The sequence below is a fragment of the Oncorhynchus mykiss genome, chromosome 18 (assembly GCF_057628025.1).
Source record: "Oncorhynchus mykiss isolate SJ-2025 chromosome 18, ASM5762802v1, whole genome shotgun sequence".
NCBI lineage: Eukaryota > Metazoa > Chordata > Actinopteri > Salmoniformes > Salmonidae > Oncorhynchus > Oncorhynchus mykiss.
In genome coordinates, this window is record NC_143039.1 from 81,404,699 (window position 1) to 81,476,787 (window position 72,089).

A 72,089-nucleotide genomic window follows, 5' to 3' on the forward strand; every position below is an offset into this window, starting at 1 on the left:
TGAAGCTGAGTTGTTTCGTTGAGCCATAATATACTGACCCTGAATTGTTCCATTGAGACAGATTATTCTGACGCTGTTATTCCATTGAGACAGATTTTACTGATGCTGAGTTGTTTCACTGAGCCAGATTATACTGATCCTGAGTTGTTCCATTGAGCCAGATTATACTGACGCTGTTATTCCATTGAGCCAGATTATACTGAAACTGAATTGTTTCATTGAGCCAGATTATACTGATCCTGAGTTGTTCCAATGTGCCAGATTATACTGACGCTGTTATTCCATTGAGCCAGATTATACTGAAACTGAGTTGTTTCATTGAGCCAGATTATACTGAAACTGAGTTGTTTCATTGAGACAGATTATACTGAAATTTAGTTGTTCCATTGAGCCAGATTATACTGAAACTGAGTTGTTCCATTGAGCCAGATTATACTGAAACTGAGTTGTTCCATTGAGCCAGATTATACTGAAACTGAGTTGTTTCATTGAGCCAGATTATACTGATGCTGAGATGTTTCATTGAGCCAGATTATATTGACGCTGGGTTGTTTCATTGAGCCAGATTATACTGATGCTGAGTTGTTCCATTGAGACAGATTATACTGACGCTGAGTTGTTTCATTGAGCCAGATTATACTGACGCTGAGTTGTTTCAATGAGCGAGATTATACTGACGCTGAGTTTTTCACTGGGCCAGATTGTATTGACGCTGTTATTCCATTGAGACAGATTATACTGATGCTGAGTTGTTTCACTGAGCCAGATTATACAGACACGGTTATTCCATTGGGCCAGATTGTACTGACGCTGAGCTGTTCCATTGAGCTAGATTATACTGACGCTGTTATTTCATTGAGCCAGATTACACTGACACTGAGATGTTTCCGTGAGCCAGATTATACTGACGCTATTATTCCATTGAGCCATATTACATTTACGCTGAGCTGTTCCAATGTGCCAGATTATACTGAAGCTGAGTTGTTTCGTTGAGCCATAATATACTGACCCTGAATTGTTCCATTGAGACAGATTATTCTGACGCTGTTATTCCATTGAGACAGATTTTACTGATGCTGAGTTGTTTCACTGAGCCAGATTATACTGATCCTGAGTTGTTCCAATGTGCCAGATTATACTGACGCTGTTATTCCATTGAGCCAGATTATACTGAAACTGAATTGTTTCATTGAGCCAGATTATACTGAAACTGAGTTGTTTCATTGAGCCAGATTAAACTGACGCTGAGTTGTTTCACTGAGCCAGATTATACTGATCCTGAGTTGTTCCAATGTGCCAGATTATACTGACGCTGTTATTCCATTGAGCCAGATTATACTGAAACTGAATTGTTTCATTGAGCCAGATTATACTGAAACTGAGTTGTTTCATTGAGCCAGATTATACTGAAATTGAGTTGTTCCATTGAGCCAGATTATACTGAAACTGAGTTGTTTCATTGAGCCAGATTATACTGATGCTGAGATGTTTCATTGAGCCATATTATATTGACGCTGGGTTGTTCCATTGAGCCAGATTATACTGACGCTGAGCTGTTCCATTGAGCCAGATTATACTGATGCTGAGTTGGTTCATTGAGCCAGATTATAATTATGATGAGTTGTTTCATTGAGCCAGATTATACTGATATTGAGTTGGTTCATTGAGCCAGATTATAATTATGATGAGTGGTTTCATTGAGCCAGATTATACTGATACTGAGTTTTTTTATTGAGCCAGATTATACTGATGCTGAGTTGTTTCATTGAGCCAGGTTATACTGACGCTGTTATTCCATTGAGCCAGATTATACTGAAGCTGAGTTGTTTCATTGAGCCAGATTATACTGATGCTGAGTTGTTTCATTGAGCCAGATTATACTGACGCAGAGTTGTTTCATTGAGCCAGATTATACTGACGCTGAGCTGTTTCATTGAGCCAGATTATACTGATGCTGAGCTGTTCCATTGAGCCAGATTATACTGAAACTGTTATTCCATTGAGCCAGATTATACTGATGCTGAGTTGTTCCTTTGAGCCAGATTATACTGAAGCTGTTATTCCATTGAGCCATATTATACTGAAGCTGTTATTCCATTGAGCCAGATTATACTGGAGCTGTTATTCCATTGAGCCAGATTAAATTGTCGCTGAGTTGTTTCATTGAGCCAGATTATACTGACGCTGAGCTGTTTCATTGAGCCATATTATACTGACGCTGAGTTGTTTCATTGAGCCAGATTATACTGACGCTGAGCTGTTTCATTGAGCCAGATTATACTGATGCTGAGCTGTTCCATTGAGCCAGATTATACTGAAACTGTTATTCCATTGAGCCAGATTATACTGATGCTGAGTTGTTTCATTGAGCCAGATTATACTGACGCTGAGTTGTTTCATTGAGCCAGATTATACTGACGCTGAGCTGTTTCATTGAGCCAGATTATACTGATGCTGAGCTGTTCCATTGAGCCAGATTATACTGAAACTGTTATTCCATTGAGCCAGATTATACTGATGCTGAGTTGTTCCATTGAGCCAGATTATACTGAAACTGTTATTCCATTGAGCCATATTATACTGAAGCTGTTATTCCATTGAGCCAGATTATACTGGAGCTGTTATTCCATTGAGCCAGATTAAATTGTCGCTGAGTTGTTTCATTGAGCCAGATTATACTGACGCTGAGCTGTTTCATTGAGCCATATTATACTGATGCTGAGTTGTTCCATTTGTGGGCTGACTGAAAGAAAGGAGCTAGAGACAGGACCTAGCTGATGTGGAGGAAACACAGACTCTTCCCAGAATGCAGGGTGACTGGTGGTGCACCCAGTAAATTGCCTACCCAATGACACCCTTCAACTGGGATTTCCAGTATCCTGTCTACACCCCATAATGTAACTGGCCACTGTCGTCCACTTCAAATTAGTCTGACAATGACAACATGCTGGCTAGGTGTCTAGAACGAGTGGATGCGCGCCATAGAAATTGAATGTATGGGACACTTCACAATCTGGGTCGACATAAACAATCCTTTTTATTACCCAAAGGTGTAAGAAGTATAAAGTCAACAGTGGTAGTAGAGAATAACATGTTGCTTGTAATTCCCAGTCTTCCTTTTCTACCAATAATCTCCTACCTAGCCTGTAAAGCCAGTCTAGATGTTCTACCAATAATCTCCTACCTAGCCTGTAAAGCTAGTCTAGATTTTCTACCAATAATCTCCTACCTAGCCTGTAAAACCAGTCTAGATTTTCTACCAATAATCTCCTACCTAGCCTGTAAAGCCAGTCTAGATTTTCTACCAATAATCTCCTACCTAGCCTGTAAAGCCAGTCTAGATGTTCTACCAATAATGTCCTACATAGCCTGTAAACCAACACACAAGAGGAAGACAGCCTCACACTATGACCACTAACACCCTTTGAACAATGACTTGGCTATACAGTCTAAAATACCAAGCTATCCATCCATAGTATTGAGGAAGGTAGGCCTTTGGTAAAAGTTTTGGTCTAGTAACCGAAAGGTTGCTGGTTCGAATCCCTGAAACAACATTGTGTAAAATATGTCTGTGCCCTTGAGCAAGGCACTGAACTAACTGCTCCTGTTAGTCGCTCTGCGTTAAAGAGTCTGCTAAATTAACTACATGTAAATGTATTGAGCCATCATCAATACGTTTTATAAATCAATATAATGACCCCTGAGCCTGTTATATTTGACATTGTATAGGTCTATCTATTGTCTTGAATGTTGTACATAACTTTGTCATGTATTTATTTTCTGTCTATCTGGTGCCCCAGGTTTATTGTATCTCCTCATTGAATAGAACGGGTGTTCCCATTCAAGACGATGATGTCATAATGGCTGGACTGTCGGCCTTGACAAGAGTATCCACAGGAGCAAAGCAGGAAGTGGACCCATCATTCTGGGCTATGAGTTGTTGAACCAACTCAGCTGACATTACAAAAAAATGCATTCCAGCACATGAGCCACATCAGATAACATCATTGGAATGAACATTCTACATACCATGGAAATTAAGGCATCAAGCATGGCAAGTGGGACAAATACGCCAATTCTGGAAACAACAGGACCCTTCTACCTCCAAGCCATAACACAGTTACATAGTTAGTTAAATAGACCAATAGCTACCCAGACTATCTGCAACAGGACCCTTCTACCTCCAAGCCATAACACAGTTACATAGTTAGTTAAATAGACCAATAGCTACCCAGACTATCTGCAACAGGACCCTTCTACCTCCAAGCCATAACACAGTTACATAGTTAGTTAAATAGACCAATAGCTACCCAGACTATCTGCAACAGGACCCTTCTACCTCCAAGCCATAACACAGTTACATAGTTAGTTAAATAGACCAATAGCTACCCAGACTATCTGCAACAGGACCCTTCTACCTCCAAGCCATAACACAGTTACATAGTTAGTTAAATAGACCAATAGCTACCCAGACTATCTGCATTGGCCCTTTTTTCACCAACTCTTTTGACTCCTCGGATAAGCTGCTGTTACTATTCACTATCTGTCACTTTATTCCTAGTTATATGTACATGTCTACCTCCATTACCTCGTACCCCTGCACATTGACTCTGTACTGGTACCCCCTGTATATAGCCTCCACATTGACTCTGTACTGGTACCCCCTGTATATAGCCTCCACATTGACTCTGTACCGGTACACCCTGTATATAGCCTCCACATTGACTCTGTACTGGTACCCCTTGTATATAGCCTCCACATTGACTCTGTACTGGTACCCCCTGTATATAGCCTCCACATTGACTCTGTACTGGTACCCCTGTACATTGACTCTGTACTGGTACCCCTTGTATATAGCCTCCACATTGACTCTGTACTGGTACCCCTGTACATTGACTCTGTACTGGTACCCCTTGTATATAGCCTCCACATTGACTCTGTACCGGTACCCCCTGTATATAGCCTCCACATTGACTCTGTACTGGTACCCCTGTACATTGACTCTGTACTGGTACCCCTGCACATTGACTCTGTACTGGTACCCCTGCACATTGACTCTGTACTGGTACCCCTGCACATTGACTCTGTACTGGTACCCCTGCACATTGACTCTGTACTGGTACCCCTGCACATTGACTCTGTACTGGTACCCCTGCACATTGACTCTGTACTGGTACCCCATGTACAGTTGAAGTCGGAAGTTTACATACACCTTAGCCAAATACAATTAAACTCAGTTTTTCACAATTCCTGACATTTAATCCTAGTAAAAAAAACCTGTTTAGGTCATTTAGGATCACCACTTTATTTTAAGAATGTGAAATGTCATGCATGACACAAGTAATTTTTCCAACAAATGTTTACAGACAGATTATTTCACTTATAATTCACTATATTACAATTCCAGTGGGTCAGAAGGTTACATACATTGAGTTGACTGTGCTTTTAAACAGCTTGGAAAATTCCAGAAAATGATGTCATGGCTTCAGAAGCTTCTGATAGGCTAATTGACATCATTGGAGGTGTACCTGTGGATGTATTTCAAGGCCTACCTTCAAATTCAGTGCCTCTTTGCTTGATATCAAGGGAAAATCTAAAGAAATCTTAAAGACCTCCACAAGTCTGGTTCATCAATGGGAGCAATTTCCAAATGCCTGAAGGTACCACATTCATCTGTACAAACAATAGCAAACGCAAGTATAAACACCATAGGACCATGTAGCCGTCATACCGCTCAGGAAGGAGACGCGTTCTGTCTCTTAGAGATTAAAGTAATTTGGTGCGAAAAGTGCAAATCAATCCCAGAACAACAGACCGTCTTGGTATGAAGAACTCCCTATTTTACTTCCTTTACCACCTTTAATGTGATAAAGAAGTGCCTTAATAGATAGGCTGACAAGTCTGACAGTCAACTATTCAGTTACACTGAAATATATATTTATTTCACCTTTATTTATGTCTCCAGTCCACCTGGCCGTGCTGCTGCTCCAGTTTCAACTGACCTGAGCCCTAGGACCATGCCCCAGGACTACCTGACATGATGACTCCTTGCTGTCCCCAGTCCACCTGGCCGTGCTGCTGCTCCAGTTTCAACTGACCTGAGCCCTAGGACCATGCCCCAGGACTACCTGACATGATGACTCCTTGCTGTCTCCAGTCCACCTGGCCGTGCTGCTGCTCCAGTTTCAACTGACCTGAGCCCTAGGACCATGCCCCAGGACTACCTGACATGATGACTCCTTGCTGTCCCCAGTCCACCTGGCCGTGCTGCTGCTCCAGTTTCAACTGACCTGAGCCCTAGGACCATGCCCCAGGACTACCTGACATGATGACTCCTTGCTGTCTCCAGTCCACCTGGCCGTGCTGCTGCTCCAGTTTCAACTGTTCTGCCTTATTATTATTGGACCATGCTGGTCAATTATGAACATTTGAACATCTTGGCCATGTTCTGTTATAATCTCCACCCGGCACAGCCAGAAGAGGACTGGCCACCCCACATAGCCTGGTTCCTCTCTAGGTTTCTTCCTAGGTTTTGGCCTTTCTAGGGAGTTTTTCCTAGCCACCGTGCTTCTACACCTGCATTGCTTGCTGTTTGGGGTTTTAGGCTGGGTTTCTGTACAGCACTTTGAGATATCAGCTGATGTACGAAAAGCTATATAAATACATTTGATTTGATTTGATTTATTTAACCAGATAGGCAAGTTGAGAACAAGTTCTCATTTACAATTGCGACCTGGCCAAGATAATGCAAAGCAGTTCGACACATACAACGACACAGAGTTACACATGGAATAAAACAAACATACAGTCAATAATATAGTATAAACAAGTCTATATACGATGTGGGCAAATGAGGTGAGATAAGGGAGGTAAAGGCAAAAAAAGGCCATGGTGGCAAAGTAAATACAATATAGCAAGTAAAACACTGGAATGGTAGATTTGCAGTGGAAGAATGTGCAAAGTAGAAATACAAATAATGGGGTGCAAAGGAGCAAAATAAATAAATAAAATAAAATAAATACAGTAGGGAAAGAGGTAGTTGTTTGGGCTAAATTATAGGTGGGCTATGTACAGGTGCAGTAATCTGTGTGCTTCTCTGACAGCTGGTGCTTAAAGCTAGTGAGGGGGATAAGTGTTTCCAGTTTCAGAGATTTTTGTAGTTTGTTCCAGTCATTGGCAGCAGAGAACTGGAAGGAGAGGCGGCCAAAGAAAGAATTGGTTTTGGGGGTGACCAGAGAGATATACCTGCTGGAGCGCATGCTACAGGTGGGTGCTGCTATGGTGACCAGCGAGCTGAAATAAGGGGGGACTTTACCTAGCAGGGTCTTGTAGATGACATGGAGCCAGTGGGTTTGGCGACAAGTATGAAGCGAGGGCCAGCCAACGAGAGCATACAGGTCGCAATGGTGGGTAGTATATGGGGCTTTGGTGACAAAACGGATTGCACTGTGATAGACTGCATCCAATTTGTTTAGTAGGTGTATTGGAGGCTATTTTGTAAATGACATCGCCGAAGTCGAGGATTGGTAGGATGGTCAGTTTTACAAGGGTATGTTTGGCAGCATGAGTGAAGGATGCTTTGTTGCGAAATAGGAAGCCAATTCTAGATTTAACTTTGGATTGGAGATGTTTGATGTGGGTCTGGAAGGAGAGTTTACAGTCTAACCAGACACCTAGGTATTTGTAGTTGTCAAAGCCGTCCAGAGTAGTGATGTTGGACAGGCGGGCAGGTGCAGGCAGCGATCGGTTGAAGAGCATGCATTTAGTTTGACTTGTATTTAAGAGCAATTGGAGGCCACAGATGGAGAGTTGTATGGCATTGAAGCTTGCCTGGAGGGTTGTTAACACAGTGTCCAAAGAAGGGCCAGAAGTATACAGAATGGTGTCATCTGCATAGAGGTGGATCAGAGACTCACCAGCAGCAAGAGCAACATCATTGATGTATACAGAGAATAGAGTCGGTCCAAGAATTGAACCCTGTAGCACCCCCATAGAGACTGCCAGAGGTCCGGACAGCAGACCCTCCGATTTGACACACTGAACTCTATCAGAGAAGTAGTTGGTGAACCAGGCGAGGCAATCATTTGAGAAACCAAGGCTGTCGAGTCTGCCGGTGAGGATGTGGTGATTGACAGAGTCGAAAGCCTTGGCCAGATCAATGAATACGGCTGCACAGTACTGTTTCTTATTGGTGGCGGTTAAGATATTGTTTAGGACCTTGAGCGTGGCTGAGGTGCACCCATGACCAGCTCTGAAACCAGATTGCATAGCAGAGAAGGTATGGTGAGATTCAAAATGGTCGGTAATCTGTTTGTTGACTTGGCTTTCGAAGACCTTAGAAAGGCAGGGTAGGATAGATATAGGTCTGTAGCAGTTTGGGTCAAGAGTGTCCCCCCCCTTTGAAGAGGGGGATGACCGCAGCTGCTTTCCAATCTTTGGGAATCTCAGACGACACGAAAGAGAGGTTGAACAGGCTAGTAATAGGGGTGGCAACAATTTTGGCAGATAATTTTAGAAAGAAAGGGTCCAGATTGTCTAGCCCGGCTGATTTGTAGGGGTCCAGATTTTGCAGCTCTTTCAGAACATCAGCTGACTGGATTTGGGAGAAGGAGAAATGGGGACGGCTTGGGCGAGTTGCTGTGGGGGGGTGCAGTGCTGTTGACCGGGGTAGGGGTAGCCAGGTGGAAAGCATGGCCAGCCGTAGAAAAATGCTTATTAAAATTCTCAATTACAGTGGATTTATCAGTGGTGACAGTGTTTCCTATCTTCATTGCAGTGGGCAGCTGGGAGGAGGTGTTCTTATTCTCCATGGACTTTACAGTGTCCCAGAACTTTTTTGAGTTAGTGTTGCAGGAAGCAAATTTCTGCTTGAAAAAGCTAGCCTTGGTATAATGGTTTCTGGCTTCCCTGAAAAGCTGCATTTCACGGGGTCTGTTCGATGCTAATGCAGAACGCCATAGGATGTTTTTGTGTTGGTTAAGGGCAGTCAGGTCTGGGGAGAACAAAGGGCTATATCTGTTCCTGGTTCAAAATTTCTTGAATGGGGCATGCTTATTTAAGATGGTTAGGAAGGCATTTAAAAAAATAACCAGGAATCCTCTACTGACGGGTAAGCCAGACTACAGTTTGCAACTGCACATGGGGACAAAGATCACACTTTTTGGAGAAATGTCCTCTGGTCTGATGAAACAAAAATAGAACTGTTTGGCCATAATGACCATCGTTATGTTTGGAGGAAAAAGGACAGGCTTGCAAGCCAAAGAACACCATCCCAACCGTGAAGCACGGGGGTGGCAGCATCATGTTGTGGGGGTGCTTTGCTGCAGGAGGGACTAGTGCACTTCACAAAATAGATGGCATCATGAGGTAGGAAAAGCATGTGGATATATTAAAGCAACATTTCAAGACATCAGTCAGGAAGTTAAAGCTTGGTCGCAAATGGGTCTTCCAAATTGACAATGACCCCAAGCATACTTCCAAAGTTGTGGCAAAATGGCTTAAGGACAACAAAGTCAAGGTATTGGAGTGGCCATCACAAAGCCCTGACCTCAATCCCATAGAAAATTTGTAGGCAGAACTGAAAAAGCATGTGCGAGCAAGGAGGCCAAGCAACCCTGACTCCAGCTCTGTCAGGAGGAATTGGCCAAAATGTATCTCTCTCTATATATATCATATATCTATCAATCATATAAACTGCTGCTACTCACTGTTTATCATCTATGCATAGTCATTATACCCCTATCTACATGTACAAATTACCTTGAATAACCTGTTCCACCACACATTGACTCGGTATATGACAGTTATAGATAAATATGATAGTTATAGATAGTTATAGATACATACATGATAGATATAGATACATAGATGATATATATATGATAGATATAGATACATACATGATAGATATAGATACATAGATGATATATATATGATAGATATAGATACATAGATGATAGATATAGATACATATATGATAGATATATGATAGATATAGATACATACATGATAGTTATATATACATATATGATAGACATATAATAGATATGATAGATATATGATAGATATAGATACATACATGATAGTTATATATACATATACGATAGACATATAATAGATATGATAGTTATAGATAGATATAGATACATATATGATAGATATATGATAGTTATAGATAGATCTATGATAGATATACAGATAGATATGATAGATATGATAGATATATGATAGTTACAGATAGATATGATATATATATGATAGATATGATAGTTATAGATAAATTGATATATGATAGTTAAAGATGGATATATAATAGATATATGATAGTTATATATAAATATATGATAGATATCTGTCACATATATATATGTTCGGTGTAACGAGGAGACCAATTGATTGGAATACATACTTCTTAATAGAAGGAAGGACACTTAAACTAACTAACCAAAAAGAACGTGACGCTATAAACAACTAGTGCTGACACAGGCAACTACAAATAGACAATAACCCACAGATAAACCAAGGAATATGGCTACCTAAATATGGTTCCCAATCAGAGACAATATGACAATATGACAAAAAGTATGTTTACACCTACTCGTCCAACATCTCATTCCAAAATCATGGGCATTAATATGGTGTTGGTCCCCCCTTCGCTCCTTAACATTCTCTTCTGGGAAGGCTTTCCACTAGATGTTGGAACGTTGCTGCGGAGACTTGCTACCATTCAGCCACAAGAGCATTAGTGAGGTCGGACACAGATTTTTTGGAGATTGGGCCTGGCTTGCAGTCGGCGTTCTAATTCATCCCGAAGGTGTTCAATGGGGATCAGGTCAGGTCTCTGTGCAGGCCAGTCAAGTTCTTCTACACCGATCTTGACAAACCATTTCTGTATGGACCACGCTTTGTGCACAGGGGCATTGTCATGCTGAATCAGGAAAGGGCCTAACTAAACTTTACATTTGGCACCACAATATGCATTGGGCAAGTAACATTCTCCTGGCATCTGCCAAACCCAGATGAGTCCGTCAAACTGCCAGATGGCGAAGCGTGATTCATCACTCCAGAGAATGTTTTTCCACTGCCCCAGAGGCCAATGGCGGCAAGCTTTACACCACTCCAGCCAACGCTTGGCATTGCGTTTGGTGATCGTAAGCTTGTGTGCGGCTGCTTGGCCACGGAAACCCATTTCATGAAGCTCCCATATAGGGAGGTGATATATTGCAGGTATAGGTGGTATATTACAGTAGAAGTTTTAATTTATACTGAGGTATAGGTAGTTTAACACAGTAGAATATTTCATTTATACTCAGGTATAGGTAGTTTAATACAGTATAAGTTTTAATTTATACTGAGGTATAGTTGGTTTAATACAGTAGAATATTTAATTTATACTCGGGTATAGGTAGGTTAGTACAGTAGAATATTTAATTTATACTCGGGTATAGGTAGGTTAGTACAGTAGAATATTTAATTTATACTGAGGTATAGTTGGTTTAATACAGTAGAATATTTAATTTATACTCGGGTATAGGTAGGTTAGTACAGTAGAATATTTAATTTATACTCAGGTATAGGTAGTTTAATACAGTATAAGTTTTAATTTATACTGAGGTATAGTTGGTTTAATACAGTAGAATATTTAATTTATACTCGGGTATAGGTAGGTTAGTACAGTAGAATATTTAATTTATACTGAGGTATAGGTAGTTTAATACAGTAGAATATTTAATTTATACTCAGGTATAGGTAGGTTAGTACAGTAGAATATTTAATTTATACTCAGATATAGGTAGGTTAGTACAGTAGAATATTTAATTTATACTCAGGTATAGGTAGGTTAGTACAGTAGAATATTTAATTTATACTCAGGTATAGGTAGGTTAGTACAGTAGAATATTTAATTTATACTCAGGTATAGGTAGGTTAGTACAGTAGAATATTTAATTTATACTCAGATATAGGTAGGTTAGTACAGTAGAATATTTAATTTATACTCAGATATAGGTAGGTTAGTACAGTAGAATATTTAATTTATACTCAGGTATAGGTAGGTTAGTACAGTAGAATATTTAATTTATACTCAGGTATAGGTAGTTTAATACCAGTAAAAGCAAAGCAGCAACCGAGAACCTAATGACAGATTTGTCTTATATTTGCTTCTTACTTCTTCTTCTATATTATTGGAACTTTGTTGGCAGACATAGCCCTAATTTATTAATTAAATCCTCATTGTTAAATTAATTAATTTAATATATATATATATATATATATATATATATATATATATATATATATATATATATATATATATATATATATATATATATATATATATATATATATATATATATATATATATGGGTATGGCAATTCTCCAGATATCAGAATGATTTACTCATACGTGTTTATTCAGTGTAGGCTACTAGAATACATCACCACACAGACATAGCCCTAATTTATTCAGTGTAGGCTACTAGAATACATCTCCACACAGACATAGCCCTAATTTATTCAGTGTAGGCTACTAGAATACATCACCACACAGACATAGCCCTAATTTATTCAGTGTAGGCTACTAGAACACATCTCCACACAGACATAGCCCTAATTTATTCAGTGTAGGCTACTAGAATACATCTCCACACAGACATAGCCCTAATTTATTCAGTGTAGGCTACTAGAACACATCTAAACACAGACATAGCCCTAATTTATTCAGTATAGGCTACTAGAACACATCTCCACACAGACATAGCCCTAATTTATTCAGTATAGGCTACTGGAACACATCTCCACACAGACATAGCCCTAATTTATTCAGTGTAGGCTACTAGAACACATCTCCACACAGACATAGCCCTAATTTATTCAGTGTAGGCTACTAGAACACATCTCCACACAGACATAGCCCTAATTTATTCAGTGTAGGCTACTAGAATACATCACCACACAGACATGCCCCTAGTCTCCCAACAGAAGCAGGATGCAGGACAGAAAGAGCCTACTTCCATCAAGTGGATAACTGCTGTAATCACAGATACACACTGATCTTTAATTTTCAGACTTCAACATCTCCTATATTAGACCCCTTTACTACCATCAAAGCAAAACAACGACACTGATAATATTCACCACAATCTCCCTGAACGTATAATTATACTTTATACTATTAGTGACAATAACACGATGAATCTCTCACCCGTCACAAACTAGACAACGGATTCTCTCAATATGTATCTAAACATTTCCTATTTGCTTATTGGGCTGATCATGTGTCAAATATTCTATGAAAATTATAAAGAACAATGTGTCAAATCGAATTTCCATCACCATGTTGTTATTTTAACAAAGTATAATTTCTGCTTGAGGTGCAATGATCAGATATCCAAATGGATTTAACTAGAAACCATGCCATCTCTAATAGATCTCACCTTTGCTTATCCAACATATAACAGTGCATTGTCTCCATACAAATTTGAATGGGCAACGAACGCTATATTGAAGAGCAGACCAAGGTTATCAGGTGATGCCTAATACACAATGAATATCTGTTTGTACTGGCTGACAGAGGGAATATAGGAATGCTGAATGGGATTCCAAACACACACACACACACACACACACACACACACACACCAAGATAGCCACACACACACACACACCAAGATAGCCACACACACACACACACACACACAGCTAAATGCAATGACCGTGTTTTACACAGACAAGCTGTTACAGTGGAATCTCTCCTGCTTCAATCCCATGGATGATTAAGCACAGTAATGAAGGTTTTTGGACATTCTCCACAGATACAGCAGCTGGTGACATTCATGCATTAGAAGCAGAGGAGGAGCGAGTTACGATGAATCCCCATTAATTTCAATGATCACAAAGTCTGCTTTTGGCACCATTTCAAATGAATAAAAAGGCCATATTTATTGGTGTAACTCTCTGCTGCAATGTGGAAGATACAGCCGTTTCTTACCCGGGGAGCCGTAGAAACCAATTGCTATTCTCTTTCTCTTCGCTTGTCTCGGCAACCTTGAACAACTAGGCCTAGAAAAATGTTTTTCTAAATATGAAGTTTGTTTTTGTTAGTTTTAATACGGCCTTGGCATTCCGCATGTGTAACTGACTGATTTGATTGATATTATTATTATAGTGGCATGCATATCAGGATGCCCTGTAAGACATTGATCATATATACAGATATACAGTAACTGACAGGAAACAGTACACCTATAATCAATGGGTCATTTTCTTCCCCTCGTGTCAACGACCTTCCTATCGGAAGATAAAACCTTTTTGGGCTAGGGGGCAGTATTTGGAATTTTGGATGACTGACTTGTCCAAAGTAAATTGTAAACTGCCTGTTACTCAGGCCCAGAAGCTAGGACATGCATATAATTGGAAGCATTGTATAGAAAACACTGCTGCTACTCGCTGTTTTCTTATGTATGAACAGTCCAGTCACTTTAAAACTTACCTTGACTATCTGAACCCCTGCATATTGACTCGGTACATGTACCCCCTGTATACAGCCTCCACATTGACTCTGTACCGGTACCACCTGTATATAGCCTCCACATTGTCTCTGTACCGGTACCCCCTGTACATAACCTCCACATTGACTCTGTACCGGTACCCCCTGTATATAGCCTCCACATTGACTCTGTACCGTAACACCCTGTATATAGCCTCCACATTGACTCTGTACCGGTACCCCCTGTATATAGCCTCCACATTGACTCTGTACCGGTACCCCCTGTATATAGCCTCCACATTGACTCTGTACCGTAACACCCTGTATATAGCCTCCACATTGACTCTGTACTGGTACCCCCTGTATACACCCTCCACATTGACTCTGTACCGGTACCACCTGTATATAGCCTCCACATTGCCTCGGTACCCCCCTGTATATAGCCTCCACATTGCCTCGGTACCGGTACCCCCCTGTATATAGCCTCCACATTGACTCAGTACCGGTACCACCTGTATAGAGCCTCCACATTGACTCTGTACCGGTACCCCCTGTATACAGCCTCCACATTGCCTCGGTACCGGTACCCCCTGTATAGAGCCTCCACATTGACTCTGTACTGGTACCCCCTGTATATAGCCTCCACATTGACTCTGTACCAGTACCCCCTGTATAGAGCCTCCACATTGACTCTGTACTGGTACCCCCTGTATATAGCCTCCACATTGACTCTGTACCGTAACACCCTGTATATAGCCTCCACATTGACTCTGTACCGGTACCCCCTGTATATAGCCTCCACATTGACTCTGTACCGTAACACCCTGTATATAGCCTCCACATTGACTCTGTACCGTAATACCCTGTATATAGTCTCCACATTGACTCTGTACCAGTACCCCCTGTATATAGCCTCCACATTGACTCTGTACCGGTACCCCCTGTATATAGCCTCCACATTGACTCTGTACCGGTACCCCCTGTATACAGCCTCCACATTGCCTCGGTACCGGTACCCCCTGTATAGAGCCTCCACATTGACTCTGTACTGGTACCCCCTGTATATAGCCTCCACATTGACTCTGTACCAGTACCCCCTGTATAGAGCCTCCACATTGACTCTGTACTGGTACCCCCTGTATATAGCCTCCACATTGACTCTGTACCGTAACACCCTGTATATAGCCTCCACATTGACTCTGTACCGGTACCCCCTGTATACAGCCTCCACATTGCCTCGGTACCGGTACCCCCTGTATAGAGCCTCCACATTGACTCTGTACTGGTACCCCCTGTATATAGCCTCCACATTGACTCTGTACCAGTACCCCCTGTATAGAGCCTCCACATTGACTCTGTACTGGTACCCCCTGTATATAGCCTCCACATTGACTCTGTACCGTAACACCCTGTATATAGCCTCCACATTGACTCTGTACCGGTACCCCCTGTATATAGCCTCCACATTGACTCTGTACCGTAACACCCTGTATATAGCCTCCACATTGACTCTGTACCGGTACCCCCTGTATATAGCCTCCACATTGACTCTGTACCGGTACCCCCTGTATATAGCCTCCACATTGACTCTGTACCGTAACACCATGTATATAGCCTCCACATTGACTCTGTACCGGTACCCCCTGTATATAGCCTCCACATTGACTCTGTACCGTAACACCCTGTATATAGCCTCCACATTGACTCTGTACCGGTACCCCCTGTATATAGCCTCCACATTGACTCTGTACCGGTACCCCCTGTATATAGCCTCCACATTGACTCTGTACCGTAACACCCTGTATATAGCCTCCACATTGACTCTGTACCGTAATACCCTGTATATAGCCTCCACATTGACTCTGTACCGGTACCCCCTGTATATAGCCTCCACATTGACTCTGTACCGTAACACCCTGTATATAGCCTCCACATTGACTCTGTACCGGTACCCCCTGTATATAGCCTCCACATTGACTCTGTACCGGTACCCCCTGTATACAGCCTCCACATTGCCTCGGTACCGGTACCCCCTGTATAGAGCCTCCACATTGACTCTGTACTGGTACCCCCTGTATATAGCCTCCACATTGACTCTGTACCAGTACCCCCTGTATAGAGCCTCCACATTGACTCTGTACTGGTACCCCCTGTATATAGCCTCCACATTGACTCTGTACCGTAACACCCTGTATATAGCCTCCACATTGACTCTGTACCGGTACCCCCTGTATATAGCCTCCACATTGACTCTGTACCGGTACCCCCTGTATACAGCCTCCACATTGCCTCGGTACCGGTACCCCCTGTATAGAGCCTCCACATTGACTCTGTACTGGTACCCCCTGTATATAGCCTCCACATTGACTCTGTACCAGTACCCCCTGTATAGAGCCTCCACATTGACTCTGTACTGGTACCCCCTGTATATAGCCTCCACATTGACTCTGTACCGTAACACCCTGTATATAGCCTCCACATTGACTCTGTACCGGTACCCCCTGTATATAGCCTCCACATTGACTCTGTACCGTAACACCCTGTATATAGCCTCCACATTGACTCTGTACCGGTACCCCCTGTATATAGCCTCCACATTGACTCTGTACCGGTACCCCCTGTATATAGCCTCCACATTGACTCTGTACCGTAACACCCTGTATATAGCCTCCACATTGACTCTGTACCGGTACCCCCTGTATATAGCCTCCACATTGACTCTGTACCGTAACACCCTGTATATAGCCTCCACATTGACTCTGTACCGGTACCCCCTGTATATAGCCTCCACATTGACTCTGTACCGGTACCCCCTGTATATAGCCTCCACATTGACTCTGTACCGTAACACCCTGTATATAGCCTCCACATTGACTCTGTACCGTAATACCCTGTATATAGCCTCCACATTGACTCTGTACCGTAACACCCTGTATATAGCCTCCACATTGACTCTGTACCGGTACCCCCTGTATATAGCCTCCACATTGACTCTGTACCGTAACACCCTGTATATAGCCTCCACATTGACTCTGTACCGTAATACCCTGTATATAGCCTCCACATTGTCATGTACATTTCTTGTGTTACTTTTTGATTGATCTGGTTGTATTTTTGTGCTTTAGTTTATTTGTTAAATATTTGCTTAACTCTTGTTGAACTGCATTGTTGGTTAAGGGCTTGTAAGTATTTCACTGTAAGGTCTGTTGTATTCGGCGAATGTGAAAAATAAACTTGATTTATAATAAATAATAATATATATTATTATTGTTATATATAATATATAATAAATCCACTTTTGAATGGTAGTGTGTGTTATGGTTCAGTCTTAGTTTTCCTTATCGCCACTGTGGAAGGTCCGTGTTGATCCTCTTGGTTGTGTCCTCTTGATCCATCCACTCGTCTTCTTTGTTAGTCAGGCCTGACACCTTCATCCCGTAGCGTAGTTTTTTCTGTAATCTAATTTAATATGACTGAAGATGCAGCATTTTATGCCAGGCCCCTTCTAATAGGGTGTAACAGACTGGTTAGAACTTTGACCACACGCCCTCTAGACGGACTACATGCCTCTAGACAGACCACACGCCCTCTAGACGGACTACATGCCTCTATCAAATAAAAACTGGAATTTTCACCTAGAACAAAAGTTGTAAAAGTATGCTAGACATTTATAGAATAAATCATACCTAGTTTGATGTTTCCGTGACAAACAGTGAATTAGTTATTGATTTATATATTTTAAAATGGCATTTTACAGATTGTATGTATTTCTACAAAATTAAAACCTGGAATTTTTCCGCAACACAAAGGTTGTAAAATTATACTAGACATTTATAGAATAGATCATACCTAGTTTGATAGCTCTGTGACAAACAGTGAATTAGTTATTGATGTATACCCCTTTAAATGGCATCATAGATATTATGCATTTCAATCAAAACTGGAATATTTTCTCATAACAAAAGGTTGTAAAAGTATACTAGACATTTATAGAAATCATATCTAGTTTGATGATTGTGACAAACGGTCAATTAGTTGTTGATTTTTACATTTGTAAATGGTTTTTGGCGAATGCCTGTTGAATGTCTGTTGAATATAAAACCAACTTTACCTCGGTCTTTGGATTGGTGTGGATAATAGGACTTCAGGACGAGCCAGTTAACACGTCAGCAACAGGTAGGCCTATAATTCATAAAATGTTCTTGTCACTAGTGGTGGAGAGTAATGTTAGTTCCACTAGATATAACTCAAGAATTTTAGATGGTCCATGATTAATTAAAGGCAATATCCCCATCTGTTATTATAAGGAGTTGTGTAGCCTAAAACCAACTAATGACGATACATCTGAAATAACTAGAATAATAAATTCATTGTTTAAAAGTTAGAATTCTTTAGTAAAAACAAGACAAAGAAATGCACACATGCAGTTGATGTCCATAAAATGTAGGCAGTGACAGAGCTCCTCCTGGGTGCCTCCATTTCCCATCATACTCTACCGGAAAGAATCCTCTCCATGGAAACGGCTCCCGGACGTGAAGCTTGCTAGTTTATTACACGAGCAAATCAATCCCACTCACCCGTTAGCTAGCTAACGTTACCTAACTGCTGGATCAGAAGCTTATCTGCATCGTAGCATTGTTTTATACCGGATCGCGTTACCACTTTTTACTCTGCAGTTATGAGCCGGACTCCGGATGCAAGGGCAAGGTAAGGCATGTTTACAACTTGCAAGACAGAGCAAACTAACGTTAGCTTTCGTAAAGACGTTAGACATCGTGCAGAATTCTTGATTTATATAACTGTTTAGTGATTTGTTAGTTAGCTAACCTTCTCTTCAATTATTGAACCAGCTGGCTAGCTATTGCGTTAAACTTTTAGCTTGATATCAGTGTTTATATGATAGTTTGTCTAGCTATGTAACTTCAGTTAACTTTAACCAGGTTAGCTAGCTAGCTAAAGTTACCCGGATGTTCCCATCACAGAGACAGCCAGACCAGACAGATCCAGGAGAACATCACCAACACGGAGAAGCACTTTGGAGAGATGTGCCAACTGTTCGCCGCCTACGTGCGTAAAACGGCGAGGTTACGGGACAAGGCAGACCTACTGGTCAGAGAGATCAGCATCTATGCGGAGACAGAAACGCCAAATCTGCAGAGGGGTATGAAACAGTTTGCAGACAACCTTGCCAAAGTTCAGGATTATCGTCAAGCAGAGGTAAGCCTACGCACCATAATATTGTCTTATCATTTTCAATCAAAATGGATACATTATATAAATATGGTTGTTATTGAAAATAGTACAGACTTCTATTGATAATGTTTCATCTGCAGGTATTTTTATCTTCTAATCTAGCTACCTATGATTTCAAATCCTCTCAGGAATCGATTAACTAAGTAACTTTGATATTCCCAATGTATTTGCAGGTGGAGAGGCTTGAAGCCAAAGTGGTAGAGCCTTTGAAAAGCTATGGAAGTGTTGTTAAACTTAAAAGGGTAAGATACAGTCCTTTCCCATATTTGGATAAGACTGCTGGTCGTTTTTCTGTTCTGGCCTACTGTTTTGGGTGACAGTTATCCTCTATCTTGTTGTGTCAACAGAACAGAAAGTCTGTTGCACACCGGAGGGGTATCATACGAGCAGGTTTGAGGAGTTAGCAAGGTAACTTTGGTCAACTCTGAGTTCAACTCGGGATAAGCGGTCATATGAAAGTGGCTCACCTTTTAGCCAGGTACATTTCTATGGCAACAAATCCTTCAGAACGGTCCTGTTCTGGGGCAGGCTAGCACACGGCTAACTCCGCTTACCCTGAATGAAACTGAGCCATGAGTTGAGGACCAATGAAATTAGATTCCTCAAATAACATTTTAATTGTCACATGCTTCGTAAACAGGTGTAGACTATCAGTGAAATGCTTGTCCTGGCACCGCACGGCCAGGTCTCTGACCTCCCTATAGGCTTCCTCAACGTTGTAGGACAGGTTGTTGACCTGGCACCACACTGTAGTAATGACAATGCATTTAAAACTTCATGCAATTTACCACTTTTATATGATTGACCCATTATGTTGGTGATTCATTTAAATCCATGTTTTACTGTGACCTGGTTGTATTCTACAGTTGGTTGGATTTTACTGTGACCTGGCTGTATTCTACAGTTGATTGGATCTTACTGTGACCTGGCTGTATTCTACAGTTGGTTGGATCTTACTGTGACCTGGCTGTATTCTACAGTTGATTGGATCTTGCTTTGACCTGGCTGTATTCTACAGTTGGTTGGATCTTACTGTGACCTGGCTGTATTCTACAGTTGGTTGGATCTTACTGTGACCTGGCTGTATTCTACAGTTGGTTGGATCTTACTGTGACCTGGCTGTATTCTACAGTTGGTTGGATCTTACTGTGACCTGGCTGTATTCTACAGTTGGTTGGATCTTACTGTGACCTGGCTGTATTCTACAGTTGGTTGGATCTTACTGTGACCTGGCTGTATTCTACAGTTGGTTGGATCTTACTGTGACCTGGCTGTATTCTACAGTTGGTTGGATCTTACTGTGACCTGGCTGTATTCTAGTGTTGGTTGGATCTTACTGTGACCTGGCTGTATTCTACAGTTGGTTGGATCTTACTGTGACCTGGCTGTATTCTACAGTTGATTGGATCTTGCTTTGATTTGAATTTAAATCGTAATTTATTGAAATATGTATAAAGTGGGTCCCAAATGACACCATATTCCCTTATATAGTTCACTACTGTTGTCCAGCACCCATAGATTCCTGGTCAAAACTAGTGCACTATACAGGGAATAGGGTGTGATTTGAGACACTAACCCCAGCTACCTCAACATGCACCTCTGATTGACAGGAGGACCTGAAGACCAGTCAGAGTGCCAGGAACAGGGAGTCTAAACAGATGCAGCAGCTGGAGAGAATGAGACAGAGAAACCCCTCTGACAGACAGATCATTGTATCCTTATTGCTCTGGCATGAGACTAAACACTAGTAATGTCAATGGGATGAGACTAAAGACTAGTAAGGTCAATGGGATGAGACTAGTAAGGTCATTGGGATGAGACTAAACACCAGTAAGGTCAATGGGATGAGACTAAACACCAGTAAGGTCAATGGGATGAGACTAAACACTAGTAAAGTCAATGGGATGAGACTAGTAAAGTCATTGGGATGAGACTAGTAAGGTCAATGGGATTTTTATTTTATTTATTTTTATTTCACCTTTATTTAACCAGGTAGGCTAGTTGAGAACAAGTTCTCATTTACAACTGCGACCTGGCCAAGATAAAGCAAAGCAGTGTGAACAGACAACAACACAGAGTTACACATGGTAAACAATTAACAAGTCAGTAACACAGTAGAAAAAAAAATGAGTCTATATACATTGTGTTCAAAAGGCATGAGGTGGTAGGCGAATAATTACAATTTAGCAGATTAACACTGGAGTGATACATTATCAGATGGTCATGTGCAGGTAGAGATACTGGTGTGCAAAAGAGCAGAAAAGTAAATAAATAAAAACAGTATGGGGATGAGGTAGGTAAAATTGGGTGGGTTATTTACCGATTGACTATGTACAGCTGCAGCGATCTGTTAGCTGCTCAGATAGCAGATGTTTGAAGTTGTGATGAGACTAGTAAGCTCAATGGGATGAGACTAAACACTAGTAAGGTCATTGGGATGAGACTAAACACTAGTAAGGTCAATGGGATGAGAGTAGTAAGGTCAATGGGATGAGACTAAACACTAGTAAGGTCAATGGGATGAGAGTAGTAAGGTCAATGGGATGAGACTAAACACTAGTAAGGTCAATGGGATGAGAGTAGTAAGGTCAATGGGATGAGACTAAACACTAGTAAGGTCAATGGGATGAGACTAGTAAGCTCAATGGGATGAGACTAAACACTAGTAAGGTCATTGGGATGAGACTAAACACTAGTAAGGTCAATGGGATGAGAGTAGTAAGGTCAATGGGATGAGACTAAACACTAGTAAGGTCAATGGGATGAGAGTAGTAAGGTCAATGGGATGAGACTAAACACTAGTAAGGTCAATGGGATGAGAGTAGTAAGGTCAATGGGATGAGACTAAACACTAGTAAGGTCAATGGGATGAGACTAGTAAGGTCAATGGGATGAGACTAAACACTAGTAAGGTCAATGGGATGAGAGTAGTAAGGTCAATGGGATGAGACTAAACACTAGTAAGGTCAATGGGATGAGAGTAGTAAGGTCAATGGGATGAGACTAAACACTAGTAAGGTCAATGGGATGAGAGTAGTAAGGTCAATGGGATGAGACTAAACACTAGTAAGGTCAATGGGATGAGACTAGTAAGGTCAATGGGATGAGACTAAACACTAGTAAGGTCATTGGGATGAGACTAAACACTAGTAAGGTCAATGGGATGAGACTAAACACTAGTATGTTGATTGCTGTCACTGTTATTCATAACTATATTAAAGACAGGTGAAAGATGCTCATGTCCTAAATCCCTTAATGATACCAACAGTCCCAGGTGGGTGTCTGTCTTCTGATTCTGGAGCTCTGGTTTTGTATGATGGCGGTCCAGTATAGTCATTTATTTCAACAAATCTCTTTATCCGAGACATATTTATTTAGTCAAATAGCCATTTATGAATATGATTTGAAGTGTATGTTACGTGTCGCATTGTGTCGTCATGACAACAGGCTGAAAGCGACCTGCAGAGAGCCACGATGGACGCCACGCGCACGACACGACAACTGGAGGAGACAATAGACGCGTTTGAAAAGCAGAAAATACAAGATATCAAGGTCTATCTCTCAATTTCAATTGAAGGGATTTATGGGCATGGGAAACATATGTTAACATTGCCAAAGCAAGTGAGGTAGATAAACAAAGTTAAATAAACAATACATATTAACAGTGAACATGACACTCACAAAAGTTCCAAAACAATAAAGACATTATAAATGTAATATTATGTGCAAATAGTTAAAGAACAAAAGTGAAAATAAACATAAATATGGGTTGGATTTACAATGGTGTTTGTTCTTCACTGGTTGCCCTTTTCTCGTGGCAACAGGTCACAAATCTTGCTGCTGTGATGGCACACTGTGTTGTTTCACCCAGTAGATATGGGAGTTTATCAAAATTGGGTTTGTTTTCGAGTTATTTGTGGGTCTGTGTAATCTGAGTGAAATACAGTGCCTTGCGAAAGTATTCGGCCCCCTTGAACTTTGCGACCTTTTGCCACATTTCAGGCTTCAAACAGAAAGATATAAAACTGTATTTTTTTGTGAAGAATCAACAACAAGTGGGACACAATCATGAAGTGGAACGACATTTATTGGATATTTCAAACTTTTTTAACAAATCAAAAACTGAAAGATTGGGCGTGCAAAATTATTCAGCCCCTTTACTTTCAGTGCAGCAAACTGTCTCCAGAAGTTCAGTGAGGATCTCTGAATGATCCAATGTTGACCAAAATGACTAATGATGATAAATAAAATCCACCTGTGTGTAATCAAGTCTCCGTATAAATGCACCTGCACTGTGATAGTCTCAGAGGTCCGTTAAAAGCGCAGAGAGCATCATGAAGAACAAGGAACACACCAGGCAGGTCCGAGATACTGTTGTGAAGAAGTTTAAAGCCGGATTTGGATACAAAAAGATTTCCCAAGCTTTAAACATCCCAAGGAGCACTGTGCAAGCGATAATATTGAAATGGAAGGAGTATCAGACCACTGCAAATCTACCAAGACCTGGCCGTCCCTCTAAACTTTCAGCTCATACAAGGAGAAGACTGATCAGAGATGCAGCCAAGAGGCCCATGATCACTCTGGATGAACTACAGAGATCTACAGCTGAGGTGGGAGACTCTGTCCATAGGACAACAATCAGTTGTATATTGCACAAATCTGGCCTTTATGGAAGAGTGGCAAGAAGAAAGCCATTTCTTAAAGATATCCATAAAAAGTGTTGTTTAAAGTTTGCCACAAGCCACCTGGGAGACACACCAAACATGTGGAAGAAGGTGCTCTGGTCAGATGAAACCAAAATTGAACTTTTTGGCAACAATGCAAAACGTTATGTTTGGCGTAAAAGCAACACAGCTGAACACACCATCCCCACTGTCAAACATGGTGGTGGCAGCATCATGGTTTGGGCCTGCTTTTCTTCAGCAGGGACAGGGAAGATGGTTAAAATTGATGGGAAGATGGATGGAGCCAAATACAGGACCATTCTGGAAGAAAACCTGATGGAGTCTGCAAAAGACCTGAGACTGGGACGGAGATTTGTCTTCCAACAAGACAATGATCCAAAACAAAGCTAAATCTACAATGGAATGGTTCAAAAATAAACACATCCAGGTGTTAGAATGGCCAAGTCAAAGTCCAGACCTGAATCCAATCGAGAATCTGTGGAAAGAACTGAAAACTGCTGTTCACAAATGCTCTCCATCCAACCTCACTGAGCTCGAGCTGTTTTGCAAGGAGGAATGGGAAAAAATGTCAGTCTCTCGATGTGCAAAACTGATAGAGACATACCCCAAGCGACTTACAGCTGTAATCACAGCAAAAGGTGGCTCTACAAAGTATTAACTTAAGGGGGCTGAATAATTTTGCACGCCCAATTTTTCAGTTTTTGATTTGCTAAAAAAGTTTTAAATATCCAATAAATGTCGTTCCACTTCATGATTGTGTCCCACTTGTTGTTGATTCTTCACAAAAAATACAGTTTTATATCTTTGTTTGAAGCCTGAAATGTGGCAAAAGGTCGCAAAGTTCAAGGGGGCCGAATACTTTCGCAAGGCACTGTATGTGCCTCTAATATGGTCATACATTGGGCATGAGGTTAGGAAGTGCAGCTCAGTTTCCACCTCATTTTGTGGGCAGTGAGCACATAGCCTCTCTTCTCTTGAGAGCCATGTCTGCCTACGGCGGCCTTTCTCAATAGCAAGGCTATGCTCACTGAGTCTGTACATAGTCAAAGATTTCCTTAAGTTTTGGTCAGTCACAGTGGTCAGGTATTGTGATACTGTTCTTACTCTCCTCTCTCTCCCTGTAGAAGATCTTTGGGGAGTTTTTGACGGTGGAGATGTCGTTCCATGCTAAGGCGTTGGAGGCGTACACCACAGCTTACCAGAGCATACACAACGTAGACGAAGAGGGGGATCTGGAGGTAAGGGTTATAGGAGAGGAAGAGGAGGATCTGGAGGTATGAGTTATAGGAGAGGAAGAGGAGGATCTGGAGGTTATAGGAGAGGAAGAGGAGGATCTGAAGGTTATAGGAGAGGAAGAGGAGGATCTGGAGGTTATAGGAGGGGAAGAGGAGGATCTGGAGGTTATAGGAGAGGAAGAGGAGGATCTGGAGGTTATAGGAGAGGAAGAGGAGGATCTGGAGGTTATAGGAGAGGAAGAGGAGGATCTGGAGGTTATAGGAGATGAAGTGGAGGATCTGGAGGTTATAGGAGAGGAAGAGGAGGATCTGGAGGTTATAGGAGAGGAAGAGGAGGATCTGGAGGTTATAGGAGGGGAAGAGGAGGATCTGGAGGTTATAGGAGAGGAAGAGGAGGATCTGGAGGTTATAGGAGAGGAAGAGGAGGATCTGGAGGTTATAGGAGAGGAAGAGGAGGATCTGGAGGTTATAGGAGAGGAAGAGGAGGATCTGAAGGTTATAGGAGAGGAAGAGGAGGATCTGGAGGTTATAGGAGGGGAAGAGGAGGATCTGGAGGTTATAGGAGAGGAAGAGGAGGATCTGGAGGTTATAGGAGAGGAAGAGGAGGATCTGGAGGTTATAGGAGAGGAAGAGGAGGATCTGGAGGTTATAGGAGATGAAGTGGAGGATCTGGAGGTTATAGGAGAGGAAGAGGAGGATCTGGAGGTTATAGGAGAGGAAGAGGAGGATCTGGAGGTTATAGGAGAGGAAGAGGAGGATCTGGAGGTTATAGGAGAGGAAGAGGAGGATCTGGAGGTTATAGGAGAGGAAGAGGAGGATCTGGAGGTTATCGGAGAGGAAGAGGAGGATCTGGAGGTTATAGGAGAGGAAGAGGAGGATCTGGAGGTTATAGGAGAGGAAGAGGAGGATCTGGAGGTTATAGGAGAGGAAGAGGAGGATCTGGAGGTTAAAGGAGAGGAAGAGGAGGATCTGGAGGTTAAAGGAGAGGAAGAGGAGGATCTGGAGGTTAAAGGAGAGGAAGAGGAGGATCTGGAGGTATGGGTTAAAGGAGAGGAAGAGGAGGATCTGGAGGTATGGGTTAAAGGAGAGGAAGAGGAGGATCTGGAGGTATGGGTTAAAGGAGAGGAAGAGGAGGATCTGGAGGTATGGGTTAAAGGAGAGGAAGAGGAGGATCTGGAGGTTATAGGAGAGGAAGAGGAGGATCTGGAGGTATGGGTTAAAGGAGAGGACGAGGAGGATCTGGAGGTATGGGTTATAGGAGAGGAAGTGGAGGATCTGGAGGTATGGGTTATAGGAGAGGAAGAGGAGGATCTGAAGGTTATAGGAGAGGAAGAGGAGGATCTGGAGGTTATAGGAGGGGAAGAGGAGGATCTGGAGGTTATAGGAGAGGAAGAGGAGGATCTGGAGGTTATAGGAGAGGAAGAGGAGGATCTGGAGGTTATAGGAGAGGAAGAGGAGGATCTGGAGGTTATAGGAGATGAAGTGGAGGATCTGGAGGTTATAGGAGAGGAAGAGGAGGATCTGGAGGTTATAGGAGAGGAAGAGGAGGATCTGGAGGTTATAGGAGAGGAAGAGGAGGATCTGGAGGTTATCGGAGAGGAAGAGGAGGATCTGGAGGTTATAGGAGAGGAAGAGGAGGATCTGGAGGTTATCGGAGAGGAAGAGGAGGATCTGGAGGTTATAGGAGAGGAAGAGGAGGATCTGGAGGTTATAGGAGAGGAAGAGGAGGATCTGGAGGTTAAAGGAGAGGAAGAGGAGGATCTGGAGGTTAAAGGAGAGGAAGAGGAGGATCTGGAGGTTAAAGGAGAGGAAGAGGAGGATCTGGAGGTTAAAGGAGAGGAAGAGGAGGATCTGGAGGTATGGGTTAAAGGAGAGGAAGAGGAGGATCTGGAGGTATGGGTTAAAGGAGAGGAAGAGGAGGATCTGGAGGTATGGGTTAAAGGAGAGGAAGAGGAGGATCTGGAGGTATGGGTTAAAGGAGAGGAAGAGGAGGATCTGGAGGTTATAGGAGAGGAAGAGGAGGATCTGGAGGTTATAGGAGAGGAAGAGGAGGATCTGGAGGTTATAGGAGATGAAGTGGAGGATCTGGAGGTTATAGGAGAGGAAGAGGAGGATCTGGAGGTTATAGGAGAGGAAGAGGAGGATCTGGAGGTATGGGTTAAAGGAGAGGAAGAGGAGGATCTGGAGGTATGGGTTAAAGGAGAGGAAGAGGAGGATCTGGAGGTATGGGTTAAAGGAGAGGAAGAGGAGGATCTGGAGGTATGGGTTAAAGGAGAGGAAGAGGAGGATCTGGAGGTTATAGGAGAGGAAGAGGAGGATCTGGAGGTATGGGTTAAAGGAGAGGACGAGGAGGATCTGGAGGTATGGGTTATAGGAGAGGAAGTGGAGGATCTGGAGGTATGGGTTATAGGAGAGGAAGAGGAGGATCTGAAGGTTATAGGAGAGGAAGAGGAGGATCTGGAGGTTATAGGAGGGGAAGAGGAGGATCTGGAGGTTATAGGAGAGGAAGAGGAGGATCTGGAGGTTATAGGAGAGGAAGAGGAGGATCTGGAGGTTATAGGAGAGGAAGAGGAGGATCTGGAGGTTATAGGAGATGAAGTGGAGGATCTGGAGGTTATAGGAGAGGAAGAGGAGGATCTGGAGGTTATAGGAGAGGAAGAGGAGGATCTGGAGGTTATAGGAGAGGAAGAGGAGGATCTGGAGGTTATCGGAGAGGAAGAGGAGGATCTGGAGGTTATAGGAGAGGAAGAGGAGGATCTGGAGGTTATCGGAGAGGAAGAGGAGGATCTGGAGGTTATAGGAGAGGAAGAGGAGGATCTGGAGGTTATAGGAGAGGAAGAGGAGGATCTGGAGGTTAAAGGAGAGGAAGAGGAGGATCTGGAGGTTAAAGGAGAGGAAGAGGAGGATCTGGAGGTTAAAGGAGAGGAAGAGGAGGATCTGGAGGTATGGGTTAAAGGAGAGGAAGAGGAGGATCTGGAGGTATGGGTTAAAGGAGAGGAAGAGGAGGATCTGGAGGTATGGGTTAAAGGAGAGGAAGAGGAGGATCTGGAGGTATGGGTTAAAGGAGAGGAAGAGGAGGATCTGGAGGTATGGGTTAAAGGAGAGGAAGAGGAGGATCTGGAGGTTATAGGAGAGGAAGAGGAGGATCTGGAGGTATGGGTTAAAGGAGAGGACGAGGAGGATCTGGAGGTATGGGTTATAGGAGAGGAAGTGGAGGATCTGGAGGTATGGGTTATAGGAGAGGAAGAGGAGGATCTGGAGGTATGGGTTAAAGGAGAGGACGAGGAGGATCTGGAGGTTATAGGAGAGGAAGAGGAGGATCTGGATGTATGGGTTATAGGAGAGGAAGAGGAGGATCTGGAGGTTATAGGAGAGGAAGAGTAGGATCTGGAGGTATGGGTTATAGGAGAGGAAGAGGAGGATCTTGAGGTTATAGGAGAGGAAGAGGAGGATCTTGAGGTTATAGGAGAGGAAGAGGAGGATCTGGAGGTTATAGGAGAGGAAGAGGAGGATCTGGAGGTTATAGGAAAGGAAGAGGAGGATCTGGAGGTTATAGGAGAGGAAGAGGAGGATCTGGAGGTTATAGGAGAGGAAGAGGAGGATCTGGAGGTTATAGTAAAGGAAGAGGAGGATCTGGAGGTTATAGGAGAGGAAGGGGAGGATCTGGAGGTTATAGGAGAGGAAGAGGAGGATCTGGAGGTTAAAGGAGAGGAAGAGGAGGATCTGGAGGTTATAGGAAAGGAAGAGGAGGATCTGGAGGTTAAAGGAGAGGAAGAGGAGGATCTGGAGGTATGGGTTAAAGGAGAGGAAGAGGAGGATCTGGAGGTATGGGTTATAGGAGAGGAAGAGGAGGATCTGGAGGTATGGGTTAAAGGAGAGGACGAGGAGGATCTGGAGGTTATAGGAGAGGAAGAGGAGGATCTGGATGTATGGGTTATAGGAGAGGAAGAGGAGGATCTGGAGGTTATAGGAGAGGAAGAGTAGGATCTGGAGGTATGGGTTATAGGAGAGGAAGAGGAGGATCTTGAGGTTATAGGAGAGGAAGAGGAGGATCTTGAGGTTATAGGAGAGGAAGAGGAGGATCTGGAGGTTATAGGAGAGGAAGAGGAGGATCTGGAGGTTATAGGAAAGGAAGAGGAGGATCTGGAGGTTATAGGAGAGGAAGAGGAGGATCTGGAGGTTATAGGAGAGGAAGAGGAGGATCTGGAGGTTATAGTAAAGGAAGAGGAGGATCTGGAGGTTATAGGAGAGGAAGGGGAGGATCTGGAGGTTATAGGAGAGGAAGAGGAGGATCTGGAGGTTAAAGGAGAGGAAGAGGAGGATCTGGAGGTTATAGGAAAGGAAGAGGAGGATCTGGAGGTTAAAGGAGAGGAAGAGGAGGATCTGGAGGTATGGGTTAAAGGAGAGGAAGAGGAGGATCTGGAGGTATGGGTTAAAGGAGAGGAAGAGGAGGATCTGGAGGTATGGGTTAAAGGAGAGGAAGAGGAGGATCTGGAGGTATGGGTTAAAGGAGAGGAAGAGGAGGATCTGGAGGTATGGGTTAAAGGAGAGGAAGAGGAGGATCTGGAGGTTATAGGAGAGGAAGAGGAGGATCTGGAGGTTATAGGAGAGGAAGAGGAGGATCTGGAGGTTATAGGAGATGAAGTGGAGGATCTGGAGGTTATAGGAGAGGAAGAGGAGGATCTGGAGGTTATAGGAGAGGAAGAGGAGGATCTGGAGGTTATAGGAGGGGAAGAGGAGGATCTGGAGGTTATAGGAGAGGAAGAGGAGGATCTGGAGGTTATAGGAGAGGAAGAGGAGGATCTGGAGGTTATAGGAGAGGAAGAGGAGGATCTGGAGGTTATAGGAGAGGAAGAGGAGGATCTGAAGGTTATAGGAGAGGAAGAGGAGGATCTGGAGGTTATAGGAGGGGAAGAGGAGGATCTGGAGGTTATAGGAGAGGAAGAGGAGGATCTGGAGGTTATAGGAGAGGAAGAGGAGGATCTGGAGGTTATAGGAGAGGAAGAGGAGGATCTGGAGGTTATAGGAGATGAAGTGGAGGATCTGGAGGTTATAGGAGAGGAAGAGGAGGATCTGGAGGTTATAGGAGAGGAAGAGGAGGATCTGGAGGTTATAGGAGAGGAAGAGGAGGATCTGGAGGTTATAGGAGAGGAAGAGGAGGATCTGGAGGTTATAGGAGAGGAAGAGGAGGATCTGGAGGTTATAGGAGAGGAAGAGGAGGATTTGGAGGTTATCGGAGAGGAAGAGGAGGATCTGGAGGTTATAGGAGAGGAAGAGGAGGATCTGGAGGTTATAGGAGAGGAAGAGGAGGATCTGGAGGTTATAGGAGAGGAAGAGGAGGATCTGGAGGTTAAAGGAGAGGAAGAGGAGGATCTGGAGGTTAAAGGAGAGGAAGAGGAGGATCTGGAGGTATGGGTTAAAGGAGAGGAAGAGGAGGATCTGGAGGTATGGGTTAAAGGAGAGGAAGAGGAGGATCTGGAGGTATGGGTTAAAGGAGAGGAAGAGGAGGATCTGGAGGTATGGGTTAAAGGAGAGGAAGCGGAGGATCTGGAGGTATGGGTTAAAGGAGAGGAAGAGGAGGATCTGGAGGTTATAGGAGAGGAAGAGGAGGATCTGGAGGTATGGGTTAAAGGAGAGGACGAGGAGGATCTGGAGGTATGGGTTATAGGAGAGGAAGTGGAGGATCTGGAGGTATGGGTTATAGGAGAGGAAGAGGAGGATCTGAAGGTTATAGGAGAGGAAGAGGAGGATCTGGAGGTTATAGGAGGGGAAGAGGAGGATCTGGAGGTTATAGGAGAGGAAGAGGAGGATCTGGAGGTTATAGGAGAGGAAGAGGAGGATCTGGAGGTTATAGGAGAGGAAGAGGAGGATCTGGAGGTTATAGGAGATGAAGTGGAGGATCTGGAGGTTATAGGAGATGAAGTGGAGGATCTGGAGGTTATAGGAGAGGAAGAGGAGGATCTGGAGGTTATAGGAGAGGAAGAGGAGGATCTGGAGGTTATAGGAGGGGAAGAGGAGGATCTGGAGGTTATAGGAGAGGAAGAGGAGGATCTGGAGGTTATAGGAGAGGAAGAGGAGGATCTGGAGGTTATAGGAGAGGAAGAGGAGGATCTGGAGGTTATAGGAGAGGAAGAGGAGGATCTGAAGGTTATAGGAGAGGAAGAGGAGGATCTGGAGGTTATAGGAGGGGAAGAGGAGGATCTGGAGGTTATAGGAGAGGAAGAGGAGGATCTGGAGGTTATAGGAGAGGAAGAGGAGGATCTGGAGGTTATAGGAGAGGAAGAGGAGGATCTGGAGGTTATAGGAGATGAAGTGGAGGATCTGGAGGTTATAGGAGAGGAAGAGGAGGATCTGGAGGTTATAGGAGAGGAAGAGGAGGATCTGGAGGTTATAGGAGAGGAAGAGGAGGATCTGGAGGTTATAGGAGAGGAAGAGGAGGATCTGGAGGTTATAGGAGAGGAAGAGGAGGATTTGGAGGTTATCGGAGAGGAAGAGGAGGATCTGGAGGTTATAGGAGAGGAAGAGGAGGATCTGGAGGTTATAGGAGAGGAAGAGGAGGATCTGGAGGTTATAGGAGAGGAAGAGGAGGATCTGGAGGTTAAAGGAGAGGAAGAGGAGGATCTGGAGGTTAAAGGAGAGGAAGAGGAGGATCTGGAGGTATGGGTTAAAGGAGAGGAAGAGGAGGATCTGGAGGTATGGGTTAAAGGAGAGGAAGAGGAGGATCTGGAGGTATGGGTTAAAGGAGAGGAAGAGGAGGATCTGGAGGTATGGGTTAAAGGAGAGGAAGCGGAGGATCTGGAGGTATGGGTTAAAGGAGAGGAAGAGGAGGATCTGGAGGTTATAGGAGAGGAAGAGGAGGATCTGGAGGTATGGGTTAAAGGAGAGGACGAGGAGGATCTGGAGGTATGGGTTATAGGAGAGGAAGTGGAGGATCTGGAGGTATGGGTTATAGGAGAGGAAGAGGAGGATCTGAAGGTTATAGGAGAGGAAGAGGAGGATCTGGAGGTTATAGGAGGGGAAGAGGAGGATCTGGAGGTTATAGGAGAGGAAGAGGAGGATCTGGAGGTTATAGGAGAGGAAGAGGAGGATCTGGAGGTTATAGGAGAGGAAGAGGAGGATCTGGAGGTTATAGGAGATGAAGTGGAGGATCTGGAGGTTATAGGAGAGGAAGAGGAGGATCTGGAGGTTATAGGAGAGGAAGAGGAGGATCTGGAGGTTATAGGAGAGGAAGAGGAGGATCTGGAGGTTATCGGAGAGGAAGAGGAGGATCTGGAGGTTATAGGAGAGGAAGAGGAGGATCTGGAGGTTATCGGAGAGGAAGAGGAGGATCTGGAGGTTATAGGAGAGGAAGAGGAGGATCTGGAGGTTATAGGAGAGGAAGAGGAGGATCTGGAGGTTAAAGGAGAGGAAGAGGAGGATCTGGAGGTTAAAGGAGAGGAAGAGGAGGATCTGGAGGTTAAAGGAGAGGAAGAGGAGGATCTGGAGGTATGGGTTAAAGGAGAGGAAGAGGAGGATCTGGAGGTATGGGTTAAAGGAGAGGAAGAGGAGGATCTGGAGGTATGGGTTAAAGGAGAGGAAGAGGAGGATCTGGAGGTATGGGTTAAAGGAGAGGAAGAGGAGGATCTGGAGGTATGGGTTAAAGGAGAGGAAGAGGAGGATCTGGAGGTTATAGGAGAGGAAGAGGAGGATCTGGAGGTATGGGTTAAAGGAGAGGACGAGGAGGATCTGGAGGTATGGGTTATAGGAGAGGAAGTGGAGGATCTGGAGGTATGGGTTATAGGAGAGGAAGAGGAGGATCTGGAGGTATGGGTTAAAGGAGAGGACGAGGAGGATCTGGAGGTTATAGGAGAGGAAGAGGAGGATCTGGATGTATGGGTTATAGGAGAGGAAGAGGAGGATCTGGAGGTTATAGGAGAGGAAGAGTAGGATCTGGAGGTATGGGTTATAGGAGAGGAAGAGGAGGATCTTGAGGTTATAGGAGAGGAAGAGGAGGATCTTGAGGTTATAGGAGAGGAAGAGGAGGATCTGGAGGTTATAGGAGAGGAAGAGGAGGATCTGGAGGTTATAGGAAAGGAAGAGGAGGATCTGGAGGTTATAGGAGAGGAAGAGGAGGATCTGGAGGTTATAGGAGAGGAAGAGGAGGATCTGGAGGTTATAGGAAAGGAAGAGGAGGATCTGGAGGTTATAGGAGAGGAAGGGGAGGATCTGGAGGTTATAGGAGAGGAAGAGGAGGATCTGGAGGTTATAGGAAAGGAAGAGGAGGATCTGGAGGTTATAGGAGAGGAAGAGGAGGATCTGGAGGTTATAGGAGAGGAAGAGGAGGATCTGGAGGTTATAGGAGAGGAAGAGGAGGATCTGGAGGTTATAGGAAAGGAAGAGGAGGATCTGGAGGTTATAGGAGAGGAAGAGGAGGATCTGGAGGTTATAGGAGAGGAAGAGGAGGATCTGGAGGTTATAGGAGAGGAAGAGGAGGATCTGGAGGTTATAGGAGAGGAAGAGGAGGATCTGGAGGTTATAGGAGAGGAAGAGGAGGATCTGGAGGTTATAGGAGAGGAAGAGGAGGATCTGGAGGTTATAGGAGAGGAAGAGGAGGATCTGGAGGTATGGGTTATAACACTTTTTCGTATTTTTTATTTTTTTTACAAATTCTCATATTTTGAATAATGTGATAGGCATATTGCACTGAATCTGAATTATGACAGTATTACCGTTATACGTGCCAACACACGCGTCGGTCTTGTTCAACAACTAAATCACTTCAGTAGGCATCAAGTCGATAATGTTTGAAAGGTCTTCTCATTTATACGGCTGCCTTCTATTTCCCACACACTTTTTTTTTTTAACAACGTGATATTGCGCTCCAAAGCGATACTCTGAAATAACGTGATGTTGCCTAGGTTAATGAAATAATAATAAATAAAAATGAGATTATTTAGTAGCCTCGTGGTTATAAGTGAAATGTGCATGAAGATTTCACAAAGCCTATCTTTTTATTTTTACCCATAAGAGGAAAATGTTTCCATTCTCAACTCTGAGACGCGTTGTGGATCCTAATGAATCAGATTACATGGACAGTGGGAGCCTGATCCTAGATCAGCACTACTCTGAGACGCGTTGTGGATCCTAATGAATCAGATTACATGGACAGTGGGGGCCTGATCCTAGATCAGCACTACTCTGAGACGCGTTGTGGATCCTAATGAATCAGATTACATGGACAGTGGGGGCCTGATCCTAGATCAGCACTACTCTGAGACGCGTTGTGGATCCTAATGAATCAGATTACATGGACAGTGGGGGCCTGATCCTAGATCAGCACTACTCTGAGACGCGTTGTGGATCCTAATGAATCAGATTACATGGACAGTGGGAGCCTGATCCTAGATCAGCACTACTCTGAGACGCGTTGTGGATCCTAATGAATCAGATTACATGGACAGTGGGAGCCTGATCCTAGATCAGCACTACTCTGAGACGCGTTGTGGATCCTAATGAATCAGATTACATGGACAGTGGGGGCCTGATCCTAGATCAGCACTACTCTGAGACGCGTTGTGGATCCTAATGAATCAGATTACATGGACAGTGGGGGCCTGATCCTAGATCAGCACTACTCTGAGACGCGTTGTGGATCCTAATGAATCAGATTACATGGACAGTGGGGGCCTGATCCTAGATCAGCACTACTCTGAGACGCGTTGTGGATCCTAATGAATCAGATTACATGGACAGTGGGAGCCTGATCCTAGATCAGCACTACTCTGAGACGCGTTGTGGATCCTAATGAATCAGATTACATGGACAGTGGGAGCCTGATCCTAGATCAGCACTACTCTGAGACGCGTTGTGGATCCTAATGAATCAGATTACATGGACAGTGGGGGCCTGATCCTAGATCAGTACTACTCTGAGACGCGTTGTGGATCCTAATGAATCAGATTACATGGACAGTGGGAGCCTGATCCTAGATCAGCACTACTCTGAGACGCGTTGTGGATCCTAATGAATCAGATTACATGGACAGTGGGGGCCTGATCCTAGATCAGCACTACTCTGAGACGCGTTGTGGATCCTAATGAATCAGATAACAAGGACAGTGGGGGCCTGATCCTAGATCAGCACTACTCTGAGACGCGTTGTGAATACAGGTTCTGATGCTTGGCTTCCCCTCCCCCAATCTTAACCTTAACCACTAGTTGGGGAAATAGAAAACCCACCCAAGATCAGCGTCTAAGGGTTACTTCCCACTACTCCATGTCTGCAGTATGTCTGGTGCTATGGGGTAATGGGCAGACCAGGGTCATGTTCAACACTGTAGCAAAACGTGTTGCAACAGAACCAAAAACGGTGTTCCATTTTCTTATTTTTTAATGCCTCCCTGGTTTCACTCAGTGTTCAAAACGTTTCTCCCTACTGGACACGACCCAACATTATAGCACTGTTGTTAATCCATGGCTTTGAGCTGTTTGACTGACACCCAAGCCAACAATGACTATGTTTTATCTATCTATACAGTAGTTGTGTCATGAAAGCATGTTCATTCTGCAGCAGATAGCTATCTTTCCCACCGTACTTTTTGTTTTGTTTTTCTGCCATTCACATCATCCGTTCATATCAAATGAAACTGGTACCCTGGATAACCTGTTTGAGTGACTCACCTTGTGAGCAATGGGAGATTTGATTCATTCTATGAGCACAAATGACAACAAGCTTCTAGCTAGACCTGATCAAGGGCTTTGACCTAAATGACTCCCTATATAGTGCACTATCTTTACATATGGCTCTGGTCAAAAGTGGTGCACTAAATAGGGAATAGGTTGCCATTTGGGATGCTACCAAGGACTTAGTGGAATGGAATGCATTCTCCCCCGATGAGTCCTTAATTAACACACCTAGTGGTTTCTGGGGACATACTTTTAACTGGTTGGTTGGTTTTATACTGAGGTGTAATTGGATTGTCAGTTTGATTACTGGGCTCCTTGCTTGCACAATATTTTCTCATTTGTGTGCATAGTGTTTCTTTTCTTATAATTGTATGATTAGCTACAGATCCTGAAGGAAGGGCAGAGGATGATGCTTTGCTATTGAAGAAAGTTTGTATCGTCAATGACACAAGGCCCATTGTTTGGCTTAGCAACGACCACGAAGGGTAAAGAACGTTTCGTAACATTATGAACCTGTTTTCCTCCGTACAATTTCCATACCCATTGACTTGCATTTTTTTAATTTTTTTATTTATTTCACCTTTATTTAACCAGGTAGGCAAGTTGAGAACAAGTTCTCATTTACAATTGCGACCTGGCCAAGATAAAGCAAAGCAGTTCGACAGATACAACAACACAGAGTTACACATGGAGTAAAACAAACATACAGTCAATAATAAAGTATAAACAAGTCTATATACAATGTGAGCAAATGAGGTGAGAAGGGAGGTAAAGGCAAAAAAGGCCTTGGTGGCAAGGTAAATACAATATAGCAAGTAAAACACTGGAATGGTAGTTTTGCAATGGAAGAATGTGCAAAGTAGAAATAAAAATAATGGGGTGCAAAGGAGCAAAATAAATAAATAAATTAAATACAGTTGGGAAAGAGGTAGTTGATAGGGCTAAATTATAGGTGGGCTATGTACAGGTGCAGTAATCTGTGAGCTGCTCTGACAGTTGGTGCTTAAAGCTAGTGAGGGAGATAAGTGTTTCCAGTTTCAGAGATTTTTGTAGTTCGTTCCAGTCATTGGCAGCAGAGAACTGGAAAGAGAGGCGGCCAAAGAAAGAATTGGTTTTGGGGGTGACTAGAGAGATATACCTGCTGGAGCGTGTGCTACAGGTGGGAGATGCTATGGTGACCAGCGAGCTGAGATAAGGGGGGACTTTACCTAGCAGGGTCTTGTAGATGACATGGAGCCAGTGGGTTTGACGACGAGTATGAAGCGAGGGCCAGCCAACGAGAGCGTACAGGTCGCAATGGTGGGTAGTATATGGGGCTTTGGTGACAAAACGGATTGCACTGTGATAGACTGCATCCAATTTGTTGAGTAGGGTATTGGAGGCTATTTTGTAAATTACATCGCCAAAGTCGAGGATTGGTAGGATGGTCAGTTTTACAAGGGTATGTTTGGCAGCATGAGTGAAGGATGCTTTGTTGCGAAATAGGAAGCCAATTCTAGATTTAACTTTGGATTGGAGATGTTTGATATGGGTCTGGAAGGAGAGTTTACAGTCTAACCAGACACCTAAGTATTTGTAGTTGTCCACGTATTCTAAGTCAGAGCCGTCCAGAGTAGTGATGTTGGACAGGCGGGTAGGTGCAGGTAGCGATCGGTTGAAGAGCATGCATTTAGTTTTACTTGTATTTAAGAGCAATTGGAGGCCACGGAAGGAGAGTTGTATGGCATTGAAGCTTGCCTGGAGGGTTGTTAACACAGTGTCCAAAGAAGGGCCGGAAGTATACAGAATGGTGTCGTCTGCGTAGAGGTGGATCAGAGACTCACCAGCAGCAAGAGCGACCTCATTGATGTATACAGAGAAGAGAGTCGGTCCAAGAATTGAACCCTGTGGCACCCCCATAGAGACTGCCAGAGGTCCGGACAACAGACCCTCCGATTTGACACACTGAACTCTATCAGAGAAGTAGTTGGTGAACCAGGCGAGGCAATCATTTGAGAAACCAAGGCTGTTGAGTCTGCCGATGAGGATGTGGTGATTGACAGAGTCGAAAGCCTTGGCCAGATCAATGAATACGGCTGCACAGTAATGTTTCTTATCGATGGCGGTTAAGATATCGTTTAGGACCTTGAGCGTGGCTGAGGTGCACCCATGACCAGCTCTGAAACCAGATTGCATAGCAGAGAAGGTATGGTGAGATTCAAAATGGTCGGTAATCTGTTTGTTGACTTGGCTTTCGAAGACCTTAGAAAGGCATGGTAGGATAGATATAGGTCTGTAGCAGTTTGGGTCAAGAGTGTCCCCCCCTTTGAAGAGGGGGATGACCGCAGCTGCTTTCCAATCTTTGGGAATCTCAGACGACACGAAAGAGAGGTTGAACAGGCTAGTAATAGGGGTGGCAACAATTTCGGCAGATAATTTTAGAAAGAAAGGGTCCAGATTGTCTAGCCCGGCTGATTTGTAGGGGTCCAGATTTTGCAGCTCTTTCAGAACATCAGCTGAATGGATTTGGGAGAAGGAGAAATGGGGAAGGCTTGGGCGAGTTGCTGTTGGGGGTGCAGTGCTGTTGACAGGGGTAGGAGTAGCCAGGTGGAAAGCATGGCCAGCAGTAGAAAAATGCTTATTGAAATTTTCAATTATGGTGGATTTATCAGTGGTGACAGTGTTTCCTATCTTCAGTGCAGTGGGCAGCTGGGAGGAGGTGTTCTTATTCTCCATGGACTTTACAGTGTCCCAGAACTTTTTTGAGTTAGTGTTGCAAGAAGCAAATTTCTGCTTGAAAAAGCTAGCCTTGGCTTTTCTAACTGCCTGTGTATAATGGTTTCTAGCTTCCCTGAACAGCTGCATATCACGGGGGCTGTTCGATGCTAATGCAGAACGCCATAGGATGTTTTTGTGTTGGTTAAGGGCAGTCAGGTCTGGGGAGAACCAAGGGCTATATCTGTTCCTGGTTCTAAATTTCTTGAATGGGGCATGTTTATTTAAGATGGTTAGGAAGGCATTTAAAAAAAATATCCAGGCATCCTCTACTGACGGGATGAGGTCAATATCCTTCCAGGATACCCCGGCCAGGTCGATTAGAAAGGCCTGCTCGCTGAAGTGTTTCAGGGAGCGTTTTACAGTGATGAGAGGAGGTCGTTTGACCGCTGACCCATTACGGATGCAGGCAATGAGGCAGTGATCGCTGAGATCTTGGTTGAAGACAGCAGAGGTGTATTTAGAGGGGAAGTTGGTTAGGATGATATCTATGAGGGTGCCCATGTTTAAGGCTTTGGGGAGGTACCTGGTAGGTTCATTGATAATTTGTGTGAGATTGAGGGCATCAAGTTTAGATTGTAGGATGGCTGGGGTGTTAAGCATGTTCCAGTTTAGGTCGACTAGCAGCACGAGCTCTGAAGATAGATGGGGGGCAATCAGTTCACATATGGTGTCCAGAGCACAGCTGGGGGCAGAGGGTGGTCTATAGCAGGCGGCAACGGTGAGAGACTTGTTTTTAGAGAGGTGGATTTTTAAAAGTAGAAGTTCAAATTGCTTGGGTACAGACCTGGATAGTAGGACAGAACTCTGCAGGCTATCTTTGCAGTAGATTGCAACACCGCCCCCTTTGGCAGTTCTATCTTGTCTGAAAATGTTGTAGTTTGGAATTAAAATGTCTGAATTTTTGGTGGTCTTCCTAAGCCAGGATTCAGACACAGCTAGAACATCCGGGTTGGCAGAGTGTGCTAAAGCAGTGAATAGAACAAACTTAGGGAGGAGGCTTCTAATGTTAACATGCATGAAACCAAGGCTATTACGGTTACAGAAGTCGTCAAAAGAGAGCGCCTGGGGAATAGGAGTGGAGCTAGGCACTGCAGGGCCTGGATTCACCTCTACATCGCCAGAGGAACATAGGAGGAGTAGAATAAGGGTGCGACTAAAAGCAATAAGAATTGGTCGTCTAGAACGTCTGGAACAGAGAGTAAAAGGAGGTTTCTGGGGGCGATAAAATAGCATCAAGGTATAATGTACAGACAAAGGTAAGGTAGGATGTGAATACAGTGGAGGTAAACCTAGGTATTGAGTGATGAAGAGAGAGATATTGTCTCTAGAAACATCATTGAAACCAGGAGATGTCATTGCATGTGTGGGTGGTGGAACTAATAGGTTGGATAAGGTATAGTGAGCAGGACTAGAGGCTCTACAGTGAAATAAGCCAATAAACACTAACCAGAACAGCAATGGACAAGACATATTGACATTAAGGAGAGGCATGCTTAGTCGAGTGATCAAAAGGGTCCAGTGAGTGGAGAGGTTGGTTGAGGGTCACGGCGATTTAGACAGCTAGCCAAGCCAACCGGTAGCAAGCTAGCATAGGATGGAGTCTGTTGTTAGCCACCTCTTGCGTTTGGTCAGTAGATTAGTGGGGTTCCGTGAGGTAGAGGGGATTAATCCAAATCACACAACAACAACAAAAATAAGAACAATAGATATAGTTATAGAGGCCCGAGAAGAAAACATAATAATAATAAAAATAAATAAATTGTCCGATTGTCTATTCAGATAGCAGCCGGTAAGACAGCTAACGGTTAGCGGGCCGCAGATGGGCGTTCAGGTAACGTCGCGACAGAGGAGCCAGCCGGATCTCCTTCAGGTAGATAACGTCGGCAGTCCAGTTGTGAAGGCCCGGTGGGGCTCCGCGTAGGCAGTGAAACGGGTCCGGATAGGTGACTGCAGCCCAGGTGTGAATGATGGAACTCAGGAGTGATTGACGGAGCTGGCTAGCACCGGAACAATCGATGTTTGCTCCGGAATCGACGAAAGCCGACTGTCACACGGATAGCAGCTAGATAGCTGTGAGATCCGGGTATGAATGTCCAGAGAGCAGTTGAAATCCAGGGACATGGAGAGAAAAATTGGTCCGGTATGTTCCGTTCCGAGCCGCGCTGCGCCGTACAAAACTGCCGATAGATTTTCGAGCTAAAGGATAGCTGATGACCACAAACCGTGGTTAGCTGAATACTAACGATTTGCCAGTAAAGAAGCTAACTAGCTTCTGATTAGCTTCTGGATTAGCTTCTGGGCTAGCTCCTGGCTAGCTTCTGGCTAGTTTCTGGCTAGCTTCTTGGAGTTTCTGGCTAGCTTCTTGGAGGATTACAGATCTGAGGTAAATAATAATTTTTTATAAATATAAATTGGTGAGGCTGGTCGCAGGAGAGTGTTTAGAAGATGAGTTGATGGAAAATAAAAATAAAATGTATGTGAAAAAAGTTGTAAATATATATATATACAGGACACGACAAGACGAGGACAAAAGACGTCTGAACTGCTATGCGATCTTGGAGCATGTGTTTTGCTTGAAATTAACATGCTGCTTATCTGGCTCTATAATATATCCTTTACTACAGCACTACTAATATCCAACTTTGACTTGAAGAATGTCTCTTCTGTACTCTCTTCTGTAATATTTATCTAGCTAACTGCCTATTGTTTGCTAGTTGGATGGGCAGCTAGCTAGCTAGCCAGTTTAGAATTGCATCGCTAGTTAGCTAGCATTTCAGAGCAACAAACAATGCAAAAAAGTATAATCTATGCAGGCTAAATGAAGCTAGTATGAAACCTTAGCTATCTAGGTTATGATTTGAATGCCTAATTGGAAAATAGTTAGCCAAATAACTACAGTAGCTTGCTGTCTTTTGGTTGCTGGAAAGTTTACAGGTTCAAAATGCTCAACAGCTAGCACGGCAGCTTGATCACTCACTTTCGGCCGTGCAAGTCTGTTCCCGACCTTAAAACATGTTTAGGTTATTTGAACCTGATCTGTCATCGACGACAACTAGCTGGCTCTGGTCTTTGAATTGCACATAGTGGTGATGTTGTTTTCTCATAAATATTTTGGATTTATGCTGATGAAGAGTTACACTGCTTCTGCCTGGCCCGAGGAAAGTTCCTCTTTTTAGTTTAGCTACATCTCAAATAAATTACACCGATTCAAATAATATTTGCCTCGTCGATATTGGCTATAAGTAGTATTTAGCAGCCAATTTCCTGCCAATTTTATTTATTTATTTACTTTTTACAGTAGCATGGGATACCCGAGGAGTGCACACCATCCACAGTTGTAGCCTGTATTGAATTTGTATTTTGGCTTTGTATTTGTATTTTTTATGGATCCCCATTAGCCAAGGCATCAGCTACTCTTCCTGGGGTTTATTATGGATCCCCATTAGCCAAGGCATCAGCTACTCTTCCTGAGGTTTATTATGGATCCCCATTAGCCAAGGCATCAGCTACTCTTCCTGAGGTTTATTATGGATCCCCATTAGCCAAGGCATCAGCTACTCTTCCTGAGGTTTATTATGGATCCCCATTAGCCAAGGCATCAGCTACTCTTCCTGAGGTTTATTATGGATCCCCATTAGCCAAGGCATCAGCTACTCTTCCTGAGGTTTATTATGGATCCCCATTAGCCAAGGCATCAGCTACTCTTCCTGAGGTTTATTATGGATCCCCATTAGCCAAGGCATCAGCTACTCTTCCTGAGGTTTATTATGGATCCCCATTAGCCAAGGCATCAGCTACTCTTCCTGAGGTTTATTGTGGATCCCCATTAGCCAAGGCATCAGCTACTCTTCCTGAGGTTTATTATGGATCCCCATTAGCCAAGGCATCAGCTACTCTTCCTGGGGTTTATTATGGGTCCCCATTAGCCAAGGCATCAGCTACTCTTCCTGGGGTTTATTATGGATCCCCATTAGCCAAGGCATCAGCTACTCTTCCTGAGGTTTATTATGGATCCCCATTAGCCAAGGCATCAGCTACTCTTACTGAGGTTTGTTATGGATCCCCATTAGCCAAGGCATCAGCTACTCTTCCTGGGGTTTATTATGGATCCCCATTAGCCAAGGCATCAGCTACTCTTCCTGAGGTTTATTAGGGATCCCCATTAGCCAAGGCATCAGCTACTCTTCCTGAGGTTTATTATGGATCCCCATTAGCCAAGGCATCAGCTACTCTTCCTGAGGTTTATTATGGATCCCCATTAGCCAAGGCAGCAGCTACTCTTCCTGGGGTTTATTATGGATCCCCATTAGCCAAGGCATCAGCTACTCTTCCTGAGGTTTATTATGGATCCCCATTAGCCAAGGCATCAGCTACTCTTCCTGGGGTTTATTATGGATCCCCATTAGCCAAGGCATCAGCTACTCTTCCTGAGGTTTATTATGGATCCCCATTAGCCAAGGCATCAGCTACTCTTCCTGAGGTTTATTATGGATCCCCATTAGCCAAGGCATCAGCTACTCTTCCTGGGGTTTATTATGGATCCCCATTAGCCAAGGCATCAGCTACTCTTCCTGGGGTTTATTATGGATCCCCATTAGCCAAGGCATCAGCTACTCTTCCTGGGGTTTATTATGGATCCCCATTAGTTCCTGTCAAGGCAGCAGCAACTCTTCCTGAGGTTTATTATGGATCCCCATTAGCCAAGGCATCAGCTACTCTTCCTGAGGTTTATTATGGATCCCCATTAGCCAAGGCATCAGCTACTCTTCCTGAGGTTTATTATGGATCCCCATTAGCCAAGGCATCAGCTACTCTTCCTGGGGTTTATTATGGATCCCCATTAGTTCCTGTCAAGGCAGCAGCTACTCTTCCTGAGGTTTATTAGGGATCCCCATTAGCCAAGGTATCAGCTACTCTTCCTGAGGTTTATTATGGATCCCCATTAGCCAAGGCATCAGCTACTCTTCCTGGGGTTTATTATGGATCCCCATTAGCCAAGGCATCAGCTACTCTTCCTGGGGTTTATTATGGATCCCCATTAGCCAAGGCATCAGCTACTCTTACTGAGGTTTGTTATGGATCCCCATTAGCCAAGGCATCAGCTACTCTTCCTGGGGTTTATTATGGATCCCCATTAGCCAAGGCATCAGCTACCCTTCCTGGGGTTTATTATGGATCCAAATTAGCCAAGGCATCAGCTACTCTTCCTGAGGTTTATTAGGGATCCCCATTAGCCAAGGCATCAGCTACTCTTCCTGAGGTTTATTATGGATCCCCATTAGCCAAGGCATCAGCTACTCTTCCTGAGGTTTATTATGGATCCCCATTAGCCAAGGCATCAGCTACTCTTCCTGAGGTTTATTATGGATCCCCATTAGCCAAGGCATCAGCTACTCTTCCTGGGGTTTATTATGGATCCCCATTAGCCAAGGCATCAGCTACTCTTCCTGAGGTTTATTATGGATCCCCATTAGCCAAGGCATCAGCTACTCTTCCTGGGGTTTATTATGGATCCCCATTAGCCAAGGCATCAGCTACTCTTCCTGAGGTTTATTATGGATCCCCATTAGCCAAGGCATCAGCTACTCTTCCTGAGGTTTATTATGGATCCCCATTAGCCAAGGCATCAGCTACTCTTCCTGGGGTTTATTATGGATCCCCATTAGCCAAGGCATCAGCTACTCTTCCTGGGGTTTATTATGGATCCCCATTAGCCAAGGCATCAGCTACTCTTCCTGGGGTTTATTATGGATCCCCATTAGTTCCTGTCAAGGCAGCAGCAACTCTTCCTGAGGTTTATTATGGATCCCCATTAGCCAAGGCATCAGCTACTCTTCCTGAGGTGTATTATGGATCCCCATTAGCCAAGGCATCAGCTACTCTTCCTGAGGTTTATTATGGATCCCCATTAGCCAAGGCATCAGCTACTCTTCCTGGGGTTTATTATGGATCCCCATTAGCCAAGGCATCAGCTACTCTTCCTGAGGTTTATTATGGATCCCCATTAGCCAAGGCATCAGCTACTCTTCCTGGGGTTTATTATGGATCCCCATTAGTTCCTGTCAAGGCAGCAGCTACTCTTCCTGAGGTTTATTAGGGATCCCCATTAGCCAAGGTATCAGCTACTCTTCCTGAGGTTTATTATGGATCCCCATTAGCCAAGGCATCAGCTACTCTTCCTGAGGTTTATTATGGATCCCCATTAGCCAAGGCATCAGCTACTCTTCCTGGGGTTTATTATGGATCCCCATTAGTTCCTGTCAAGGCAGCAGCTACTCTTCCTGAGGTTTATTAGGGATGCCCATTAGCCAAGGTATCAGCTACTCTTCCTGAGGTTTATTATGGATCCCCATTAGCCAAGGCATCAGCTACTCTTCCTGGGGTTTATTATGGATCCCCATTAGCCAAGGCATCAGCTACTCTTCCTGGGGTTTATTATGGATCCCCATTAGCCAAGGCATCAGCTACTCTTACTGAGGTTTGTTATGGATCCCCATTAGCCAAGGCATCAGCTACTCTTCCTGGGGTTTATTATGGATCCCCATTAGCCAAGGCATCAGCTACTCTTCCTGGGGTTTATTATGGATCCAAATTAGCCAAGGCATCAGCTACTCTTCCTGAGGTTTATTATGGATCCCCATTAGCCAAGGCATCAGCTACTCTTCCTGAGGTTTATTATGGATCCCCATTAGCCAAGGCATCAGCTACTCTTCCTGAGGTTTATTATGGATCCCCATTAGCCAAGGCATCAGCTACTCTTCCTGAGGTTTATTATGGATCCCCATTAGCCAAGGCATCAGCTACTCTTCCTGGGGTTTATTATGGATCCCCATTAGTTCCTGTCAAGGCAGCAGCTACTCTTCCTGAGGTTTATTAGGGATCCCCATTAGCCAAGGTATCAGCTACTCTTCCTGAGGTTTATTATGGATCCCCATTAGCCAAGGCATCAGCTACTCTTCCTGAGGTTTATTATGGATCCCCATTAGCCAAGGCATCAGCTACTCTTCCTGGGGTTTATTATGGATCCCCATTAGTTCCTGTCAAGGCAGCAGCTACTCTTCCTGAGGTTTATTAGGGATGCCCATTAGCCAAGGTATCAGCTACTCTTCCTGAGGTTTATTATGGATCCCCATTAGCCAAGGCATCAGCTACTCTTCCTGGGGTTTATTATGGATCCCCATTAGCCAAGGCATCAGCTACTCTTCCTGGGGTTTATTATGGATCCCCATTAGCCAAGGCATCAGCTACTCTTACTGAGGTTTGTTATGGATCCCCATTAGCCAAGGCATCAGCTACTCTTCCTGGGGTTTATTATGGATCCCCATTAGCCAAGGCATCAGCTACTCTTCCTGGGGTTTATTATGGATCCAAATTAGCCAAGGCATCAGCTACTCTTCCTGAGGTTTATTATGGATCCCCATTAGCCAAGGCATCAGCTACTCTTCCTGAGGTTTATTATGGATCCCCATTAGCCAAGGCATCAGCTACTCTTCCTGAGGTTTATTATGGATCCCCATTAGCCAAGGCATCAGCTACTCTTCCTGAGGTTTATTATGGATCCCCATTAGCCAAGGCATCAGCTACTCTTCCTGGGGTTTATTATGGATCCCCATTAGTTCCTCTCAAGGCAGCAGCTACTCTTCCTGAGGTTTATTAGGGATCCCCATTAGCCAAGGTATCAGCTACTCTTCCTGAGGTTTATTATGGATCCCCATTAGCCAAGGCATCAGCTACTCTTCCTGAGGTTTATTATGGATCCCCATTAGCCAAGGCATCAGCTACTCTTCCTGAGGTTTATTATGGATCCCCATTAGCCAAGGCATCAGCTACTCTTCCTGAGGTTTATTATGGATCCCCATTAGCCAAGGCATCAGCTACTCTTCCTGAGGTTTATTATGGATCCCCATTAGCCAAGGCATCAGCTACTCTTCCTGAGGTTTATTATGGATCCCCATTAGCCAAGGCATCAGCTACTCTTCCTGGGGTTTATTATGGATCCCCATTAGTTCCTGTCAAGGCAGCAGCTACTCTTCCTGAGGTTTATTAGGGATCCCCATTAGCCAAGGCATCAGCTACTCTTCCTGAGGTTTATTATGGATCCCCATTAGCCAAGGCATCAGCTACTCTTCCTGGGGTTTATTATGGATCCCCATTAGTTCCTGTCAAGGCAGCAGCTACTCTTCCTGAGGTTTATTAGGGATCCCCATTAGCCAAGGTATCAGCTACTCTTCCTGAGGTTTATTATGGATCCCCATTAGCCAAGGCATCAGCTACTCTTCCTGAGGTTTATTATGGATCCCCATTAGCCAAGGCATCAGCTACTCTTCCTGAGGTTTATTATGGATCCCCATTAGCCAAGGCATCAGCTACTCTTCCTGAGGTTTATTATGGATCCCCATTAGCCAAGGCATCAGCTACTCTTCCTGAGGTTTATTATGGATCCCCATTAGCCAAGGCATCAGCTACTCTTCCTGAGGTTTATTATGGATCCCCATTAGCCAAGGCATCAGCTACTCTTCCTGGGGTTTATTATGGATCCCCATTAGTTCCTGTCAAGGCAGCAGCTACTCTTCCTGAGGTTTATTAGGGATCCCCATTAGCCAAGGCATCAGCTACTCTTCCTGAGGTTTATTATGGATCCCCATTAGCCAAGGCATCAGCTACTCTTCCTGGGGTTTTTTATGGATCCCCATTAGTTCCTGTCAAGGCAGCAGCTACTCTTCCTGAGGTTTATTAGGGATCCCCATTAGCCAAGGTATCAGCTACTCTTCCTGAGGTTTATTATGGATCCCCATTAGCCAAGGCATCAGCTACTCTTCCTGAGGTTTATTATGGATTCCCATTAGCCAAGGCATCAGCTACTCTTCCTGGGGTTTATTATGGATCCCCATTAGTTCCTGTCAAGGCAGCAGCTACTCTTCCTGAGGTTTATTAGGGATCCCCATTAGCCAAGGTATCAGCTACTCTTCCTGAGGTTTATTATGGATCCCCATTAGCCAAGGCATCAGCTACTCTTCCTGGGGTTTATTATGGATCCCCATTAGCCAAGGCATCAGCTACTCTTCCTGGGGTTTATTATGGATCCCCATTAGCCAAGGCATCAGCTACTCTTACTGAGGTTTGTTATGGATCCCCATTAGCCAAGGCATCAGCTACTCTTCCTGGGGTTTATTATGGATCCCCATTAGCCAAGGCATCAGCTACTCTTCCTGGGGTTTATTATGGATCCAAATTAGCCAAGGCATCAGCTACTCTTCCTGAGGTTTATTATGGATCCCCATTAGCCAAGGCATCAGCTACTCTTCCTGAGGTTTATTATGGATCCCCATTAGCCAAGGCATCAGCTACTCTTCCTGAGGTTTATTATGGATCCCCATTAGCCAAGGCATCAGCTACTCTTCCTGAGGTTTATTATGGATCCCCATTAGCCAAGGCATCAGCTACTCTTCCTGGGGTTTATTATGGATCCCCATTAGTTCCTCTCAAGGCAGCAGCTACTCTTCCTGAGGTTTATTAGGGATCCCCATTAGCCAAGGTATCAGCTACTCTTCCTGAGGTTTATTATGGATCCCCATTAGCCAAGGCATCAGCTACTCTTCCTGAGGTTTATTATGGATCCCCATTAGCCAAGGCATCAGCTACTCTTCCTGAGGTTTATTATGGATCCCCATTAGCCAAGGCATCAGCTACTCTTCCTGAGGTTTATTATGGATCCCCATTAGCCAAGGCATCAGCTACTCTTCCTGAGGTTTATTATGGATCCCCATTAGCCAAGGCATCAGCTACTCTTCCTGGGGTTTATTATGGATCCCCATTAGTTCCTGTCAAGGCAGCAGCTACTCTTCCTGAGGTTTATTAGGGATCCCCATTAGCCAAGGCATCAGCTACTCTTCCTGAGGTTTATTATGGATCCCCATTAGCCAAGGCATCAGCTACTCTTCCTGAGGTTTATTATGGATCCCCATTAGCCAAGGCATCAGCTACTCTTCCTGGGGTTTATTTTGGATCCCCATTAGCCAAGTTATCAGCTACTCTTCCTGATGTTTATTATGGATCCCCATTAGCCAAGGCATCAGCTACTCTTCCTGAGGTTTATTATGGATCACCATTAGCCAAGGCATCAGCTACTCTTCCTGAGGTTTATTATGGATCCCCATTAGCCAAGGCATCAGCTACTCTTCCTGAGGTTTATTATGGATCCCCATTAGCCAAGGCATCAGCTACTCTTCCTGGGGTTTATTAGGGATCCCCATTAGCCAAGGCATCAGCTACTCTTCCTGAGGTTTATTATGGATCCCCATTAGCCAAGGCATCAGCTACTCTTCCTGGGGTTTATTAGGGATCCCCATTAGCCAAGGCATCAGCTACTCTTCCTGGGGTTTATTATGGATCCCCATTAGCCAAGGCATCAGCTACTCTTCCTGAGGTTTATTATGGATCCCCATTAGCCAAGGCATCAGCTACTCTTCCTGGGGTTTATTAGGGATCCCCATTAGCCAAGGCATCAGCTACTCTTCCTGGGGTTTATTAGGGATCCCCATTAGCCAAGGCATCAGCTACTCTTCCTGGGGTTTATTATGGATCCCCATTAGCCAAGGCAGCAGCTACTCTTCCTGTGGGTTATTATGGATCCCCACTAGCCAAGGCATCAGCTACTCTTCCTGGGGTTTATTATGGATCCCCATTAGCCAAGGCATCAGCTACTCTTCCTGGGGTTTATTATGGATCCCCATTAGCCAAGGCATCAGCTACTCTTCCTGGGGTTTATTATGGATCCCCATTAGCCAAGGCATCAGCTACTCTTCCTGGGGTTTATTATGGATCCCCATTAGCCAAGGCATCAGCTACTCTTACTGAGGTTTGTTATGGATCCCCATTAGCCAAGGCATCAGCTACTCTTCCTGGGGTTTATTATGGATCCCCATTAGCCAAGGCATCAGCTACTCTTCCTGGGGTTTATTATGGATCCAAATTAGCCAAGGCATCAGCTACTCTTCCTGAGGTTTATTATGGATCCCCATTAGCCAAGGCATCAGCTACTCTTCCTGAGGTTTATTATGGATCCCCATTAGCCAAGGCATCAGCTACTCTTCCTGAGGTTTATTATGGATCCCCATTAGCCAAGGCATCAGCTACTCTTCCTGAGGTTTATTATGGATCCCCATTAGCCAAGGCATCAGCTACTCTTCCTGGGGTTTATTATGGATCCCCATTAGTTCCTCTCAAGGCAGCAGCTACTCTTCCTGAGGTTTATTAGGGATCCCCATTAGCCAAGGTATCAGCTACTCTTCCTGAGGTTTATTATGGATCCCCATTAGCCAAGGCATCAGCTACTCTTCCTGAGGTTTATTATGGATCCCCATTAGCCAAGGCATCAGCTACTCTTCCTGAGGTTTATTATGGATCCCCATTAGCCAAGGCATCAGCTACTCTTCCTGAGGTTTATTATGGATCCCCATTAGCCAAGGCATCAGCTACTCTTCCTGAGGTTTATTATGGATCCCCATTAGCCAAGGCATCAGCTACTCTTCCTGAGGTTTATTATGGATCCCCATTAGCCAAGGCATCAGCTACTCTTCCTGGGGTTTATTATGGATCCCCATTAGTTCCTGTCAAGGCAGCAGCTACTCTTCCTGAGGTTTATTAGGGATCCCCATTAGCCAAGGCATCAGCTACTCTTCCTGAGGTTTATTATGGATCCCCATTAGCCAAGGCATCAGCTACTCTTCCTGGGGTTTATTATGGATCCCCATTAGTTCCTGTCAAGGCAGCAGCTACTCTTCCTGAGGTTTATTAGGGATCCCCATTAGCCAAGGTATCAGCTACTCTTCCTGAGGTTTATTATGGATCCCCATTAGCCAAGGCATCAGCTACTCTTCCTGAGGTTTATTATGGATCCCCATTAGCCAAGGCATCAGCTACTCTTCCTGAGGTTTATTATGGATCCCCATTAGCCAAGGCATCAGCTGCTCTTCCTGAGGTTTATTATGGATCCCCATTAGCCAAGGCATCAGCTACTCTTCCTGAGGTTTATTATGGATCCCCATTAGCCAAGGCATCAGCTACTCTTCCTGAGGTTTATTATGGATCCCCATTAGCCAAGGCATCAGCTACTCTTCCTGGGGTTTATTATGGATCCCCATTAGTTCCTGTCAAGGCAGCAGCTACTCTTCCTGAGGTTTATTAGGGATCCCCATTAGCCAAGGCATCAGCTACTCTTCCTGAGGTTTATTATGGATCCCCATTAGCCAAGGCATCAGCTACTCTTCCTGGGGTTTTTTATGGATTCCCATTAGTTCCTGTCAAGGCAGCAGCTACTCTTCCTGAGGTTTATTAGGGATCCCCATTAGCCAAGGTATCAGCTACTCTTCCTGAGGTTTATTATGGATCCCCATTAGCCAAGGCATCAGCTACTCTTCCTGAGGTTTATTATGGATTCCCATTAGCCAAGGCATCAGCTACTCTTCCTGGGGTTTATTATGGATCCCCATTAGTTCCTGTCAAGGCAGCAGCTACTCTTCCTGAGGTTTATTAGGGATCCCCATTAGCCAAGGTATCAGCTACTCTTCCTGAGGTTTATTATGGATCCCCATTAGCCAAGGCATCAGCTACTCTTCCTGGGGTTTATTATGGATCCCCATTAGCCAAGGCATCAGCTACTCTTCCTGGGGTTTATTATGGATCCCCATTAGCCAAGGCATCAGCTACTCTTACTGAGGTTTGTTATGGATCCCCATTAGCCAAGGCATCAGCTACTCTTCCTGGGGTTTATTATGGATCCCCATTAGCCAAGGCATCAGCTACTCTTCCTGGGGTTTATTATGGATCCAAATTAGCCAAGGCATCAGCTACTCTTCCTGAGGTTTATTATGGATCCCCATTAGCCAAGGCATCAGCTACTCTTCCTGAGGTTTATTATGGATCCCCATTAGCCAAGGCATCAGCTACTCTTCCTGAGGTTTATTATGGATCCCCATTAGCCAAGGCATCAGCTACTCTTCCTGAGGTTTATTATGGATCCCCATTAGCCAAGGCATCAGCTACTCTTCCTGGGGTTTATTATGGATCCCCATTAGTTCCTCTCAAGGCAGCAGCTACTCTTCCTGAGGTTTATTAGGGATCCCCATTAGCCAAGGTATCAGCTACTCTTCCTGAGGTTTATTATGGATCCCCATTAGCCAAGGCATCAGCTACTCTTCCTGAGGTTTATTATGGATCCCCATTAGCCAAGGCATCAGCTACTCTTCCTGAGGTTTATTATGGATCCCCATTAGCCAAGGCATCAGCTACTCTTCCTGAGGTTTATTATGGATCCCCATTAGCCAAGGCATCAGCTACTCTTCCTGAGGTTTATTATGGATCCCCATTAGCCAAGGCATCAGCTACTCTTCCTGGGGTTTATTATGGATCCCCATTAGTTCCTGTCAAGGCAGCAGCTACTCTTCCTGAGGTTTATTAGGGATCCCCATTAGCCAAGGCATCAGCTACTCTTCCTGAGGTTTATTATGGATCCCCATTAGCCAAGGCATCAGCTACTCTTCCTGAGGTTTATTATGGATCCCCATTAGCCAAGGCATCAGCTACTCTTCCTGGGGTTTATTTTGGATCCCCATTAGCCAAGTTATCAGCTACTCTTCCTGATGTTTATTATGGATCCCCATTAGCCAAGGCATCAGCTACTCTTCCTGAGGTTTATTATGGATCACCATTAGCCAAGGCATCAGCTACTCTTCCTGAGGTTTATTATGGATCCCCATTAGCCAAGGCATCAGCTACTCTTCCTGAGGTTTATTATGGATCCCCATTAGCCAAGGCATCAGCTACTCTTCCTGGGGTTTATTAGGGATCCCCATTAGCCAAGGCATCAGCTACTCTTCCTGAGGTTTATTATGGATCCCCATTAGCCAAGGCATCAGCTACTCTTCCTGGGGTTTATTATGGATCCCCATTAGCCAAGGCATCAGCTACTCTTCCTGGGGTTTATTATGGATCCCCATTAGCCAAGGCATCAGCTACTCTTCCTGAGGTTTATTATGGATCCCCATTAGCCAAGGCATCAGCTACTCTTCCTGGGGTTTATTAGGGATCCCCATTAGCCAAGGCATCAGCTACTCTTCCTGGGGTTTATTAGGGATCCCCATTAGCCAAGGCATCAGCTACTCTTCCTGGGGTTTATTATGGATCCCCATTAGCCAAGGCAGCAGCTACTCTTCCTGTGGGTTATTATGGATCCCCACTAGCCAAGGCATCAGCTACTCTTCCTGGGGTTTATTATGGATCCCCATTAGCCAAGGCATCAGCTACTCTTCCTGGGGTTTATTATGGATCCCCATTAGCCAAGGCATCAGCTACTCTTCCTGGGGTTTATTATGGATCCCCATTAGCCAAGGCAGCAGCTACTCTTCCTGGGGGTTATTATGGATCCCCACTAGCCAAGGCATCAGCTACTCTTCCTGGGGTTTATTATGGATCCCCATTAGCCAAGGCATCAGCTACTCTTCCTGGGGTTTATTAGGGATCCCCATTAGCAAAGGCATCAGCTACTCTTCCTGGGGTTTATTATGGATTCCCATTAGTCAAGGCATCAGCTCCATACAGGGAGGAGGTGGGGCCCTCAGAGTGTGTTGTCAGCAAAGTGTGTTGTCTCACTCAAAGTCAACAAAACAAAGGAACTGATCGTGGACTTCAGGGAACAGCAGAGGGAGCAGCCCCCTATCCACTTCGACGGGAGAGTAGTGGAGAGGGTGAAAAGTAAAAGTTAAGTGTTGTCTGGCATTTTCTTTTTTTGAGAGCAGAGGCTTCTTCCTTCCTGACCTCCTATGTAGGCCAGGTTTGGGTCTTCTTCCTTCCTGACCTCCTATGTAGGCCAGGTTTGGGTGTTCTTCCTTCCTGACCTCCTATGTAGGCCAGGTTTGGGTGTTCTTCCTTCCTGACCTCCTATGTAGGCCAGGTTTTTCCTCTTTCTGGCAGTTGACTCATGAACGTCGACATTGATTGTGGCAAGAGAGGCCTGTAGATCCCTTGATGTAACCCTGGGGTTCTCACAGACTGCTATGAGCATCTTTAGGGCAACTCTTTGGCTGAATTTGGTGGGACGATTGCCAGTGGTCTGGAATTTTCTCCATTTGTAGTTGAGCCATCTTTGTGGAGGGCTGCACCCTCCCAAGGTACTCTCTAATGATTTTCTAATCATTTTCACCTGTTTTGTTGCATCTGATTCTAATTTTAGCTATTTTATATCATAGTACACCCCTACTTTTACTAACTTTTTTTCCGCGTAATTGCTTAACATTTTCAAAGTTTATTTATTTTGTATGATTTGTTAAATTGGGTTACCTTTTTATCAATGAATGTGGTGGGAATTTAGCTCAAATATAGGTGTCCAAATATGTAATAAACAACATGACCACTTTCCAGAGGGTGTACTTACTTTTTCACATGACTGTACATGGCAGTACTGGCCACTTTAATAATGCTTACATACTGCTTACTCATTTCATATATACAGTTGAAGTTGGAAGTTTACATACACTTAGGGTGGAGTCATTAAAACTCATTTTTCAACCACACATTTCTTTTTAATAAACTATAGTTTTGGCAAGTCGGTTAGGACATCTACTTTGTGCATGGCACAAGTAATTTTTCCAGCAATTGTTTACAGACAGATTATTTCACTGTATCACAATTCCAGTGGGTCAGAAGTTTACATACACTAAGTTGACTGAGCCTTTAAACAGCTTAGAAAATTCCCGAAAATTATGTCATGGCTTTAGAAGCTTCTGATAGGCTAATTGACATAATTTGAGTCAATTGGAGGTGTACCTGTGGAAGTATTTCAAGGCCTACCTTCAAACTCAGTGCCTCTTAGCTTGACATCATGGGGAGATCTATAGAAATCAGCCAAGACCTCGACAAGTCTGTTTCATCCTTGGGAGCAATTTCCAAACGCCTGAAGGTACCACATTCATCTGTACAAACAATAGTACGCAGGTATAAACACCACGGAGCCGTCATACTGCCCAGGAAGGAGATATGTTCTGTCTCCTAGAGATGAACATACTTTGGTGCGAAAAGTGTAAATCAATACCAGAACAACAGCAAAGGACCTTATGAAGATGCTGGAGGAAACAGGTACAAAAGTATCTATATCCACAGTAAAACGAGTCCTATATTGACATAATCTGAAAGGCCGCTCAGCAAGGAAGAAGAGACTGCTCCAAAACTTCCATAAAAAAGCCAGACTACGGTTTGCAACTGCACATGGGGACAAAGATTGTACTTTTTGGCAAAATGTCTTCTGGTCTGATGAAACAAATATAGAACTGTTTGTCCATAATGACCATCGTTATGTTTGGAGGAAAAAGGGGGAGGCTTACAAGCCGAAGAACACCATCCCAACCGTGAAGCACGGGGGTGGCAGCATCATGTTGTGGGGGTGCTTTGCTGCAGGAGGGACTAGTGCACTTCACAAAATAGATGGCATCATGAGGTAGGAAATTTATGTGGATATATTGAAGCAACATCTCAAGACATCAGTCAGGAAGTTAAAGCTTGGTCGCAAATGGGTCATCCAATTGGACAATGTCCCCAAGCATACTTTCAAAGTTGTGGCAAAATGGCTTAAGGACAACAAAGTCAAGGTATGGTAGTGGCCATCACAAAGCCCTGACCTCAGTCCCATAGAAAATGTGTGGGCAGAACTGAAAAAGCGTGTGCGAGCAAGGAGGTCCTACAAATCTGACTCAGTTACTCCACCTCTGTCAGGAGGGGCCAAAATGGGCCAAAATTCACCCAAATTATTGTGGGAAGCTTGTGGAAGGCTACCCGAAACGTTTGACCCAAGTTAAACAATTGAAAGGCAATGCTACCAAATACTAATTGAGTGTATGTAAACTTCTGACTCTCTCTCCGGGAATGTGATGAAAGAAATAGAAGCTGAAAGAATTCATTCTCTCTACTATTATTCTGACATTTCACATTCTTAAAATAAAGTGGTGATCCTAACTGACCTAAAACAGGGAATGTTTACTAGGATTAAATGTCAGGAATTGTGAGAAACTGACTTCAAGTGTATTTGGCTGAGGTGTATGTAAACTTCCCACTTCATCTGTAGATACTGTATTCCATTCTACTGTATTTTAGTCAATGCCATGCCGACATTGCACAATCTAATAAATATATATATCTTAATTCCATTCTTTTACTTTTAGATTTGTGTGTACAATTGTGAATCTTTTTTTAGATACTACTGCGCTGTTAGGTACTACTGCACTGTTGGAGCTAGGAAAACCAGCATTTAGTTAGATACTACTACACTGTTGGAGCTAGGAACACAAGCATTTAGTTAGATATTACTGCACTTATACCATTTAATGCAGGGGGGGGGGGGGGGGGGCAAACAAATGTTTAAACCCGTCTTTCTCCATTGTTAATATAAGACATGTTCTATCCCCACTGCATGTATGTCCAGTGTAATAGGACTTTTATCCAGGGTAATGTCTAGGATTCTGCACATTATTGATAGTGTTCCATTCTTCATACTCATTTATAATTGGCTATCAAAGGCGGAACACATTTGTTTACATTCTGGAAATGTCCATTGTTTACACCCAATTGTCAGTTCAAGAGGCCAGCAGAAGCACCGTTTTTGGGGGGGGATTTCTAAATGGAAGAGTATAGCCAGCCCTCCGTCCTGTTTTGGCAGGTATTCAGGAGCTTGCTGCACCCCCCTGACTACCAGTCTCGCTTAGAAATAGTGCGTGCTAATTCCAAAACATCACTCAATCTGACTGCGTCTACCCTGAGTAAAACGGGGACCTTACAGGTAAGATACTGGTGCCCAAAACCAACTTACTCTCTTCAGGTTCTGAACCTTTGACCTTTGTCTTCTTCTGTGGCCAGACATCTACTGTTGGTGCCCGATAACTGTGGTGTAATTCAACCACTTGTTTTGATTGATGGGAGTGTTAATGGGGTAATCTTGATGCTTCCAACATGGTTTTTGCTCCTCGTAGAAAAGCAGAATGTTCTATGGCCCTTGTTAATATCCCTTACTGTACCTTTATCAGTCAGGTTGTATCTGAGCTGTGTACAGCAACATCATCCTTATCATCACAACCTAACTAACCTCTTCACAGGAACACCTAGAGGTAGCCTGTAATCTGATATCAAACTGCTTTATTTAACAGGAACACCTAGAGGTAGCCTGTAATCTGATATCAAACTACTTTATTTAACAGGAACACCTAGAGGTAGCCTGTAATCTGATATCAAACTGCTTTATTTAACAGGAACACCTAGAGGTAGCCTGTAATCTGATATCAAACTGCTTTATTTAACAGGAAGACTGAGAGAGGTAGCCTGCTTTTTTTCCATCTCCTCTGTCTTTGAGGATGCTGAGCCTGGTCTCAGACGCTAGCCTAGCCCTGGTCTAGGACTCTAGCCTAGCCCTGGTCTCGGACGCTAGCCTAGCCCTGGTCTCGGACGCTAGCCTAGCCCTGGTCTCGGACGCTAGCCTAGCCCTGGTCTTGGACGCTAGCCTAGCCCTGGTCTCGGACGCTAGCCTAGCCCTGGTCTCGGACGCTAGCCTAGCCCTGGTCTCGGACGCTAGCCTAGCCCTGGTCTCGGACGCTAGCCTAGCCCTGGTCTCGGACACTAGCCTAGCCCTGGTCTCAGATACTGGTTGTATGCTTGCCAACTCCAAATATGGCTTGGCAATGAGTAACAAGGAGTTGGCATGATAGCAGAAACAGACTCATACAAAGTTGCATTGTATTGAATAATGTACTTTACAGCACAGACACAGAATACATGGTTTTAGAATGGTAACAAGTTGTAGTGATCATCTTTTTAGTCAGTCTATTTACTGAATGACTGCCTGTTTTCTATAGCAATCACTGACCCCGAGCAGACAGAGGCGAGAGGAGGAGGAGGGAGATGACGAAGATGTGGATGATGAAGAGGAAGATGATGATCTTGAAGAAGTCACAGATGATGAATGAATTGGAAATCTGTTTTGATTAGTATCTTTTCATTTGTGATGGGAGGACGTTTTCTAGAAAATATTGTGTTCTTTATGGCCATGAAATGATGTCCTAAACAAGGGCCATAAGGGGCCCATAGGGCTCTGGTCAAAAGTAAGTGCACTATATAGGGAATAGGGTGCCACTTGTGGACACAGAAATAATATTCACGTAAAGTGTTTTTAACCCAGCAGTTGTACATGGTCGTTATAATTTCCAATTCTGGAGCTGAAATAATTGCTATGTTATTTGTTTAACTATTTCATTGACCAAAGGGATGGTGGGATATCAATGTCTTTGTCATGTGGCAGTATTAATGTCTACTTGTATTTGTACATAGCAAAGTGCCAAATCTGTATTTGTTTTGTGTGGCAATGTTGCCTTTATTGTATAAACTTTCCAGAATAGAAAAACTGTTGTTTTTATGGAATAAACTCTTGCCAGTGGACTCAACAATGGAATTTATGAATTGTTCAGAATCTTCAATGTCTTGTTTTTGCCATGTAGACTTTTTGGCACCATGTGTTGAATGATACACAGGAGGGTTTAGTTGAAACTGCCTCACACTGGTCATAATGATGATGGTGGATTAGAAAGGACCCATCCACTCCCTGGTCATGCAGTGATATTAAATAACCCTCTACATACTGTTCAGTTGTTTTACTGTGTTTAGTAAGCACTAAACTAGCCTGGTCCCAGGTCTGTTTGTGCTGTCTGTTTAGTAAGCACTAAACTAGCCTGGTCCCAGGTCTGTGTGTGCTGTCTGTTTAGTAAGCACTAAACTAGCCTGGTCCCAGGTCTGTGTGTGCTGTCTGTTTAGTAACCACTAAACTAGCCTGGTCCCAGGTCTGTTTGTGCTGTCTGTTTAGTAAGCACTAAACTAGCCTGGTCCCAGGTCTGTTTGTGCTGTCTGTTTAGTAAGCACTAAACTAGCCTGGTCCCAGGTCTGTGTGTGCTGTCTGTTTAGTAAGCACTAAACTAGCCTGGTCCCAGGTCTGTGTGTGCTGTCTGTTTAGTAACCACTAAACTAGCCTGGTCCCAGGTCTGTTTGTGCTGTCTGTTTAGTAAGCACTAAACTAGCCTGGTCCCAGGTCTGTTTTACTGTGTTTAGTAAGCACTAAACTAGCCTGGTCCCAGGTCTGTTTGTGCTGTCTGTTTAGTAAGCACTAAACTAGCCTGGTCCCAGGTCTGTGTGTGCTGTCTGTTTAGTAACCACTAAACTAGCCTGGTCCCAGGTCTGTTTGTGCTGTCTGTTTAGTAAGCACTAAACTAGCCTGGTCCCAGGTCTGTGTGTGCTGTCTGTTTAGTAAGCACTAAACTAGCCTGGTCCCAGGTCTGTGTGTGCTGTCTGTTTAGTAACCACTAAACTAGCCTGGTCCCAGATCTGTTTGTGTTTTCTGGAGTATTCTCCACTCCTAGGGTGTCATGGATACCAGTGTGCTGCAATGAACTACATGACAAAATGAGTAGTGGATATGATCCAATGACATCCTCCGGTGGTGAAGGACAACCCAGGGGTGGGGGGGTGAGTCAGAAGCAGGGATAAGGGGCCCTCACTGACCCCTCGGACAGCGAGGTCTGTCTATTTGTATTTTTTAGGGATCCCCATTAGCTGTTGCCAAGCGACTCTTGCTGGGGTCAAAACACACCAAAGCAACCATATTACATATGAAACAAGAGATGAACTGTGTTTTAACTGAATGACCTAAAGATAAAACAGTACATCATATAACATCTCTACACCACCACACATCCACAACATGTTCAATATCACCATGTGTGTGTGTCTCTTCACAGAACCCGTTGTTCCATAGGAGTATTTTTATCTGTTTTTTAAATCTGATTCTCCTGCTGCATCAGTTACCTGATGTGGAATAGAGTTCCATGTAGTCATGGCTCTATGTAGTACTGTGGAATAGAGTTCCATGTAGTCATGGCTCTATGTAGTACTGTGGAATAGAGTTCCATGTAGTCATGGCTCTATGCAGTACTGTGGAATAGAGTTCCATGTAGTCATGGCTCTATGTAGTACTGTGGAATAGAGTTCCATGTAGTCATGTCTCTATGTAGTAGTGTGGAATAGAGTTCCATGTAGTCATGGCTCTATGTAGTACTGTGGAATAGAGTTCCATGTAGGCATGGCCCTATGTAGTACTGTGGAATAGAGTTACATGTAGTCATGGCTCTATGTAGTACTGTGGAATAGAGTTTCATGTAGTCATGTCTCTATGTAGTAGTGTGGAATAGAGTTCCATGTAGGCATGGCTCTATGTAGTACTGTGGAATAGAGTTCCATGTAGTCATGGCTCTATGTATTACTGTGAACCTCCCATAGTCTGTTCTGGCATTGGGGACTGTGAAGAGACCTCTGGTAGCTCTTTGTGTACTTATAAAGGTCAGCCGTGCTGCCCGGTTCTGAGACAACTGCAATTTTCCCAAGTCCGTCTTTGTGGCAACTTTCCACACAACTGAACAGTAGTCCAGGTAAGACAAAACCAGGGCCTGTAGAACCTGTTCAGAAGGCAGAGCAGCGCTTTATGTCTATCACAGTATTGCATCCAAGATAGTGTACTATGTAGGGAATAGGGTGCTATCTTTGACCAGGACCCAATGGGCTCTATGGAGGGAATAGGGTGTCATTTGGGACTCATTACCTACCTGGCTGTTCTTCTAGCTGGTCCTCTTCTCACCACTCCTCTGCTAGCTGGTCCTCTCCTCTACTAGCTGGTCCTCTCCTCACCATTCCTCTGCTAGCTGGTCCTCTCCTCTACTAGCTGGTCCTCTCCTCACCACTCCTCTGCTAGCTGGTCCTCTCCTCTACTAGCTGGTCCTCACCTCACCACTCCTCTGCTAGCTGGTCCTCTCCTCTACTAGCTGGTCCTCTCCTCACCTCTCCTCTGCTAGCTGGTCGTCTCCTCACCACTCCTCTGCTAGCTGGTCCTCACCTCTCTTCTGCTAGCTGGTCCTCTGCTAGCTGGTCCTCTCCTCACCACTCCTCTGCTAGCTGGTCCTCTCCTCTGCTAGCTGGTCCTCTCCTCACCACCCCTCTGCTAGCTGGTCCTCTCCTCACCACTCCTCTGCTAGCTGGTCCTCTCCTCTGCTAGCTGATCCTATCCTCACCACTCCTCTGCTAGCTGGTCCTCTCCTCTGCTAGCTGGTCCTCTCCTCACCACCCCTCTGCTAGCTGGTCCTCTCCTCACCACTCCTCTGCTAGCTGGTCCTCTCCTCTGCGAGCTGGTCCTCTCCTCACCACCCCTCTGCTAGCTGGTCCTCTCCTCTGCGAGCTGGGCCTCTCCTCACCACCCCTCTGCTAGCTGGTCCTCTCCTCTGCGAGCTGGTCCTCTCCTCACCACTTCTCTGCTAGCTGGTCCTCTCCTCTGCTATCTGGTCCTCTCCTCACCACTCCTCTGCTAGCTGGTCCTCTCCTCTACTAGCTGGTCCTCTCCTCACCACTCCTCTGCTAGCTGGTCCTCTCCTCTACTAGCTGGTCCTCACCTCACCACTCCTCTGCTAGCTGGTCCTCTCCTCTACTAGCTGGTCCTCTCCTCACCTCTCCTCTGCTAGCTGGTCCTCTCCTCACCACTCCTCTGCTAGCCGGTCCTGTCCTCACCACTCCTCTGCTAGCTGGTCCTCACCTCTCTTCTGCTAGCTGGTCCTCTGCTAGCTGGTCCTCTCCTCACCACTCCTCTGCTAGCTGGTCCTCTCCTCTGCTATCTGGTCCTCTCCTCACCACTCCTCTGCTAGCTGGTCCTCTCCTCTACTAGCTGGTCCTCTCCTCACCACTCCTCTGCTAGCTGGTCCTCTCCTCTACTAGCTGGTCCTCACCTCACCACTCCTCTGCTAGCTGGTCCTCTCCTCTATTAGCTGGTCCTCTCCTCACCTCTCCTCTGCTAGCTGGTCCTCTCCTCACCACTCCTCTGCTAGCCGGTCCTGTCCTCACCACTCCTCTGCTAGCTGGTCCTCACCTCTCTTCTGCTAGCTGGTCCTCTGCTAGCTGGTCCTCTCCTCACCACTCCTCTGCTAGCTGGTCCTCTCCTCTGCTAGCTGGTCCTCTCCTCACCACCCCTCTGCTAGCTGGTCCTCTCCTCACCACTCCTCTGCTAGCTGGTCCTCTCCTCTGCTAGCTGATCCTATCCTCACCACTCCTCTGCTAGCTGGTCCTCTCCTCTGCTAGCTGGTCCTCTCCTCACCACCCCTCTGCTAGCTGGTCCTCTCCTCACCACTCCTCTGCTAGCTGGTCCTCTCCTCTGCGAGCTGGTCCTCTCCTCACCACCCCTCTGCTAGCTGGTCCTCTCCTCTGCGAGCTGGTCCTCTCCTCACCACCCCTCTGCTAGCTGGTCCTCTCCTCTGCGAGCTGGTCCTCTCCTCACCACTCCTCTGCTAGCTGGTCCTCTCCTCTACTAGCTGGTCCTCTCCTCACCACTCCTCTGCTAGCTGGTCCTCTCCTCTACTAGCTGGTCCTCTCCTCACCACTCCTCTGCTAGCTGATCCTCTCCTCTACTAGCTGGTCCTCTCTTCTCCTCTCCTCTGCTAGCTGGTCCTCTCCTCACCACTCCTCTGCTAGCTGGTCCTGTCCTCACCACTCCTCTGCTAGCTGGTCCTCACCTCTCTTCTGCTAGCTGGTCCTCTGCTAGCTGGTCCTCTCCTCACCACTCCTCTGCTAGCTGGTCCTCTCCTCTGCTAGCTGATCCTCTCCTCACCACCCCTCTGCTAGCTGGTCCTCTCCTCACCACTCCTCTGCTAGCTGGTCCTCTCCTCTGCTAGCTGATCCTCTCCTCACCACCCCTCTGCTAGCTGGTCCTCTCCTCACCACTCCTCTGCTAGCTGGTTCCTCTCCTCTGCGAGCTGGTCCTCTCCTCACCACTCCTCTGCTAGCTGGTCCTCTCCTCACCTATCCTCTGCTAGCTGGTCCTCTCCTCACCACTTCTCTACTAGATGGTCCTCTCCTCTGCTAGCTGGTCCTCTCCTCAACACTCCTCTACTAGCTGGTCCTCTCCTCTGCTAGCTGGTCAACTCCTCTGCGAGCTTGTCCTCTCCTCTGCTAACTGGTCCTCTCCTCACCACCCCTCTGCTAGCTGGTCCTTTCCTCACCACTCCTCTGCAAGCTGGTCCTCTCCTCACCACTCCTCTGCTAGCTGGTCCTCTCCTCTGCGAGCTGGTCCTCTCCTCACCACCCCTCTGCTAGCTGGTCCTCTCCTCTGCGAGCTAGTCCTCTCCTCACCACCCCTCTGCTAGCTGGTCCTCTCCTCACCACTTCTCTGCTAGCTGGTCCTCTCCTCTGCTATCTGGTCCTCTCCTCACCACTCCTCTGCTAGCTGGTCCTCTCCTCTACTAGCTGGTCCTCTCCTCACCACTCCTCTGCTAGCTGGTCCTCTCCTCTACTAGCTGGTCCTCTCCTCACCACTCCTCTGCTAGCTGATCCTCTCCTCTACTAGCTGGTCCTCTCTTCTCCTCTCCTCTGCTAGCTGGTCCTCTCCTCACCACTCCTCTGCTAGCTGGTCCTGTCCTCACCACTCCTCTGCTAGCTGGTCCTCACCTCTCTTCTGCTAGCTGGTCCTCTGCTAGCTGGTCCTCTCCTCACCACTCCTCTGCTAGCTGGTCCTCTCCTCTGCTAGCTGGTCCTCTCCTCACCACCCCTCTGCTAGCTGGTCCTCTCCTCACCACTCCTCTGCTAGCTGGTCCTCTCCTCTGCTAGCTGATCCTCTCCTCACCACCCCTCTGCTAGCTGGTCCTCTCCTCACCACTCCTCTGCTAGCTGGTCCTCTCCTCTGCGAGCTGGTCCTCTCCTCACCACTCCTCTGCTAGCTGGTCCTCTCCTCACCTCTCCTCTGCTAGCTGGTCCTCTCCTCACCACTTCTCTACTAGATGGTCCTCTCCTCTGCTAGCTGGTCCTCTCCTCAACACTCCTCTACTAGCTGGTCCTCTCCTCTGCTAGCTGGTCAACTCCTCTGCGAGCTGGTCCTCTCCTCTGCTAACTGGTCCTCTCCTCACCACCCCTCTGCTAGCTGGTCCTTTCCTCACCACTCCTCTGCTAGCTGGTCCTCTCCTCACCACTCCTCTGCTAGCTGGTCCTCTCCTCACCACTCCTCTGCTAGCTGGTCCTCTCCTCACCTCTCCTCTGCTAACTGGTCCTCTCCTCACCACTCCTCTGCTAGCTGGTCCTCTCCTCACCTCTCCTCTGCTATCTGGTCCTCTCCTCACCACTCCTCTGCTAGTTGGTCCTCTCCTCTGCTAACTGGTCCTCTCCTCACCACTCCTCTGCTAGCTGGTCCTCTCCTCACCACTCCTCTGGTAGCTGGACCTCTCCTCACCACTCCTCTGCTAGCTGGTCCTCTCCTCACCACTCCTCTGCTTGCTGGTCCTCTCCTCACCACCCCTCTGCTAGCTGGTTCTCTCCTCTCCTCACCACCCCTCTGCTAGCTGGGCCTCTCCTCACCACTCCTCTGCTAGCTGGTCCTCACCACTCCTCTGCTAGCTGGTTCTCTCCTCTGATAGCTGGTCCTCTCCTCACCACTCCTCTACTAGCTGGTCCTCTCCTCACCACTCCTCTGCTAGCTGGTCCTCTCATCACCACACCTCTACTAGCTGGTCCTCTCCTCACCTCTCCTCTACTAGCTGGTCCTCTCCTCTGCTAGCTGGTCCTCTCCTCTGCTAACTGGTCCTCTCCTCACCACCCCTCTGCTAGCTAGTCCTCTCCTCACCACTCCTCTGCTAGCTGGTCCTCTCCTCACCACTCCTCTGATAGCTTGTATTCTCCTCACCACTCCTCTGCTAGCTGGTCCTCTCCTCACCTCTCCTCTGCTAGCTGGTCCTCTCCTCACCACTCCTCTGCTAGCTGGTCCTCTCCTCTGCTAGCTGGTCCTCTCATCACCACTCCTCTGCTAGCTGGTCCTCTCCTCACCACTCCTCTGCTAGCTGGTCCTCTCCTCACCACTCCTCTGCTAGCTGGTCCTCTCCTCACCTCTCCTCTGCTAGCTGGTCCTCTCCTCTGCTAGCTGGTCCTCTCCTCACCACTCCTCTTCTAGCTGGTCCTCTCCTCACCACTCCTCTGCTAGCTGGTTCTCTCCTCACCACTCTTTTGCTAGCAGGTCCTCTCCTCTGCTAGCTGGTCCTCTCATCACCTCTCCTCTGCTAGCTGGTCCTCTCCTCACCACCCCTCTGCTAGCTGGTCATCTCCTCACCACCCATCTGCTAGCTGGTCATCTCCTCACCACCCCTCTGTGTTTATGGAGGAGGAGGAGTGAGACCTGTATCTCTTCCTCCATACCTCCTCCTCCATATCTCCTCCTCCATATCTTCTCGTCCATACCTTTTCCTCCATATCTCCTCCGTACCTCCTCCTCCATATCTCCTCCTCCATATCTTATCCTCCATATCTCCTTCTTAACTCCTCGTCCATATCTCCTCCTACTTACAGTGTGGCAAAAAAGTTTTTAGTCAGCCACCAATTGTGCAAGTTCTCCCACTTAAAAATATGAGTGGCCTGTAATTTTCATCATAGGTACACTTCAACTATGACAGACAAAATGAGAAAAATCACATTGTAGGATTTTTTATGAATTTATTTGCAAATTATGGTGGAAAATAAGTATTTTGTGTGTGTGTGTGTGTGTGTGTGAGAGAGAGAGAGAGATATGGAGGAAGAGATATGGAGCAAATATGGAGGAGGTATGGAGGAGGAGGAATGAAGGAGAGGATATGGAGGAGGAGGTATGGAGATGATATGGAGGAGGAGATATGGAGGAGGAGTTATTGAGGAGGTACATTTCTCCTCCATTTCTCCTCTGTACCTCCTCCTCCATACGTCCTCGTCCATATCTCCTCCTCCATTTCTCCATAACTCCTCCTCCATTTATCCTCTGTATCTCCTCCTCTGTACCACCTCCTCCGTACCTCCCCCTCTGTACCTATTCCATATTTCCTCCGTACCTTCTCCTCCATACCTCTTCCATATCTCCTCCTGCATTTCTCCTCCTCCATATCTTCTCCATACCTCCTCCTCCATATCTTCTCCATACCTCCTCCTCCATATCTTCTCCATACCTCCTCCTCCATTTCTCCTCCTCCATATCTCCTCCTCCATATCTTCTCCATACCTCCTTCCTCCATATCTCCTCCGTACCACCTCCTCCATGTCTCCTCCTCCATACCTCCTCCTCCATATCTCCTCCATATCTCCTCCTCCATACCTCCTCCTCCATATCTCCTCCTCCATATCTTCTCCTCCCTATCTTCTCCATATCTCCTCCTTATCTCCTCCGTATCTCCTCCTCCATAACTCCTCCTCCATATCTTATCCATATCTTCTCCTCCATATCTCCTTCTCCATATCTTCTCCATACCTCCTCCTCCGTACCTCCTCCTCCATATCTCCTCCTCCATATCTCCTCCTCCATTTCTCCTCTGTACCTCTTCCTCCATATATCCACCTCCATATCTCCTCCTCCATATCTCCTCCTCCATTTATCCTCTGTACCTCCTCCATAACTCCTCCTCCATTTATCCTCTGTACCTCCCCCATATCTCCTCCGTACCTCCTCCTCCATACCTCCTCCATACCTCATCCTCCATATCTCCTCCTCCATATCTCCTCCTCCATACCTCCTCCTCCATACCTCCTCCTCCAGATCTCCTCCTCCATATCTTCTCCATATCTCCTCCTCCTCCGTATCTCCTCCTCCGTTTCTCCTCTTCCGTACCCTATCCATATCTTCTCCTCCATATCTTTTTCCTCCATATCTCCTCCTCCATTTCTTCTCCATACCTCCTCCTCCGTATCTCCTCCTCCATATATTCTCCATACCTCCTCCTCCATATCTCCCCCTCCATATCTTCTCTTCCATATCTTCTCCATATCTCCTCCTCCATATCTCCTCCGCCATTTCTCCTCTGTACCTCCTCCTCCATATCTCCTCCTCATCTCCTCCATATCTGCTCCTCCATATCTCCTCCATACCTCCTCCTCCATATCTCCTCCTCCATACCTCCTCCTCCATATCTCCTCCTCATCTCCTCCATACCTGCTCCTCCATATCTCCTCCATACCTCCTCCTCCATATCTCCTCCGTACCTCCTCCTCCATATCTCCTCCTCCATATCTTATCCATATCTCCTCCTCCATATCTTATCCATATCTCCTCCATATCTCCTCCTCCATATCTTATCCATACCTCCTCCTCCATATCTCCTCCGTACCTCCTCCTCCATATCTCCTCCTCCATATCTTATCCATACCTCCTCCTCCATATCTCCTCCGTACCTCCTCCTCCGTACCTCCTCCTCCATAACTTCTCCATACCTCCTCCTCCGTACCTCCTCCTCCATATCTCTTCCTCCATATATTCTCCATACCTCCTCCTCCATATCTTCTCCTCCATATCTCCTCCTCCATATCTCTTCCTACATATATTCTCCATACCTCCTCCTCCATATCTTCTCCTCCATACCTCCTCCTCCATATCTCCTCCTCCATATCTCCTCCGTACCTCCTCCTCCGTATCTCCTCTTCTGTATCTCTTCTTCCATATCCCCTCCATATATCCTCCTCCATACCTCCTCCTCCGTATCTCCTCCTCCATATCTCCCCCTCCTTTTCTCCTCCTTCATATCTCCTCCTCCATATCTCCTCCTCCATACCTCCTCCTCCGTACCTCCTCCTCCATATCTCCTCCGTACCTCCTTCTCCGTATCTCCTCCTCCATACCTCCTCCTCCATACCTCCTCCTCCGTACCTCCTCCTCCATATCTCCTCCGTACCTCCTTCTCCATATCTCCTCCTCCATATCTTATCCATATCTCCTCCTCCATAACTTCGCCTCCATATCTCGTCCTCCATATCTCGTCCTCCAAATCTCCTCCTCCATATCCCCTCCTCCATACCTCCTCCTCCATATCTTCTCCTCCATATCTCCTCCTCCATACCTCCTCCTCCATATCTCCTCCGTACCTCCTCCTCCATATCGTCTCCATATCCCCTCCTCCTCCATATCTCCTCCATATATTCCCCATACCTCCTCCTCCATATCTCCTCCTCCATATCACCTCCATACCTCTTCCCCCATATCTCCTCTTCCATACCTCCTCCATTTCTCGTCCTCCATATCTCCTCCATACCTCCTCCTCCGTATCTCCTCCTCCATACCTCCTCCTCCGTACCTCCTCCATATCTTCTCCTCCATATCTCCTCCTCCATACCTCCTCCTCCATATCTCCTCCGTACCTCCTCCTCCATATCTTCTCCATATCTCCTCCTCCATATCTCCTCCTCCGTACCTCCTCCATATCTCCTCCTCCATACCTCCTGCATATCTCCTCCATATCTCCTCCTCCATATCTCCTCCTCCTTATCTCCTTATCTCCTCCATACCTCCTCCCCCATATCTCCTCCTCCATACCTCCTCCTCCATATCTCCTCCTCCATATCTTCTCTTCCATATCTTCTCCTCCATATCTCCTCCGCCATTTCTCCTCTGTACCTCCTCCTCCATATCTCCTCCTCCATACCTCCTCCTCCGTGGATACCAGTGTGCTGCAATGAACTACATGACAAAATGAGTAGTGGATATGATCCAATGACATCCTCCGGTGGTGAAGGACAACCCAGGGGTGGGGGGGTGAGTCAGAAGCAGGGATAAGGGGCCCTCACTGACCCCTCGGACAGCGAGGTCTGTCTATTTGTATTTTTTAGGGATCCCCATTAGCTGTTGCCAAGCGACTCTTGCTGGGGTCAAAACACACCAAAGCAACCATATTACATATGAAACAAGAGATGAACTGTGTTTTAACTGAATGACCTAAAGATAAAACAGTACATCATATAACATCTCTACACCAACATCTCCTCTCCTCTACTAGCTGGTCCTCTCCTCACCACTCCTCTGCTAGCTGGTCCTCTCCTCTACTAGCTGGTCCTCTCCTCACCACTCCTCTGCTAGCTGGTCCTCTCCTCTACTAGCTGGTCCTCACCTCACCACTCCTCTGCTAGCTGGTCCTCTCCTTTTCTAGCTGGTCCTCTCCTCACCACCCCTCTGCTAGCTGGTCCTCTCCTCACCACTCCTCTGCTAGCTGGTCCTCTCCTCTGCTAGCTGATCCTATCCTCACCACTCCTCTGCTAGCTGGTCCTCTCCTCTGCTAGCTGGTCCTCTCCTCACCACCCCTCTGCTAGCTGGTCCTCTCCTCACCACTCCTCTGCTAGCTGGTCCTCTCCTCTGCGAGCTGGTCCTCTCCTCACCACCCCTCTGCTAGCTGGTCCTCTCCTCTGCGAGCTGGTCCTCTCCTCACCACCCCTCTGCTAGCTGGTCCTCTCCTCACCACTTCTCTGCTAGCTGGTCCTCTCCTCTGCTATCTGGTCCTCTCCTCACCACTCCTCTGCTAGCTGGTCCTCTCCTCTACTAGCTGGTCCTCTCCTCACCACTCCTCTGCTAGCTGGTCCTCTCCTCTACTAGCTGGTCCTCTCCTCACCACTCCTCTGCTAGCTGGTCCTCTCCTCTACTAGCTGGTCCTCTCTTCTCCTCTCCTCTGCTAGCTGGTCCTCTCCTCACCACTCCTCTGCTAGCTGGTCCTGTCCTCACCACTCCTCTGCTAGCTGGTCTTCACCTCTCTTCTGCTAGCTGGTCCTCTGCTAGCTGGTCCTCTCCTCACCACTCCTCTGCTAGCTGGTCCTCTCCTCTGCTAGCTGGTCCTCTCCTCACCACCCCTCTGCTAGATGGTCCTCTCCTCACCACTCCTCTGCTAGCTGGTCCTCTCCTCTGCTAGCTGATCCTCTCCTCACCACCCCTCTGCTAGCTGGTCCTCTCCTCACCACTCCTCTGCTAGCTGGTCCTCTCCTCTGCGAGCTGGTCCTCTCCTCACCACTCCTCTGCTAGCTGGTTCTCTCCTCACCACTCTTTTGCTAGCAGGTCCTCTCCTCTGCTAGCTGGTCCTCTCATCACCTCTTCTCTGCTAGCTGGTCCTCTCCTCACCACTCTTCTGCTAGCTTGTCTTCTCCTCACCACCCCTCTGCTAGCTGATCATCTCCTCACCACCCATCTGCTAGCTGGTCATCTCCTCACCACCCCTCTGTGTTTATGGAGGAGGAGGAGTGAGACCTGTATCTCTTCCTCCATACCTCCTCCTCCATATCTCCTCCTCCATATCTTCTCGTCCATACCTTTTCCTCCATATCTCCTCCATATCTCCTCCGTACCTCCTCCTCCATATCTCCTCCTCCATATCTTATCCTCCATATCTCCTTCTTAACTCCTCGTCCATATCTCCTCCTACTTACAGTGGGGCAAAAAAGTTTTTAGTCTGCCACCAATTGTGCAAGTTCTCCCACTTAAAAAGATGAGTGGCCTGTAATTTTCATCATAGGTACACTTCAACTATGACAGACAAAATGAGAAAAATCACATTGTAGGATTTTTTATGAATTTATTTGCAAATTATGGTGGAAAATAAGTATTTTGTGTGTGTGTGTGTGTGTGTGTGTGTGTGAGAGAGAGAGAGATATGGAGGAAGAGATATGGAGCAAATATGGAGGAGGTATGGAGGAGGAGGAATGGAGGAGAGGATGTGGAGGAGGAGGAATGGAGATGATATGGAGGAGGAGATATGGAGGAGGAGGTATGGAGGAGGTACATTTCTCCTCCATTTCTCCTCTGTACCTCCTCCTCCATACCTCCTCGTCCATATCTCCTCCTCCATTTCTCCATAACTCCTCCTCCATTTATCCTCTGTATCTCCTCCTCTGTACCACCTCCTCCGTACCTCCCCCTCCGTACCTATTCCATATTTCCTCCGTACCTTCTCCTCCATACCTCTTCCATATCTCCTCCTGCATATCTCCTCCTCCATATCTTCTCCATACCTCCTCCTCCATATCTTCTCCATACCTCCTCCTCCATATCTTCTCCACACCTCCTCCTCCATTTCTCCTCCTCCATATCTCCTCCTCCATATCTTCTCCATACCTCCTTCCTCCATATCTCCTCCGTACCACCTCCTCCATGTCTCCTCCTCCATACCTCCTCCTCCATATCTCCTCCATATCTCCTCCTCCATACCTCCTCCTCCATATCTCCTCCTCCATATCTTCTCCTCCCTATCTTCTCCATATCTCCTCCTTATCTCCTCCGTATCTCCTCCTCCATAACTCCTCCTCCATATCTTATCCATATCTTCTCCTCCATATCTCCTCCTCCATATCTTCTCCATACCTCCTCCTCCGTACCTCCTCCTCCATATCTCCTCCTCCATATCTCCTCCTCCATTTCTCCTCTGTACCTCTTTCTCCATATATCCACCTCCATATCTCCTCCTCCATATCTCCTCCTCCATTTCTCCTCTGTACCTCCTCCATAACTCCTCCTCCATTTATCCTCTGTACCTCCTCCATAACTCCTCCTCCATTTATCCTCTGTACCTCCCCCTCCGTACCTCCTCCATATCTCCTCCGTACCTCCTCCTCCATACCTCCTCCATACCTCATCCTCCATATCTCCTCCTCCATATCTCCTCCTCCATACCTCCTCCTCCATACCTCCTCCTCCAGATCTCCTCCTCCATATCTTCTCCATATCTCCTCCTCCTCCGTATCTCTTCCTCCGTTTCTCCTCTTCCATACCCTATCCATATCTTCTCCTCCATATCTTTTTCCTCCATATCTCCTCCTCCATATCTTCTCCATACCTCCTCCTCCGTATCTCCTCCTCCATATATTCTCCATACCTCCTCCTCCATATCTCCCCCTCCATATCTTCTCTTCCATATCTCCTCCTCCATATCTCCTCCGCCATTTCTCCTCTGTACCTCCTCCTCCATATCTCCTCCTCATCTCCTCCATACCTGCTCCTCCATATCTCCTCCATACCTCCTCCTCCATATCTCCTCCTCCATACCTCCTCCTCCATATCTCCTCCTCATCTCCTCCATACATGCTCCTCCATATCTCCTCTATACCTCCTCCTCCATATCTCCTCCGTACCTCCTCCTCCATATCTCCTCCTCCA

General features: G+C 45.6%; 1 protein-coding gene across 3 annotated transcripts; it reads left to right on the top strand.

Moving 5' to 3' along the window:
* The first annotated feature begins 18,969 nt into the window (after positions 1-18,969).
* cibar1 (CBY1 interacting BAR domain containing 1) lies at positions 18,970-58,554 on the top strand. Of its 3 annotated transcripts, XM_021572802.3 has the most exons (9): positions 18,970-19,192; positions 19,468-19,702; positions 19,912-19,980; positions 21,349-21,450; positions 23,007-23,012; positions 23,186-23,290; positions 25,548-25,661; positions 56,784-56,903; positions 57,970-58,554. In XM_021572802.3, the coding sequence occupies exons 1-9, from the start codon at positions 19,164-19,166 to the stop codon at positions 58,078-58,080; spliced, it is 891 nt and encodes a 296-aa protein (XP_021428477.1). In that variant the 5' UTR covers positions 18,970-19,163; the 3' UTR covers positions 58,081-58,554. The 3 variants fall into 3 exon arrangements, 1 of the variants encoding a protein (XP_021428477.1); XR_016488636.1 differs by having other exon boundaries at positions 23,007-23,290; positions 25,551-25,661; XR_016488637.1 differs by lacking the exon at positions 56,784-56,903 and having other exon boundaries at positions 23,007-23,290; positions 25,551-25,661.
* The last annotated feature ends 13,535 nt before the right edge of the window (positions 58,555-72,089 follow it).

Coding starts and splice junctions, on each gene's coding strand:
- cibar1 (XM_021572802.3), top strand. CDS start 19,164: ATGAGCCGGACTCCGGATGCAAGGGCAAG. Junction 19,193..19,467: donor ACTCCGGATGCAAGGGCAAG/GTAAGGCATGTT, acceptor TTCCCATCACAG/AGACAGCCAGACCAGACAGA. Junction 19,981..21,348: donor GTGTTGTTAAACTTAAAAGG/GTAAGATACAGT, acceptor TCTGATTGACAG/GAGGACCTGAAGACCAGTCA.